The sequence below is a fragment of the Neovison vison genome, chromosome 9 (genome assembly GCF_020171115.1).
Source record: "Neovison vison isolate M4711 chromosome 9, ASM_NN_V1, whole genome shotgun sequence".
Lineage (NCBI taxonomy): Eukaryota > Metazoa > Chordata > Mammalia > Carnivora > Mustelidae > Neogale > Neogale vison.
Window position 1 is genome coordinate 67,861,666 of NC_058099.1, and position 70,834 is coordinate 67,932,499.

The window sequence follows — 70,834 nt, forward strand, 5'->3', positions numbered from 1 at the left end:
TTGCGACGAACGCTGCTACAGGGTCGTGGCTGTGTCTGCTGTCATTTGAAAGGCACTGTGAACCCAGGACGCGAGTCTTGTGCCCCGGAATGCAAGGCCCAAGAGGCAGCAACTCTCTTGCAAGTCTTCTTCCCTCATGCAGGAGAGCAAACTTCTAAAGCTTTGCTGTGGATGCAGCAGCAAAGTGCTGTTCGCCCCAAGCAGAAAACCTCTGGAAAAGCTCAGCATTCACTGGGAAATCAAAGTCAGTTCGGTGGCCAAGCCAGGCTTTAATCAGCATAGTCTCCACAGTCTGGAGGGTGAAACCCGCATACAGCGAAACCCTCTTTCCCCAGACTTTCCTTCTGCTCGAGAGATAAGCATGGTTGTGCTTATTGAAAGAGCAATAAGGTGAGGGAATCACCCGTACACACGCTCCCAAGGAGAAGGTATGGGGAAGTAGCAATACCCGCTTCGGGAGTAGAGAGGAGACGGTGGCTTTGGTGTTGGCAAACAGAAGTAATGCTGGAAAGTATGCGCTCTGAGGAACACCCCTTGTGGAAGACTAGTGTCATCGACTCCCTCTGAGGTGACACAGAACCCTGGCTTCTAAAGGGTACAGGAGGGGACAACTAGGACAAGGGTGCTGCTCCACTCTGAGAAAGGAGACTTGGCACAAGGCTCTTGTGTTCTGTGTACACATGAACGCCAGAGCAAAAGGACAGACCCTGGTTATGCCAGGTGTTGGTAGTCTACACAGAGTGCATTCCTGTGCGACGCACGCTGCTACCGGGTCGTGGCTGTGTCTGCTGTCATTTGAAAGGCACTGTGAACCCAGGACGCGAGTCTTGTGCCCCGGAATGCAAGGCCCAAGAGGCAGCAACTCTCTTGCAAGTCTTCTTCCCTCATGCAGGAGAGCAAACTTCTAAAGCTTTGCTGTGGATGCAGCAGCAAAGTGCTGTTCGCCCCAAGCAGAAAACCTCTGGAAAAGCTCAGCATTCACTGGGAAATCAATGTCAGTTCTGAGACCAAGCCAGGCTTGTCTCAGCATAGTCTCCACAGTCTGGAGGGTGAAACCCGCATACAGCGAAACCCTCTTTCCCCCGACTTTCCTTCTGCTCGAGAGATAAGCATGGTTGTGCTTATGGAAAGAGCAATAAGGTGAGGGACTCACCCGTACACACACTCCCAAGGAGAAGGTATGGGGAAGGCGCAATACCCGCTTCGGGAGTAGAGAGGAGACGGTGGCTTTGGTGTTGGCAAACAGAAGTAATGCTGGAAAGTATGCGCTCTGAGGAACACCCCTTGTGGAAGACTAGTGTCATCGACTCCCTCTGAGGTGACACAGAACCCTGGCTTTTAAGGGTACAGGAGGGGACAACTAGGACAAGGATGCTGCTCCACTCTGAGAAAGGAGACTTGGCACAAGGCTCTTGTGTTCTGTGTACACCTGAACGCCAGAGCAAAAGGACAGACCCTGGTTATGCCAGGTGTTGGTAGTCTACACAGAGTCCATTCCTGTGCGACGCACGCTGCTACAGGGTCGTGGCTGTGTCTGCTGTCATTTGAAAGGCACTGTGAACCCAGGACGCGAGTCTTGTGCCCCGGAATGCAAGGCCCAAGAGGCAGCAACTCTCTTGCAAGTCTTCTTCCCTCATGCAGGAGAGCAAACTTCTAAAGCTTTGCTGTGGATGCAGCAGCAAAGTGCTCTTCGGCCCAAGCAGAAAACCTCTGGAAAAGCTCAGCATTCACTGGGAAATCAAAGTCAGTTCGGTGGCCAAGCCAGGCTTGTCTCAGCAGAGTCTCCACAGTCTGGAGGGTGAAACCCGCATACAGCGAAACCCTCTTTACCCAGACTTTCCTTCTGCTCGAGAGATAAGCATGGTTGTGCTTATTGAAAGAGCAATAAGGAGAGGGACTCACCAGTTCACACGCTCCCAATGAGAAGGTATGGGGAAGGCGCAATACACGCTTCGGGAGTAGAGAGAAGACGGTGGCTTTGCTGTTGGCAAACAGAAGTGATGCTGGAAAGTATGCGCTCTGTGGAACACCCCTTGTGGAAGACTAGTGTCAACGACTCCCTCTGAGGTGACACAGAACCCTGGCTTCTAAAGGGTACAGGAGGGGACAACTAGGACAAGGGTGCTGCTCCACTCTGAGAAAGGAGTCTTGGCACAAGGCTCTTGTGTTCTGTGTACACCTGAACGCCAGAGCAAAAGGACAGACCCTGGTTATGCCAGGTGTTGGTAGTCTACACAGAGTGCATTCCTGTGCGACGCACGCTGCTGCAAGGTGGTGGCTGTGTCTGCTGTCATTTGAAAGGCACTGTGAACCCAGGACGCAAGTCTTGTGCCCCGGAATGCAAGGCCCAAGAGTCAGCAACTCTCTTGCAAGTCTTCTTCCCTCATGCAGGAGAGCAAACTTCTAAAGCTTTGCTGTGGATGCAGCAGCAAAGTGCTGTTCGCCCCAAGCAGAAAACCTCTGGAAAAGCTCAGCATTCACTGGGAAATCAAAGTCAGTTCTGTGGCCAAGCCAGGCTTGTCTCAGCATAGTCTCCACAGTCTGGAGGGCGAAACCCGCATACAGCGAAACCCTCTTTCCCCAGACTTTCCTTCTGCTCGAGAGATAAACATGGTTGTGCTTATTGAAAGAGCAATAAGGTGAGGGACTCACCCGTACACACGCTCCCAAGGAGAAGGTATGGGGAAGGCGCAATACCCGCTTCGGGATTAGAGAGGAGACGGTGGCTTAGGTGTTGGCAAACAGAAGTAATGCTGGAAAGTATGCGCTCTGAGGAACACCCCTTGTGGAAGACTAGTGTCATCGACTCCCTCTGAGGTGACACAGAACCCTGGCTTCTAAAGGGTACAGGAGGGGACAACTAGGACAAGGGTGCTGCTCCACTCTGAGAAAGGAGACTTGGCACAAGGCTCTTGTGTTCTGTGTACACCTGAACGCCAGAGCAAAAGGACAGACCCTGGTTATGCCAGGTGTTGGTAGTCTACACAGAGTGCATTCCTGTGCGACGCACGCTGCTACAGGGTCGTGGCTGTGTCTGCTGTCATTTGAAAGGCACTGTGAACCCAGGACGCGAGTCTTGTGCCCCGGAATGCAAGGCCCAAGAGGCAGCAACTCTCTTGCAAGTCTTCTTCCCTCATGCAGGAGAGCAAACTTCTAAAGCTTTGCTGTGGATGCAGCAGCAAAGTGCTCTTCGCCCCAAGCAGAAAACCTCTGGAAAAGCTCAGCATTCACTGGGAAATCAATGTCAGTTCTGTGACAGAGCCAGGCTTGTCTCAGCATAGTCTCCACAGTCTGGAGGGTGAAACCCGCATACAGCGAAACCCTCTTTACCCAGACTTTCCTTCTGCTCGAGAGATAAGCATGGTTGTGCTTATGGAAAGAGCAATAAGGAGAGGGACACACCCGTTCACACGCTCCCATGGAGAAGGTATGGGGAAGGCGCAATACCCGCTTCGGGAGTAGAGAGGAGACTTTGGCTTTGGTGTTGGCAAACAGAAGTATGCTGGAAAGTATGCGCTCTGAGGAACACCCCTTGTGGAAGACTAGTGTCAACGACTCCCTCTGATGTGACACAGAACCCTGGCTTCTAAAGGGTACAGGAGGGGACAACTAGGACAAGGGAGCTGCTCCACTCTGAGAAAGGTGTCTTGGCACAAGGCTCTTGTGTTCTGTGTACACCTGAACGCCAGTGCAAAAGGACAGACCCTGGTTATGCCAGGTGTTGTTAGTCTACACAGAGAGCATTCTTTTGCGACGAACGCTGCTACAGGGTTGTGGCTGTGTCTGCTGTCTTTTGAAAGGCACTGTGAACCCAGGACGCGAGTCTTGTGCCCCGGAATGCAAGGCTCAAGAGGCAGCAACTCTCTTGCAAGTCTTCTTCCCTCATGCAGGAGAGCAAACTTCTAAAGCTTTGCTGTGGATGCAGCATCAAAGTGCTGTTCGCCACAAGCAGAAAACCTCTGGAAAAGCTCAGCATTCACTGGGAAATCAATGTCAGTTCTGTGACCTAGCCAGGCTTGTCTCAGCATAGTCTCCACAGTCTGGAGGGTGAAACACTCATACAGCGAAACCCTCTTTACCCAGACTATCCTTCTGCTCGAGAGATAAGCATGGTTGTGCTTATGGAAAGAGCAATAAGGAGAGGGACTCACCCGTTCACACGCTCCCAAGGAGAAGGTATGGGGAAGGCGCAATACCCGCTTCGGGAGTAGAGAGAGACGGTGGCTTTGGTGTTGGCAAACAGAAGTGATGCTGGAAAGTATGCGCTCTGAGGAACACCCTTTGTGGAAGACTAGTGTCAACGACTCCCTCTGAGGTGACACAGAACCCTGGCTTCTAAAGGGTACAGGGGGGACAACTAGGACAAGGGAGCTGCTCCACTCTGAGAAAGGTGTCTTGGCACAAGGCTCTTGTGTTCTGTGTACACCTGAACGCCAGAGCAAAAGGACAGACCCTGGTTATGCCAGGTGTTGTTAGTCTACACAGAGAGCATTCTTGTGCGACGCACGCTGCTACAGGGTCGTGGCTGTGTCTGCTGTCATTTGAAAGGCACTGTGAACCCAGGACGCGAGTCTTGTGCCCCGGAATGCAAGGCCCAAGAAGCAACAACTCTCTTGCAAGTCTTCTTCCCTCATGCAGGAGAGTGAACTTCTAAAGATTTGCTGTGGATGCAGCAGCAAAGTGCTGTTATCCCCAAGCAGAAAACCTCTGGAAAAGCTCAGCATTCACTGGGAAATCAAAGTCAGTTCGGTGGCTAAGCCAGGCTTGTCTCAGCATAGTCTCCACAGTCTGGAGGGTGAGACCCGCATACAGCGAAACCCTCTTTGCCCAGACTTTCCTTCTACTCCTGAGATAAGCATGATTGTGCTTATGGAAAGAGCAATAAGGAGAGGGGCTTTGCTGTGGATGCAGCAGCAAAGTGCTGTTCGCCCCAAGCAGAAAACCTCTGGAAAAGCTTAGCATTCACAGGGAAATCAATGTCAGTTCTGTGGCCAAGCCAGGCTTGTCTCAGCATAGTCTCCACAGTCTGGAGGGTGAAACCCGCATACAGCGAAACCCTCTTTACCCAGACTTTCCTTCTGCTCGAGAGATAAGCATGGTTGTGCTTATGGAAAGAGCAATAAGGAGAGGGACTCACCCGTTCACACGCTCCTTAGGAGAAGGTATGGGGAAGGCGCAATAACCGCTTCGGGAGTAGAGAGGAGACTTTGGCTTTGGTGTTGGCAAACAGAAGTATGCTGGAAAGTATGCGCTCTGAGGAACACCCCTTGTGGAAGACTAGTGTCAACGACTCCCTCTGAGGTGACACAGAACCCTGGCTTCTAAAGGGTACAGGAGGGGACAACTAGGACAAGGGTGCTGCTCCACTCTGAGAAAGGAGTCTTGGCACAAGGCTCTTGTGTTCTGTGTACACCTGAACGCCAGAGCAAAAGCACAGACCCTGGTTATGCCAGGTGTTGGTAGTCTACACAGAGTGCATTCCTGTGCGACGCACGCTGCTGCAAGGTGGTGGCTGTGTCTGCTGTCATTTGAAAGGCACTGTGAACCCAGGACGCAAGTCTTGTGCCCCGGAATGCAAGGCCCAAGAGGCAGCAACTCTCTTGCAAGTCTTCTTCCCTCATGCAGGAGAGCAAAGTTCTAAAGCTTTGCTGTGGATGCAGCAGCAAAGTGCTGTTCGCCCCAAGCAGAAAACCTCTGGAAAAGCTCAGCATTCACTGGGAAATCAGTGTCATTTCTGTGGCCCTGCCAGGCTTGTCTCAGCATACTCTCCAAAGTCTGGTGGGAGAAACCCGCATACAGCGAAACCCTCTTTACCCAGACTTTCATTCTGCTCGAGAGATAAGCATGGTTGTGCTTATGGAAAGAGCAATAAGGAGAGGGACTCACCCGTTCACACGCTCCCAAGGAGAAGGTATGGGTAAGGCGCAATTCCCGCTTCGGGAGTAGAGAGGAGATGGTGGCTTTGGTGTTGGCAAACAGAAGTGATGCTGGAAAGTATACGCTCTGTGGAACACCCCTTGTGGAAGTCTAGTGTAAACGACTCCCTCTGAGGTGACACAGAACCCTGGCTTCTAAAGGGTACAGGAGGGGACAACTAGGACAAGGGTGCTGCTCCACTCGGAGAAAGGAGTCTTGGCACAAGGCTCTTGTGTTCTGGGTACAACTGAACGCCAGAGCAAAAGGACAGACCCTGGTTATGCCAGGTGTTGGTAGTCTACACAGAGTGCATTCTTGTGCGACGCACGCTGCTACAGGGTCGTGGCTGTGTCTGCTGTCATTTGACAGGCACTGTAATCCCAGGACGCGAGTCTTGTGCCCCGGAATGCAAGGCCCAAGAGGCAGCAACTCTCTTGCAAGTCTTCTTTCCTCATGCAGGAGAGCAAACTAATAAGCTTTGGTGTGGATGCAGCAGCAAAGTGCTGTTCGCCCCAAGCAGAAAACCTCTGGAAAAGCTCAACATTCACTGGGAAATCAATGTCAGTTCTGTGGCCAAGCCAGGCTTGTCTCAGCATAGTCTCCACAGTCTGGAGGGTGAAACCCGCATACAGCGAAACCCTCTTTACCCAGACTTTCCTTCTGCTCGAGAGATAAGCATGGTTGTGCTTATGGAAAGAGCAATAAGGAGAGGGACTCACCCGTTCACACGCTCCCAAGTAGAAGGTATGGGGAAGGCGCAATACCCGCTTTGGGAGTAGAGAGGAGAAGGTGGCTTTGGTGTTGGCAAACAGAACTGATGGTGGAAAGTATGCGCTCTGAGGAACACCCCTTGTGGAAGACTAGTGTCAACGACTCCCTGTGAGGTGACACAGACCCCTGGCTTTAAGGGTACAGGAGGGGACAACTATGACAAGGGGGCTGCTCCACTCTGAGAACAGAGTATTGGAAGAAGGCTCTTGTATTCTGTGTACGCCTGAACGCCAGAGCAAAAGGCCAGAACTTGGATATGCCTGGAGTTGATGTCGACACATAGTGCAATCCTAGGCGACGCACGCTGCTACAGGGTCGTGGCTGGGTCTGCTGTCATTTGAAAGGCACTGTGAACCCAGGACGCGAGTCTTGTGCCCCGGAATGCAAGGCCCAAGAGGCAGCAACTCTCTTGCAAGTCTTCTTCCCTCATGCAGGAGAGCAAACTTCTAAAGCTTTGCTGTGGATGCAGCAGCAAAGTGCTGTTCGCCCCAAGCAGAAAACCTCTGGAAAAGCTCATCATTCAGTGGGAAATCAATGTCAGTTCTGTGGCCAAACCAGGCTTGTCTCAGCATAGTCTCCACAGTCTGGAGGGTGAAACCCGTATACAGCGTAACCCTCTTTCCCCAGACTTTCCTTCTGCTCGAGAGATAAGCATGGTTGTGCTTATTGAAAGAGCAATAAGGTGAGGGAATCACCCGTACACACGCTCCCAAGGAGAAGGTATGGGGAAGTAGCAATACCCGCTTCGGGAGTAGAGAGGAGACGGTGGCTTTGGTGTTGGCAAACAGAAGTAATGCTGGAAAGTATGCGCTCTGAGGAACACCCCTTGTGGAAGACTAGTGTCATCGACTCCCTCTGAGGTGACACAGAACCCTGGCTTCTAAAGGGTACAGGAGGGGACAACTAGGACAAGGGTGCTGCTCCACTCTGAGAAAGGAGACTTGGCACAAGGCTCTTGTGTTCTGTGTACACATGAACGCCAGAGCAAAAGGACAGACCCTGGTTATGCCAGGTGTTGGTAGTCTACACAGAGTGCATTCCTGTGCGACGCACGCTGCTACCGGGTCGTGGCTGTGTCTGCTGTCATTTGAAAGGCACTGTGAACCCAGGACGCGAGTCTTGTGCCCCGGAATGCAAGGCCCAAGAGGCAGCAACTCTCTTGCAAGTCTTCTTCCCTCATGCAGGAGAGCAAACTTCTAAAGCTTTGCTGTGGATGCAGCAGCAAAGTGCTGTTCGCCCCAAGCAGAAAACCTCTGGAAAAGCTCAGCATTCACTGGGAAATCAATGTCAGTTCTGAGACCAAGCCAGGCTTGTCTCAGCATAGTCTCCACAGTCTGGAGGGTGAAACCCGCATACAGCGAAACCCTCTTTCCCCCGACTTTCCTTCTGCTCGAGAGATAAGCATGGTTGTGCTTATGGAAAGAGCAATAAGGTGAGGGACTCACCCGTACACACACTCCCAAGGAGAAGGTATGGGGAAGGCGCAATACCCGCTTCGGGAGTAGAGAGGAGACGGTGGCTTTGGTGTTGGCAAACAGAAGTAATGCTGGAAAGTATGCGCTCTGAGGAACACCCCTTGTGGAAGACTAGTGTCATCGACTCCCTCTGAGGTGACACAGAACCCTGGCTTTTAAGGGTACAGGAGGGGACAACTAGGACAAGGATGCTGCTCCACTCTGAGAAAGGAGACTTGGCACAAGGCTCTTGTGTTCTGTGTACACCTGAACGCCAGAGCAAAAGGACAGACCCTGGTTATGCCAGGTGTTGGTAGTCTACACAGAGTCCATTCCTGTGCGACGCACGCTGCTACAGGGTCGTGGCTGTGTCTGCTGTCATTTGAAAGGCACTGTGAACCCAGGACGCGAGTCTTGTGCCCCGGAATGCAAGGCCCAAGAGGCAGCAACTCTCTTGCAAGTCTTCTTCCCTCATGCAGGAGAGCAAACTTCTAAAGCTTTGCTGTGGATGCAGCAGCAAAGTGCTCTTCGGCCCAAGCAGAAAACCTCTGGAAAAGCTCAGCATTCACTGGGAAATCAAAGTCAGTTCGGTGGCCAAGCCAGGCTTGTCTCAGCAGAGTCTCCACAGTCTGGAGGGTGAAACCCGCATACAGCGAAACCCTCTTTACCCAGACTTTCCTTCTGCTCGAGAGATAAGCATGGTTGTGCTTATTGAAAGAGCAATAAGGAGAGGGACTCACCAGTTCACACGCTCCCAATGAGAAGGTATGGGGAAGGCGCAATACACGCTTCGGGAGTAGAGAGAAGACGGTGGCTTTGCTGTTGGCAAACAGAAGTGATGCTGGAAAGTATGCGCTCTGTGGAACACCCCTTGTGGAAGACTAGTGTCAACGACTCCCTCTGAGGTGACACAGAACCCTGGCTTCTAAAGGGTACAGGAGGGGACAACTAGGACAAGGGTGCTGCTCCACTCTGAGAAAGGAGTCTTGGCACAAGGCTCTTGTGTTCTGTGTACACCTGAACGCCAGAGCAAAAGGACAGACCCTGGTTATGCCAGGTGTTGGTAGTCTACACAGAGTGCATTCCTGTGCGACGCACGCTGCTGCAAGGTGGTGGCTGTGTCTGCTGTCATTTGAAAGGCACTGTGAACCCAGGACGCAAGTCTTGTGCCCCGGAATGCAAGGCCCAAGAGTCAGCAACTCTCTTGCAAGTCTTCTTCCCTCATGCAGGAGAGCAAACTTCTAAAGCTTTGCTGTGGATGCAGCAGCAAAGTGCTGTTCGCCCCAAGCAGAAAACCTCTGGAAAAGCTCAGCATTCACTGGGAAATCAAAGTCAGTTCTGTGGCCAAGCCAGGCTTGTCTCAGCATAGTCTCCACAGTCTGGAGGGCGAAACCCGCATACAGCGAAACCCTCTTTCCCCAGACTTTCCTTCTGCTCGAGAGATAAACATGGTTGTGCTTATTGAAAGAGCAATAAGGTGAGGGACTCACCCGTACACACGCTCCCAAGGAGAAGGTATGGGGAAGGCGCAATACCCGCTTCGGGATTAGAGAGGAGACGGTGGCTTAGGTGTTGGCAAACAGAAGTAATGCTGGAAAGTATGCGCTCTGAGGAACACCCCTTGTGGAAGACTAGTGTCATCGACTCCCTCTGAGGTGACACAGAACCCTGGCTTCTAAAGGGTACAGGAGGGGACAACTAGGACAAGGGTGCTGCTCCACTCTGAGAAAGGAGACTTGGCACAAGGCTCTTGTGTTCTGTGTACACCTGAACGCCAGAGCAAAAGGACAGACCCTGGTTATGCCAGGTGTTGGTAGTCTACACAGAGTGCATTCCTGTGCGACGCACGCTGCTACAGGGTCGTGGCTGTGTCTGCTGTCATTTGAAAGGCACTGTGAACCCAGGACGCGAGTCTTGTGCCCCGGAATGCAAGGCCCAAGAGGCAGCAACTCTCTTGCAAGTCTTCTTCCCTCATGCAGGAGAGCAAACTTCTAAAGCTTTGCTGTGGATGCAGCAGCAAAGTGCTCTTCGCCCCAAGCAGAAAACCTCTGGAAAAGCTCAGCATTCACTGGGAAATCAATGTCAGTTCTGTGACAGAGCCAGGCTTGTCTCAGCATAGTCTCCACAGTCTGGAGGGTGAAACCCGCATACAGCGAAACCCTCTTTACCCAGACTTTCCTTCTGCTCGAGAGATAAGCATGGTTGTGCTTATGGAAAGAGCAATAAGGAGAGGGACACACCCGTTCACACGCTCCCATGGTGAAGGTATGGGGAAGGCGCAATACCCGCTTCGGGAGTAGAGAGGAGACTTTGGCTTTGGTGTTGGCAAACAGAAGTATGCTGGAAAGTATGCGCTCTGAGGAACACCCCTTGTGGAAGACTAGTGTCAACGACTCCCTCTGATGTGACACAGAACCCTGGCTTCTAAAGGGTACAGGAGGGGACAACTAGGACAAGGGAGCTGCTCCACTCTGAGAAAGGTGTCTTGGCACAAGGCTCTTGTGTTCTGTGTACACCTGAACGCCAGTGCAAAAGGACAGACCCTGGTTATGCCAGGTGTTGTTAGTCTACACAGAGAGCATTCTTTTGCGACGAACGCTGCTACAGGGTTGTGGCTGTGTCTGCTGTCTTTTGAAAGGCACTGTGAACCCAGGACGCGAGTCTTGTGCCCCGGAATGCAAGGCTCAAGAGGCAGCAACTCTCTTGCAAGTCTTCTTCCCTCATGCAGGAGAGCAAACTTCTAAAGCTTTGCTGTGGATGCAGCATCAAAGTGCTGTTCGCCACAAGCAGAAAACCTCTGGAAAAGCTCAGCATTCACTGGGAAATCAATGTCAGTTCTGTGACCTAGCCAGGCTTGTCTCAGCATAGTCTCCACAGTCTGGAGGGTGAAACACTCATACAGCGAAACCCTCTTTACCCAGACTATCCTTCTGCTCGAGAGATAAGCATGGTTGTGCTTATGGAAAGAGCAATAAGGAGAGGGACTCACCCGTTCACACGCTCCCAAGGAGAAGGTATGGGGAAGGCGCAATACCCGCTTCGGGAGTAGAGAGAGACGGTGGCTTTGGTGTTGGCAAACAGAAGTGATGCTGGAAAGTATGCGCTCTGAGGAACACCCTTTGTGGAAGACTAGTGTCAACGACTCCCTCTGAGGTGACACAGAACCCTGGCTTCTAAAGGGTACAGGGGGGACAACTAGGACAAGGGAGCTGCTCCACTCTGAGAAAGGTGTCTTGGCACAAGGCTCTTGTGTTCTGTGTACACCTGAACGCCAGAGCAAAAGGACAGACCCTGGTTATGCCAGGTGTTGTTAGTCTACACAGAGAGCATTCTTGTGCGACGCACGCTGCTACAGGGTCGTGGCTGTGTCTGCTGTCATTTGAAAGGCACTGTGAACCCAGGACGCGAGTCTTGTGCCCCGGAATGCAAGGCCCAAGAAGCAACAACTCTCTTGCAAGTCTTCTTCCCTCATGCAGGAGAGTGAACTTCTAAAGATTTGCTGTGGATGCAGCAGCAAAGTGCTGTTATCCCCAAGCAGAAAACCTCTGGAAAAGCTCAGCATTCACTGGGAAATCAAAGTCAGTTCGGTGGCTAAGCCAGGCTTGTCTCAGCATAGTCTCCACAGTCTGGAGGGTGAGACCCGCATACAGCGAAACCCTCTTTGCCCAGACTTTCCTTCTACTCCTGAGATAAGCATGATTGTGCTTATGGAAAGAGCAATAAGGAGAGGGGCTTTGCTGTGGATGCAGCAGCAAAGTGCTGTTCGCCCCAAGCAGAAAACCTCTGGAAAAGCTTAGCATTCACAGGGAAATCAATGTCAGTTCTGTGGCCAAGCCAGGCTTGTCTCAGCATAGTCTCCACAGTCTGGAGGGTGAAACCCGCATACAGCGAAACCCTCTTTACCCAGACTTTCCTTCTGCTCGAGAGATAAGCATGGTTGTGCTTATGGAAAGAGCAATAAGGAGAGGGACTCACCCGTTCACACGCTCCTTAGGAGAAGGTATGGGGAAGGCGCAATAACCGCTTCGGGAGTAGAGAGGAGACTTTGGCTTTGGTGTTGGCAAACAGAAGTATGCTGGAAAGTATGCGCTCTGAGGAACACCCCTTGTGGAAGACTAGTGTCAACGACTCCCTCTGAGGTGACACAGAACCCTGGCTTCTAAAGGGTACAGGAGGGGACAACTAGGACAAGGGTGCTGCTCCACTCTGAGAAAGGAGTCTTGGCACAAGGCTCTTGTGTTCTGTGTACACCTGAACGCCAGAGCAAAAGCACAGACCCTGGTTATGCCAGGTGTTGGTAGTCTACACAGAGTGCATTCCTGTGCGACGCACGCTGCTGCAAGGTGGTGGCTGTGTCTGCTGTCATTTGAAAGGCACTGTGAACCCAGGACGCAAGTCTTGTGCCCCGGAATGCAAGGCCCAAGAGGCAGCAACTCTCTTGCAAGTCTTCTTCCCTCATGCAGGAGAGCAAAGTTCTAAAGCTTTGCTGTGGATGCAGCAGCAAAGTGCTGTTCGCCCCAAGCAGAAAACCTCTGGAAAAGCTCAGCATTCACTGGGAAATCAGTGTCATTTCTGTGGCCCTGCCAGGCTTGTCTCAGCATACTCTCCAAAGTCTGGTGGGAGAAACCCGCATACAGCGAAACCCTCTTTACCCAGACTTTCATTCTGCTCGAGAGATAAGCATGGTTGTGCTTATGGAAAGAGCAATAAGGAGAGGGACTCACCCGTTCACACGCTCCCAAGGAGAAGGTATGGGTAAGGCGCAATTCCCGCTTCGGGAGTAGAGAGGAGATGGTGGCTTTGGTGTTGGCAAACAGAAGTGATGCTGGAAAGTATACGCTCTGTGGAACACCCCTTGTGGAAGTCTAGTGTAAACGACTCCCTCTGAGGTGACACAGAACCCTGGCTTCTAAAGGGTACAGGAGGGGACAACTAGGACAAGGGTGCTGCTCCACTCGGAGAAAGGAGTCTTGGCACAAGGCTCTTGTGTTCTGGGTACAACTGAACGCCAGAGCAAAAGGACAGACCCTGGTTATGCCAGGTGTTGGTAGTCTACACAGAGTGCATTCTTGTGCGACGCACGCTGCTACAGGGTCGTGGCTGTGTCTGCTGTCATTTGACAGGCACTGTAATCCCAGGACGCGAGTCTTGTGCCCCGGAATGCAAGGCCCAAGAGGCAGCAACTCTCTTGCAAGTCTTCTTTCCTCATGCAGGAGAGCAAACTAATAAGCTTTGGTGTGGATGCAGCAGCAAAGTGCTGTTCGCCCCAAGCAGAAAACCTCTGGAAAAGCTCAACATTCACTGGGAAATCAATGTCAGTTCTGTGGCCAAGCCAGGCTTGTCTCAGCATAGTCTCCACAGTCTGGAGGGTGAAACCCGCATACAGCGAAACCCTCTTTACCCAGACTTTCCTTCTGCTCGAGAGATAAGCATGGTTGTGCTTATGGAAAGAGCAATAAGGAGAGGGACTCACCCGTTCACACGCTCCCAAGTAGAAGGTATGGGGAAGGCGCAATACCCGCTTTGGGAGTAGAGAGGAGAAGGTGGCTTTGGTGTTGGCAAACAGAACTGATGGTGGAAAGTATGCGCTCTGAGGAACACCCCTTGTGGAAGACTAGTGTCAACGACTCCCTGTGAGGTGACACAGACCCCTGGCTTTAAGGGTACAGGAGGGGACAACTATGACAAGGGGGCTGCTCCACTCTGAGAACAGAGTATTGGAAGAAGGCTCTTGTATTCTGTGTACGCCTGAACGCCAGAGCAAAAGGCCAGAACTTGGATATGCCTGGAGTTGATGTCGACACATAGTGCAATCCTAGGCGACGCACGCTGCTACAGGGTCGTGGCTGGGTCTGCTGTCATTTGAAAGGCACTGTGAACCCAGGACGCGAGTCTTGTGCCCCGGAATGCAAGGCCCAAGAGGCAGCAACTCTCTTGCAAGTCTTCTTCCCTCATGCAGGAGAGCAAACTTCTAAAGCTTTGCTGTGGATGCAGCAGCAAAGTGCTGTTCGCCCCAAGCAGAAAACCTCTGGAAAAGCTCATCATTCAGTGGGAAATCAATGTCAGTTCTGTGGCCAAACCAGGCTTGTCTCAGCATAGTCTCCACAGTCTGGAGGGTGAAACCCGTATACAGCGTAACCCTCTTTACCCAGACTTTCCTTCTGCTCGAGAGATAAGCATGTTTGTGCTTATGGAAAGAGCAATAAGGAGAGGGACTCACCCGTTCACACGCTCCCAAGGAGAAGGTAAGGGGAAGGCGCAATACCCGCTTCGGGAGTAAAGAGGAGACGGTGGCTTTGTTGTTGGCAAACCGAAGCGTTGCTGGAAAGTATGCGCTCTGAGGAACACCCCTTGTGGAAGACCTGAGTCAACGACTCCCTGTGAGGTGACACAGACCCCTGGCTTTAAGGGTACAGGAGGGGAAAACTATGACAAGTGGGCTGCTCCACACTGAGAACGGAGTATTGGAAGAAGGCTCTTGTATTCTGTGTACGCCTGAAGGCCAGAGTAAAAGGCCAGAACTTGGATATGCCTGGTGTTGACAGTCGACACATAGTGCAATCCTAGACGACGACGCTGCTACAGGGTCGTGGCTAGGTCTGCTGACATTGGAGAGGCAGTGTGAACCCAGGGCGTGACACTTGACCGCGGAATGCAAGGCCGAAGAGGCAGCAACTCTCTTGCAAGTCTTCTTCCCTCATGCAGGAGAGTGAACTTCTAAAGCTTTGCTGAGGATGCAGCAGCAAAGTGCTGTTCACGCCATTAAGAGAACCTCTGGAAAAGCTCAGCATTCACTGGGAAATGAATGTCAGTACTGTGGCCAAGCCAGGCTTGTCTCAGCATAGTCTCCACAATCTAGAGGGTGAAACCCGCATACAGCGAAACCCTCTTTACCCAGACTTTCCTTCTGCTCGAGAGATAAGCATGGTTGTGCTTATGGAAAGAGCAATAAGGAGAGGGACTCACCCGTTCACACGCTCCCAAGGAGGAGGTATGGGGAAGGCGCAATACCCGCTTCGGGAGTAGAGAGGAGACGTTGGCTTTGGTGTTGGCAAACAGATGTGATGCTGGAAAGTATGCGCTCTGAGGAACACCCCTTGTGGAAGACTTGTGTGAACGACTCCCTCTGAGGTGACACAGAACCCTGGCTTCTAAAGGGTACAGGAGGGGACAACTAGGACAAGGGTGCTGCTTCACTCTGAGAAAGGAGTCTTGGCACAAGGCTCTTGTGTTCTGGGTACACCTGAACGCCAGAGCAAAAGGACAGACCCTGGTTATGCCAGGTGTTGGTAGTCTACACAGAGTGCATTCCTGTGCGACGCACGCTGCTACAGGGTCGTGGCTGGGTCTGCTGTCATTTGAAGTCACTGTGAACCCAGGACGCGAGTCTTGTGCCCCGGAATGCAAGGCCCAAGAGGCAGCAACTCTCTTGCAAGTCTTCTTCCCTCATGCAGGAGAGCACACTTCTAAAGCTTTGCTGTGGATGCAGCAGCAAAGTGCTGTTCGCCCCAATCAGAAAACCTCTGGAAAAGCTCAGCATTCAGTGGGAAATCAATGTCAGTTCTGTGGCCAAACCAGGCTTGTCTCAGCATAGTCGCCACAGTCTGGAGGGTGAAACCCGCATACAGCGTAACCCTCTTTACCCAGACATTCCTTCTGCTCGAGAGATAAGCATGGTTGTGCTTATGGAAAGAGCAATAAGGAGAGGGACTCACCCGTTCACACGCTCCCAAGGAGAAGGTATGGGGAAGGCGCAATACCCGCTGCGGGAGTATAGAGGAGACGGTGGCTTTGGTTTTGGCAAACAGAAGTGATGGTGGAAAGTATGCGCTCTGACGAAAACCCCTTGTGGAAGACTAGTGTCAACGACTCCCTCTGAGGTGACACAGAACCCTGGCTTCTAAAGGGTACAGGAGGGGACAACTAGGACAAGGGTGCTGCTCCACTCTGAGAAAGGAGTCTTGGCACATGGCACTTGTGTTCTGTGTATAACTGAACGCCAGAGCAAAAGGACAGACCCGGGTTATGCCAGGTGTTGGTAGTCTACACAGAGTGCATTCCTGTGCGACGCACGCTGCTACAGGGTCGTGGCTGTGTCTGCTGTCATTTGAAAGGCACTGTGAACCCAGGACGCGAGTCTTGTGCCCCGGAATGCAAGGCCCAAGAGGCAGCAACCCTCTTGCAAGTCCTCTTCCCTCATGCAGGAGAGCAAACTTCTAAAGCTTTGCTGTGGATGCAGCAGCAAAGTGCTGTTCGCCCCAAGCAGAAAACCTCTGCAAAAGCTCAGCATTCACTGGGAAATCAATGTCAGTTCTGTGGCCAAGCCAGGCTTGTCTCAGCATAGTCTCCACAGTCTGGAGGGTGAAACCCGCATACAGCGAAACCCTCTTTACCCAGACTTTCCTTCTGCTCGAGAGATAAGCATGGTTGTGCTTATGGTAAGAGCAATAAGGAGAGGGACTCACCCGTTCACACGCTCCCAAGGAGAAGGTATGGGGAAGGCGCAATACCCGCTTAGGGAGTAGAGAGGAGATGGTGGCTTTGGTGTTGGCAATCAGAAGTGATGCTGGAACGTATGCGCTCTGAGGAACACCCCTTGTGGAAGACTAGTGTCAACGACTCCCTCTGAGGTGACACAGAACCCTGGCTTCTAAAGGGTACAGGCGGGGACAACTAGTACAAGGGTGCTGCTCCACTCTGAGAAAGGAGTCTTGGCACAAGGCTCTTGTGTTCTGTGTTCACCTGAACGCCAGAGCAAAAGGACAGACCCTGGTTATGCCAGGTGTTGGTAGTCTACACAGAGTGCATTCCTGTGCGACGCACGCTGCTACAGGGTCGTGGCTGTGTCTGCTGTCATTTGAAAGGCACTGTGAACCCAGGACGCGAGTCTTGTGCCCCGGAATGCAAGGACCAAGAGGCAGCAACTCTCTTGCAAGTCTTCTTCCCTCATGCAGGAGAGCAAACTTCTAAAGCTTTGCTGTGGATGCAGCAGCAAAGTGCTGTTCGCCCCAAGCAGAAAACCTCTGGAAAGCTCAGCATTCACTGGGAAATCAATGTCAGTTCTGTGGCCAGGCCAGTCTTGTCTCAGCATAGTCTCCACAGTCTGGAGGGTGAAACTCGCATACAGCGAAACCCTCTTTACCCAGACTTTCCTTCTGCTCGAGAGATAAGCATGGTTGTGCTTATGGAAAGAGCAATAAGGAGAGGGACTCACGCGTTCACATGCTCCCAAGGAGAAGGTATGTGCAAGGCGCAAACACCGCATCAGGAGTAGAGTGGAGACATAGGCTTTGTTGTTGGCAAACCGAAGCGATGCTGGAAAGTATGCGATCTGAGGAACACCCCTTGTGGAACAGTAGTGTCAACGACTCCCTGTGAGGTGACACAGACCCCTGGCTTTAAGGGTACAGGAGGGGACAACTATGACAAGGGGGCTGCTCCACTCTGAGAACGGAGTATTGAAAGAAGGCTCTTGTATTCTGTGTACGCCTGAACGCCAGAGCAAAAGGCCAGAACTTGGATATGCCTGGAGTTGATGTCGACACATAGTGCAATCCTAGGCGACGCACGCTGCTACAGGGTCGTGGCTAGGTCTGCTGACATTGGAGAGTCAGTGTGAACCCAGGGCATGACACTTGGTCGCGGAATGCAAGGCCCAAGAGGCAGCAACTCTCTTGCAAGTCTTCTTCCCTCATGCAGGAGAGTGAACTTCTAAAGCTTTGCTGTGGATGCAGCAGCAAAGTGCTGTTCGCCCCAAGCAGAAAACCTCTGGGAAAGCTCAGCATTCACTGGGAAATCAATGTCAGTTCTGTGGCCAAGCCAGGCTTGTCTCAGCATAGTCTCCACAGTCTGGAGGGTGAAACCCGCATACAGCGAAACCCTCTTTACCCAGACTTTGCTACTGCTCGAGAGATAAGCATGGTTGTGCTTATGGAAAGAGCAATAAGGAGAGGGACTCACCCGTTCACACGCTCCCAAGGAGAAGGTATGGCGAAGGCGAATACCCGCTTCGGGAGTAGAGAGGAGACGTTGGCTTTCGTGTTGGCAAAGAGAAGCGATGCTGGAAAGTATGCGCTCTGAGGAACACACCTTGTGGAAGACAAGTGTCAACGACTCCCTGTGAGGTGACACAGACCCCTGGCTTCTAAAGGGTACAGGAGGGGACAACTAGGACAAGGGGGCTGCTCCACTCTGAGAAAGGAGTATTGGAAGAAGGCTCTTGTATTCTGTGTACGCCTAGAGGCCAGAGCAAAAGGCCAGAACTTGGATATGCCTGGAGTTGATGTCGACACATAGTGCAATCCTAGGCGACGCACGCTGCTACAGGGTTGTGGCTAGGTCTGCTGACATTGGAGAGGCAGTGTGAACCCAGGGTGTGACACTTGACCGCGGAAATCAAGGCCCAAGAGGCAGCAACTCTCTTGCAAGTCTTCTTCCCTCATGCAGGAGAGTGAACTTCTAAAGCTTTGCTGAGGATGCAGCAGCAAAGTGCTGTTCGCGCCATGAAGAAAACCTCTGGAAAAGCTCAGCATTCACTGGGAAATCAATGTCAGTTCTGTGGCCAAGCCAGGCTTGTTTCAGCATAGTCTCCACAGTCTGGAGGGTGAAACCCGCATACAGCGAAACCCTCTTTACCCAGACTTTCCTTCTGCTCGAGAGATAAGCATGGTTGTGCTTATGGAAAGAGCAATAAGGTGAGGTACTCACTCGTTCACACGCTCCCAAGGAGAAGGTATGGGGAAGGCGCAATACCCGCTTCGGGAGTATAGTGGAGACGGTGGCTTTGGTGTTGTCAAACAGAAGTGATGCGCTCTGAGGAACCTCCCTTGTGGAAAACTAGTGTCAACGACTCCCTCTGAGGTGACACAGAACCCTGGCTTCTAAAGGGTACAGGAGGGGACAACTAGGACAAGGGTGCTGCTCCACTCTGAGAAAGGAGTCTTGGCACAAGGCTCTTGTGTTCTGTGTACACCTGAACGCCAGAGCAAAAGGACAGACCCTGGTTATGCCAGGTGTTGGTAGTCTACACAGAGTGCATTCCTGTGCGACGCACTCTGCTACAGGGTCGTGGCTGTGTCTGCTGTCAATTGAAATGCACTGTGAACCCAGGACGTGAGTCTTGTTCCCCGGAATGCAATGCCAAGAGGCAGCAACTCTCTTGCAAGTCTTCTTCCCTCATGCAGGAGAGCAAACTTCTAAAGCTTTGCTGTGGATGCAGCAGCAAAGTGCTGTTCGCCCCAAGCAGAAAACCTCTGCAAAAGCTCAGCATTCACTGGGAAATCAATGTCAGTTCTGTGGCCAAGCCAGGCTTGTCTCAGCATAGTCTCCACAGTCTGGAGGGTGAAACCCGCATACAGCGAAACCCTCTTTACCCAGACTTTCCTTCTGCTCGAGAGATAAAAATGGTTGTGCTTATGGAAAGAGCAATAAGGAGAGGGACTCACCCGTTCACACGCTCCCAAGGAGAAGGTATGGGGAAGGCGCAATTCCCGCTCCGGGAGTAGAGAGGAGATGGTGGCTTTGGTGTTGGCAAACAGAAGTGATGCTGGAACGTATGCGCTCTGAGGAACACCCCTTGTGGAAGACTAGTGTCAACGACTCCCTCTGAGGTGACACAGAACCCTGGCTTCTAAAGGGTACAGGAGGGGACAACTAGGACAAGGGTGCTACTCCACTCTGAGAAAGGAGTCTTGGCACAAAGCTCTTGTGTTCTGTGTACACCTGAACGCCAGAGCAAAAGGACAGACCCTGGTAATGCCAGGTGTTGGTAGTCTACACAGAGTGCATTCCTGTGCAACGCACGCTGCTACAGGGTCGTGGCTGTGTCTGCTGTCATTTGAAAGGCACTGTGAACCCAGGACGCGAGTCTTGTGCCCCGGAATGCAAGGCCCAAGAGGCAGCAAATCTCTTGCAAGTCTTCTTCCCTCATGCAGGAGAGCATACTTCTAAAGCTTTGATGTGGATGCAGGAGCAAAGTGCTGTTCGCCCCAAGTAGAAAAACTCTGGAAAAGCTCAGCATTCACTGGGAAATCAATGTCAGTTCTGTGGCCATGCCAGGCTTGTCTCAGCATAGTCTCCACAGTGTGGAGGGTGAAACCCGCATACAGCGAAACCCTCTTTACCCAGACTTTCCTTCTGCTCGAGAGATAAGCATGGTTGTGCTTATGGAAAGAGCAATAAGGAGAGGGACTCACCCGTTCACACGCTCCCAAGGAGAAGGTAAGGGGTAGGCGCAATACCCGCTTCGGGAGTAGAGAGAGACGGTGGCTTTGGTGTTGGCAAACAGAAGTGATCCTGGAAAGTATGCGCTCTGAGGAACACCCCTTGTGGAAGACTAGTTTCAACGACTCCCTCTGAGGTGACACCGAACCCTGGCTTCTAAAGTGTACAGGAGGGGACAACTAGGACAAGGGTTCTGCTCCACTCTGAGAAAGGAGTCTTGGCACAAGGCTCTTGTGTTCTGGGTACACCTGAACGCCAGAGCAAAAGGACAGACCCTGGTTATGCCAGGTGTTGGTAGTCTACACAGAGTGCATTCCTGTGCGACGCACGCTGCTACAGGGTCGTGGCTGTGTCTGCTGTGATTTGAAAGGCACTGTGAACCCAGGACGCGAGTCTTGTGCCCCGGAATGCAAGGCCCAAGAGCCAGCAACTCTCTTGCAAGTCTTCTTCCCTCATGCAGGAGAGCAAACTTCTAAAGCTTTGCTGTGGATGCAGCAGCAAAGTGCTGTTCGCCCCAAGCAGAAAACCTCTGCAAAAGCTCAGCATTCACTGGGAAATCAATGTCAGTTCTGTGGCCAAGGCAGGCTTGTCTCAGCATAGTCTCCACAGTCTGGAGGGTGAAACCCGCATACAGTGAAACCCTCTTAACCCAGACTTTCCTTCTGCTCGAGAGATAAGCATGGTTGTGCTTATGGAAAGAGCAATAAGTAGAGGGACTCACCCGTTCACACGCTCCAAAGGAGAAGGTAAGGGGAAGGCGCAATACCCGCTTCGGGAGTAGAGAGGAGACGGTGGCTTTGGTGTTGGCAAACAGAAGTGATGCTGGAAAGTATGCGCTCTGAGGAACACCCCTCTGGAAGTCTAGTGACAACGACTCCCTCTGAGGTGACACAGAACCCTGGCTTCTAAAGGGTACAGGAGGGGACAACTAGGACAAGGGTGCTGCTCCACTCTGAGAAAGGAGTCTTGGCACAAGGCTCTTGTGTTCTGTGTACACCTGAACGCCAGAGCAAAAGGACAGACCCTGGTTATGCCAGGTGTTGGTAGTCTACACAGAGTGCATTCCTGTGCGACGCACGCTGCTACAGGGTCGTGGCTGTGTGTGCTTTCATTTGAAAGGCACTGTGAACCCAGGACGCGAGTCTTGTGCCCCGGAATGCAAGGCCCAAGAGGCAGCAACTCTCTTGCAAGTCTTCTTCCCTCATGCAGGAGAGCAAACTTCTAAAGCTTTGCTGTGGATGCAGCAGCAAAGTGCTGTTCGCCCCAAGCAGAAAACCTCTGGAAAAGCTCAGCATTCACTGGGAAATCAATGTCAGTTCTGTGGCCAAGCCAGGCTTCTCTCAGCATAGTCTCCACAGTCTGGAGGGTGAAACCCGCATACAGCGAAACCCTCTTTACCCAGACATTCCTTCTGCTCGAGAGATAAGCATGGTTGAGCTTATGGAAAGAGCAATAAGGAGAGGGACTCAGCCGTTCATACGCTCCAAGGAGAAGGTATGGGGAAGGCGCAATACCTGCTTCGGGAGTAGAGAGGAGACGGTGGCTTTGGTGTTGGCAAACAGAAGTGATGCTGGAAAGTATGCGCTCTGAGGAACACCCCTTGTGGAAGACTAGTGTCAACGACTCCCTCTGAGGTGACACAGAACCCTGGCTTCTAAAGGGTACAGGAGGGGACAACTAGGACAAGGGTGCTGCTCCACTCTGAGAAAGGAGTCTTGGCACAAGGCTCTTGTGTTCTTGTACACCTGAACGCCAGAGCAAAAGGACAGACCCTGGTTATGCCAGGTGTTGGTAGTCTACACAGAGTGCATTCCTGTGCGACGCACGCTGCTACAGGGTGGTGGCTGTGTCTGCTGTCATTTGAAAGGCACTGTGAACCCAGGACGCGAGTCTTGTGCCTCGGAATGCAAGGCCCAAGAGGCAGCAACTCTCTTGCAAGTCTTCTTCCCTCATCCAGGAGAGCAAACTTCTAAAGCTTTGCTGTGGATGCAGCAGCAAAGTGCTGTTTGCCCCAAGCAGAAAACCTCTGGAAAAGCTCAGCATTCACTGGGAAATCAATGTCAGTTCTGTGGCCAAGCCAATCTTGTCTTAGCATAGTCTCCACAGTCTGGAGGGTGAAACTCGCATACAGCGAAACCCTCTTTACCCAGACTTTCCTTCTGCTCGAGAGATAAGCATGGTTGTGCTTATGGAAAGAGCAATAAGGAGATTGACTCACGCGTTCACACGCTCCCAAGGAGAAGGTATGTGCAAGGCGCAAACACCGCATCAGGAGTAGAGTGGAGACATAGGCTTTGTTGTTGGCAATCCGAAGCGATGCTGGAAAGTATGCGATCTGAGGAACACCCCTTGTGGAAGACTAGTGTCAACGACTCCCTGTGAGGTGACACAGACCCCTGGCTTTAAGGGTACAGGAGGGGACAACTATGACAAGGGGGCTGCTCCACTATGAGAACGGAGTATTGGAAAAGGCTCTTGTATTCTGTGTACGCCTGAACGCCAGAGCAAAAGGCCAGAACTCTGATATGCCTGGAGTTGATGTCGACTCATAGTGCAATCCTAGGCGACACACGCTGCTACAGGGTCGTGGCTAGGTCTGCTGACATTGGAGAGGCAGTGTGAACCCAGGGCGTGACACTTGACCGCGGAATGCAAGGCCCAAGAGGCAGCAACTCTCTTGCAAGTCTTCTTCCCTCATGCAGGAGAGTGAACTTCTAAAGCTTTGCTGAGGATGCAGCAGCAAAGTGCTGTTCGCGCCATGAAGAAAACCACTGGAAAAGCTCAGCATTCACTGGGAAATCAATGTCAGTTCTGTGGCCAAGCCAGGCTTGTTTCAGCATAGTCTCCACAGTCTGGAGGGTGAAACCCGCATACAGCGAAACCCTCTTTACCCAGACTTTCCTTCTGCTCGAGAGATAAACATGGTTGTGCTTATGGAAAGAGCAATAAGTAGAGGGACTCACCCGTTCACACGCTCCAAAGGAGAAGGTAAGGGGAAGGCGCAATACCCGCTTCGGGAGTAGAGAGGAGACGGTGGCTTTGGTGTTGGCAAACAGAAGTGATGCGGTCTGAGGAACATCCCTTGTGGAAAACTAGTGTCAACGACTCCCTCTCAGGTACACAGAACCCTGGCTTCTAAAGGGTACAGGAGGGGACAACTAGGACAAGGGTGCTGCTCCACTCTGAGAAAGGAGTCTTGGCACAAGGCTCTTGTGTTCTGTGTACACCTGAACGCCAGAGCAAAAGGACAGACCCTGGTTATGCCAGGTGTTGGTAGTCTACACAGAGTGCATTCCTGTGCGACGCACGCTGCTACAGGGTCGTGGCTGTGTCTGCTGTCATTTGAAAGGCACTGTGAACCCAGGACGTGAGTCTTGTTCCCCGGAATGCAATGCCAAGAGGCAGCAACTCTCTTGCAAGTCATCTTCCCTCATGCAGGAGAGCAAACTTCTAAAGCTTTGCTGTGGATGCAGCAGCAAAGTGCTGTTCGCCCCAAGCAGAAAACCTCTGGACAAGCTCAGCATTCACTGGGAAATCAATGTCAGTTCTGTGGCCAAGCCAGGCTTGTCTCAGCATTGTCTCCACAGTCTGGAGGGTGAAACCGCATACAGCGAAACCCTCTTTACCCAGACTTTCCTTCTGCTCGAGAGATAAGCATGGTTGTGCTTATGGAAAGAGCAATAAGGAGAGGGACTCACCCGTTCACACGCTCCCATGGTGAAGGTATGTGCAAGGCGCAAATACCGCATCAGGAGTAGAGAGGAGACATAGGCTTTGTTGTTGGCAAACCGAAGCGATGCTGGAAAGTATGCGATCTGAGGAACACCCCTTGGGAAGACTAGTGTCAATGACTCCCTGTGAGGTGACACAGAGCCCTGGCTTTAAGGGTACAGGAGGGGACAACTATGACAAGGGGGCTGCTCCACTCTGAGAACGCAGTATTGGAAGAAGGCTCTTGTATTCTGTGTACGCCTGAACGCCAGATCAAAAGGCCAGAACTTGGATATGCCTGGTGTTGACAGTCGACACATAGTGCAATCCTAGGCGACGCACGCTGCTACAGGGTCGTGACTAGGTCTGCTGACATAGGAGAGGCAGTGTGAACCCAGGGCGTGACACTTGACCGCGGAATGCAAGGCCCAAGAGGCAGCAACTCTCTTGCAAGTCTTCTTCCCTCATGCAGGAGAGCAAACTTCTAAAGCTTTGCTGTGGATGCAGCAGCAAAGTGCTGTTCGCCCCAAGCAGAAAACCTCTGGAAAAGATCAGCATTCACTGGGAAATCAATGTCAGTTCTGTGGCCAAGCCAGGCTTGTCTCAGCATAGTCTCCACAGTCTGGAGGGTGAAAACCGCATACAGCGAAACCCTCTTTACCCATACTTTCCTACTGTTCGAGAGATATGCATGATTGTGCTTATGGAAAGAGCAATAAGGAGAGGGACTCACCCGTTCACACGCTCCCAAGGAGAAGGTATGGGGAAGGCGCAATACCTGCTTCGGGAGTAGAGAGGAGACGGTGGCTTTGGTGTTGGCAAACAGAAGTGATGCGGAAAGTATGCGCTCTGAGGAACACCCCTTGTGGAAGACTAGTGTCAACGACTCCCTCTGAGGTGACACAGAACCCTGGCTTCTAAAGGGTACAGGAGGGGACAACTAGGACAAGGGTGCTGCTCCACTCTGAGAAAGGAGTCTTGGCACAAGGCCCTTGTGTTCTGTGCACCTGAACGCCAGAGCAAAAGGACAGACCCTGGTTATGCCAGGTGTTGGTAGTCTACACAGAGTGCATTCCTGTGCGACGCACGCTGCTACAGGGTCGTGGCTGTGTCTGCTGTCATTTGAAAGGCACTGTGAACCCAGGACGCGAGTCTTGTGCCCCGGAATGCAAGGCCCAAGAGGCAGCAACTCTCTTGCAAGTCTTCTTCCCTCATGCAGGAGAGCATACTTCTAAAGCTTTGCTGTGGATGCAGCAGCAAAGAGCTGTTCGCCCCAAGCAGAAAACCTCTGGAAAAGCTCAGCATTCACTGGGAAATCAATGTCAGTTCTGTGGCCAAGCCAGGCTTGTCTCAGCATAGTCTCCACAGTCTGGAGGGTGAAACCCGCATACAGCGAAACCCTCTTTACCCAGACTTTGCTACTGCTCGAGAGATAAGCATGGTTGTGCTTATGGAAAGAGCAATAAGGAGAGGGACTCACCCGTTCACACGCTCCCAAGGAGAAGGTATGGCGAAGGCGAATACCCGCTTCGGGAGTAGAGAGGAGACGTTGGCTTTCGTGTTGGCAAACAGAAGCGATGCTGGAAAGTATGCGCTCTGAGGAACACACCTTGTGGAAGACAAGTGTCAACGACTCCCTGTAAGGTGACATAGAACCCTGGCTTCTAAAGGGTACAGGAGGGGACAACTAGGACAAGGGGGCTTCTCCACTCTGAGAAAGGAGTCTTGGAAGAAGGCTGTTGTATTCTGTGTACGCCTGAACGCCAGAGCAAAAGGCCAGAACCTGGATATACCTGGTGTTGACAGTCGACATATAGTGCAATCCTGGGCGACGCACGCTGCTACAGGGTCGTGGCTGTGTCTGCTGACATTGGAGAGGCAGTGTGAACATAGGGCGTGACACTTGTGCCCCAGAATGCAAGGCCCAAGAAGCAGCAACTCTCTTGCAAGTCTTCGTCCCTCATGCAGGAGAGTGAACTTCTAAAGCTTTGCTGAGAATGCAGCAGCAAAGTGCTGTTTGCGCCATGCAGAAAACCTCTGGAAAGTCAGCAGAGTCTCCACAGTCTGGAGGGTGAAACCCGCATACAGCGAAACCGCTTTACCCAGACTTTCCTTCTGCTCGAGAGATAAGCATGGTTGAGCTTATGGAACAAGCAATAAGGAGAGGGACTCACCCGTTCACACGCTCCCAAGAAGAAGGTATGGGGACGGCGCAATACCTGCTTCGGGAGTAGTGAGGAGACGGTGGCTTTGGTGTTGGCAAACAGAACTGATGCTGGAAAGTATGCGCTCCGAGGAACACCCCTTGTGGAAGACTAGTGTCAACGACTCCCTCTGAGGTGACACAGAACCCTGGCTTCGAAAGGGTACAGGAGGGGACAACTATGACAATGGGGCTGCTCCACTCTGAGAAAGGAGTCTTGGCACAAGGCTCTTGTGTTCTGTGTACACCTGAACGCCAGAGCAAAATGACAGACCCTGGTTATGCCAGGTGATGGTAGTCGACACATAGTGCAATCCTGGGCGACGCACGCTGCTACAGGGTCGTGGCTGTGTCTGCTGACATTGGAGAGGCAGTGTGAACCCAGGGCGTGACACTTGTGCCGCGGAATGCAAGGCCCAAGAGGCAGCAACTCTCTTGCAAGTCTTCTTCCCTCATGCAGGAGAGCAAACTTCTAAAGCTTTGCTGTGGATGCAGCAGCAAAGTGCTGTTCCCCCCAAGCAGAAAACCTCTGGAAAAGCTCAGCATTCACTGGGAAATCAATGTCAGTTCGGTGGCCAATCCAGGCTTGTCTCAGCATAGTCTCAACAGTCTGGAGGGTGAAACCCGCATACAGCGAAACCCTCTTTACCCAGACATTCCTTCTGCTCGAGAGATAAGCATGGTTGTGCTTATGGAAAGAGCAATAAGGAGAGGGACTCACCCGTTCACACGCTCCCAAGGAGAAGGTATGGGGAAGTCGCAATACCCGCTTCGGGATTAGAGAGGAGACGTTGGCTTTGGTGTTGACAAACAGAAGCGATGCTGGAAAGTATGCGCTCTGAGGAATACAACTTGTGGAAGACTAGTGTAACGACTCCATGTGAGGTGACACAGAACCCTAGCTTCTAAAGGGGACAGGAGGGGACAACAAGGACAAGGGGGCTGCTCCACTCTGAGAAAGGAGTCTTGGAAGAAGGCTCTTGTATTCTGTGTATGCCTGAACGCCAGAGCAAAAGGCCAGAACCTGGATATGCCTGGTGTTGACAGTCGACACATAGTGCAATCCTGGGCGACGCACGCTGCTACAGGTTTGTGGCTGTGTCTGCTGACATTGGAGCGGCAATATGAACATAGGGCATGACACTTGTGCCCCGGAATGCAAGGACCAAGAAGCAGCAACTCTCTTGCAAGTCTTCTTCCCTCATGCAGGAGAGTAAACTTCTAAAGCTTTGCTGACAATGCAGCAGCAAAGTGCTGTTCGCGCCATGCAGAAAACCTCTGGAAAGTCAGCAGAGTCTCCACAGTCTGAAGGGAGAAACCCGCATACAGCGAAACCGCTTTACCCAGACTTTCCTTCTGCTCGAGAGATAAGCATGGTTGTGCTTATGGAAAAAGCAATAAGGAGAGGGACTCACCCGTTCACACGCTCCCAAGGAGAAGGTATGGGGAAGGCGCAATACCCGCTTAGGGAGTAGAGAGGAGACGTTGGCTTTGGTGTTGGCAAACATAAGTGATGCTGGAAAGTATGCGCTCTGAGGAACACCCCTTGTGGAAGACTAGTGTCAACGACTCCCTCTGAGGTGACACAGAACCCTGGCTTCAAAAGGGTACAGGAGGGGACAACTATGACAATGGGGCTGTGCACTCTGAGAAAGGAGTCTTGGCACAAGGCTCTTGTGTTCTGTGTACACCTGAACGCCAGAGCAAAAGGACAGACCCTGGTTATGCCAGGTGTTGGTAGTCTACACAGAGTGCATTCCTGTGCGACGCACGCTGCTACAGGGTCGTGGCTGTGTCTGCTGTCATTTGAAACGCACTGTGAACCCAGGACGCGAGTCTTGTGCCCCGGAATGCAAGGCCCAAGAGGCAGCAACTCTCTTGCAAGTCTTCTTCCCTCATGCAGGAGAGCAAACTTCTAAAGCTTTGCTGTGGATGCAGCAGCAAAGTGCTGTTCGCCCCAAGCAGAAAACCTCTGGAAAAGCTCAGCATTCACTGGGAAATCAATGTCAGTTCTGTGGCCAAGCCAGGCTTGTCTCAGCATAGTCTCCACAGTCTGGAGGGTGAAACCCGCATACAGCGAAACCCTCTTTACCCAGACTTACCTTCTGCTCGAGAGATAAGCATGGTTGTGCTTTTGGAAAGAGCAATAAGGAGAGGGACTCACCCGTTCACACGCTCAAAAGGAGAAGGTAAGGGGAAGGCGCAATACCCGCTTCAGGAGTAGAGATGAGACGGTGGCTTTCGTGTTGGAAAACAGAAGTGATGCTGGAAAGTATGCGCTCTGAGGAACACCACTCTGGAAGTCTAGTGACAACGACTCCCTCTGAGGTGACACAGAACCCTGGCTTCTAAAGGGTACAGGAGGGGACAACTAGGACAAGGGTGCTGCTCCACTCTGAGAAAGGAGTCTTGGCACAAGGCTCTTGTGTTCTGTGTACACCTGAACCCCAGAGCAAAAGGACAGACCCTGGTTATGCCAGGTGTTGGTAGTCTACAAAGAGTGCATTCCTGTGCGACGCACGCTGCTACAGGGTCGTGGCTGTGTGTGCTTTCATTTGAAAGGCACTGTGAACCCAGGACGCGAGTCTTGTGCCCCGGAATGCAAGGCCCAAGAGGCAGCAACTCTCTTGAAAGTCTTCTTCCCTCATGCAGGAGAGCAAACTTCTAAAGCTTTGCTGTGGATGCAGCAGCAAAGTGCTGTTCGCCCCAAGCAGAAAACCTCTGGACAAGCTCAGCATTCACTGGGAAATCAATGTCAGTTCTGTGTCCAAGCCAGGCTTGTCACAGCATAGTCTCCACAGTCTGGAGGGTGAAAACCGCATACAGCGAAACCCTCTTTACCCAGACTTTCCTTCTGCTCGAGAGATAAGCATGGTTGTGCTTATGGAAAGAGCAATAAGGAGAGGGACTCACCCGTTCACACGCTCCCAAGGAGAAGGTATGGGGAAGGCGCAATACCCGCTTCGGGAGTAGACAGGAAACATTGGCTTTGGTGTTGGCAAACAGAAGTGATGGTGGAAAGTATGCGCTCTGACGAAAATCCCTTGTGGAAGACTAGTGTCAACGACTCCCTCTGAGGTGACACAGAACCCTGGCTTCTAAAGGGTACAGGAGGGTACAACTAGGACAAGTGTGTGCTCCACTCTGAGAAAGGAGTCTTGGCACAAGGCTCTTGTGTTCTGTGTACACCTGAACGCCAGAGCAAAAGGACAGACCCTGGTTATGCCAGGTGTTGGTAGTCTACACAGAGTGCATTCCTGTCGACGCACGCTGCTACAGGGTCGTGGCTGTGTCTGCTGTCATTTGAAAGGCACTGTGAACCTAGGACGTGAGTCTTGTTCCCCGGAATGCAATGCCAAGAGGCAGCAACTCTCTTGCAAGTCTTCTTTCCTCATGCAGGAGAGCAAACTTCTAAAGCTTTGCTGTGGATGCAGCAGCAAAGTGCTGTTCGCCCCAAGCAGAAAACCTCTGCAAAAGCTCAGCATTCACTGGGAAATCAATGTCAGTTCTGTGGCCAAGCCAGGCTTCTCTCAGCATAGTCTCCACAGTCTGGAGGGTGAAACCCGCATACAGCGAAACCCTCTTTACCCAGACTTTCCTTCTGCTCGAGAGATAAGCATGGTTGTGCTTATGGAAAGAGCAATAAGGAGAGGGACTCAGCCGTTCATACGCTCCAAGGAGAAGGTATGGGGAAGGCGCAATACCCGCTTCGGGAGTAGAGAGGAGACGGTGGCTTTGGTGTTGGCAAACAGAAGTGATGCTGGAAAGTATGCGCTCTGAGGAACACCCCTTGTGGAAGACTAGTGTCAACGACTCCCTCTGAGGTGACACAGAACCCTGGCTTCTAAAGGGTACAGGAGGGGACAACTAGGACAAGGGTGCTGCTCCACTCTGAGAAAGGAGTCTTGGCACAAGGCTCTTGTGTTCTTGTACACCTGAACGCCAGAGCAAAAGGACAGACCCTGGTTATGCCAGGTGTTGGTAGTCTACACAGAGTGCATTCCTGTGCGACGCACGCTGCTACAGGGTCGTGGCTGTGTCTGCTGTCATTTGAAAGGCACTGTGAACCCAGGACGCGAGTCTTGTGCCTCGGAATGCAAGGCCCAAGAGGCAGCAACTCTCTTGCAAGTCTTCTTCCCTCATCCAGGAGAGCAAACTTCTAAAGCTTTGCTGTGGATGCAGCAGCAAAGTGCTGTTCGCCCCAAGCAGAAAACCTCTGGAAAAGCTCAGCATTCACTGGGAAATCAATGTCAGTTCTGTGGCCAAGCCAGTCTTGTCTTAGCATAGTCTCCACAGTCTGGAGGGTGAAACTCGCATACAGCGAAACCCTCTTTACCCAGACTTTCCTTCTGCTCGAGAGATAAGCATGGTTGTGCTTATGGAAAGAGCAATAAGGAGATTGACTCACGCGTTCACACGCTCCCAAGGAGAAGGTATGTGCAAGGCGCAAACACCGCATCAGGAGTAGAGTGGAGACATAGGCTTTGTTGTTGGCAAACCGAAGCGATGCTGGAAAGTATGCGATCTGAGGAACACCCCTTGTGGAAGACTAGTGTCAACGACTCCCTGTGAGGTGACACAGACCCCTGGCTTTAAGGGTACAGGAGGGGACAACTATGACAAGGGGGCTGCTCCACTCTGAGAACGGAGTATTGGAAGAAGGCTCTTGTATTCTGTGTACGCCTGAACGCCAGAGCAAAAGGCCAGAACTCTGATATGCCTGGAGTTGATGTCGACTCATAGTGCAATCCTAGGCGACACACGCTGCTACAGGGTCGTGGCTAGGTCTGCTGACATTGGAGAGGCAGTGTGAACCCAGGGTGTGACACTTGACCGCGGAATGCAAGGCCCAAGAGGCAGCAACTCTCTTGCAAGTCTTCTTCCCTCATGCAGGAGAGTGAACTTCTAAAGCTTTGCTGAGGATGCAGCAGCAAAGTGCTGTTCGCGCCATGAAGAAAACCACTGGAAAAGCTCAGCATTCACTGGGAAATCAATGTCAGTTCTGTGGCCAAGCCAGGCTTGTTTCAGCATAGTCTCCACAGTCTGGAGGGTAAACCCGCATACAGCGAAACCCTCTTTACCCAGACTTTCCTTCTGCTCGAGAGATAAGCATGTTTGTGCTTATGGAAAGAGCAATAAGGTGAGGGACTCACTCGTTCACACGCTCCCAAGGAGAAGGTATGGGGAAGGCGCAATACCCGCTTCGGGAGTAGAGAGGAGACGGTGGCTTTGGTGTTGGCAAACAGAAGTGATGCGCTCTGAGGAACATCCCTTGTGGAAAACTAGTGTCAACGACTCCCTCTGAGGTGACACAGAACCCTGGCTTCTAAAGGGTACAGGAGGGGACAACTAGGACAAGGGTGCTGCTCCACTCTGAGAAAGGAGTCTTGGAACAAGGCTCTTGTGTTCTGAGTACACCTGAACGCCAGAGCAAAAGGACAGACCCTGGTTATGCCAGGTGTTGGTAGTCTACACAGAGTGCATTCCTGTGCGACGCACGCTGCCTCAGGGTCGTGGCTGTGTCTGCTGTCATTTGAAAGGCACTGTGAACCCAGGACGCGAGTCTTGTGCCCCGGAATGCAAGGCCCAAGAGGCAGCAACTCTCCTGCAAGTCTTCTTCCCTCATGCAGGAGAGCAAACATCTAAAGCTTTGCTGTGGATGGAGCAGCAAAGTGCTGTTCGCCCCAAGCAGAAAACTTCTGTAAAAGCGCAGCATTCACTGGGAAATCAATGTCAGTTCTGTGGCCAAGCCAGGCTTGTCTCAGCATAGTCTCCACAGTCTGGAGGGTGGAACCCGCATACAGCGAAACCCTCTTAACCCAGACTTTCCTTCTGCTCGAGAGATAAGCATGGTTGTGCTTATGGAAAGAGCAATAAGGAGAGGGACTCACCCGTTCACACGCTCCCAAGGAGAAGGTATGGGGAAGGCGCCATACCCGCTTCGGGAGTAGAGAGGAGACGTTGGTTTTGGTGTTGGCAAACAGAAGTGATGGTGGAAAGTATGCGCTCTGAGGATAACCCCTTGTGGAAGACTTGTGTCAACGACTCCCTCTGAGGTGACACAGAACCCTGGCTTCTAAAGGGTACAGGAGGGGACAACTAGGACAAGGGTGCTGCTACGCTCTGAGAAAGGAGTCTTGGCACAAGGCTCTTGTGTTCTGTGTACACCTGAACGCCAGAGCAAAAGGACAGACCCTGGTTATGCCAGGTGTTGGTAGTCTACACAGAGTGCATTCCTGTGCGACGCACGCTGCTACACGGTGGTGGCTGTGCCTGCTGTCATTTGAAAGGCACTGTGAACCCAGGACGCAAGTCTTGTGCCCTGGAATGCAAGGCCCAAGAGGCAGCAACTCTCTTGCAAGTCTTCTTCCCTCATGCAGGAGAGCAAACTTCTAAAGCTTTGCTGTGGATGCAGCAGCAAAGTGCTGTTCGCCCCAAGCAGAAAACCTCTGCAAAAGCTCAGCATTCACTGGGAAATCAATGTCAGTTCTGTGGCCAAGCCAGGCTTCTCTCAGCATAGTCTCCACAGTCTGGAGGGTGAAACCCGCATACAGCGAAACCCTCTTTACCCAGACTTTCCTTCTGCTCGAGAGATAAGCATGGTTGTGCTTATGGAAAGAGCAATAAGGAGAGGGACTCAGCCGTTCATACGCTCCAAGGAGAAGGTATGGGGAAGGCGCAATACCTGCTTCGGGAGTAGAGAGGAGACGGTGGCTTTGGTGTTGGCAAACAGAAGTGATGCTGGAAAGTATGCGCTCTGAGGAACACCCCTTGTGGAAGACTAGTGTCAACGACTCCCTGGTTATGCCAGGTGTTGGTAGTCTACACAGAGTGCATTCCTGTGCGATGCACGCTGCTACAGGGTCGTGGCTGTGTCTGCTGTCATTTGAAACGCACTGTGAACCCAGGACGCGAGTCTTGTGCCTCGGAATGCAAGGCCCAAGAGGCAGCAACTCTCTTGCAAGTCTTCTTCCCTCATCCAGGAGAGCAAACTTCTAAAGCTTTGCTGTGGATGCAGCAGCAAAGTGCTGTTCGCCCCAAGCAGAAAACCTCTGGAAAAGCTCAGCATTCACTGGGAAATCAATGTCAGTTCTGTGGCCAAGCCAGTCTTGTCTTAGCATAGTCTCCACAGTCTGGAGGGTGAAACTCGCATACAGCGAAACCCTCTTTACCCAGACTTTCCTTCTGCTCGAGAGATAAGCATGGTTGTGCTTATGGAAAGAGCAATAAGGAGATTGACTCACGCGTTCACACGCTCCCAAGGAGAAGGTATGTGCAAGGCGCAAACACCGCATCAGGAGTAGAGTGGAGACATAGGCTTTGTTGTTGGCAAACCGAAGCGATGCTGGAAAGTATGCGATCTGAGGAACACCCCTTGTGGAAGACTAGTGTCAACGACTCCCTGTGAGGTGACACAGACCCCTGGCTTTAAGGGTACAGGAGGGGACAACTATGACAAGGGGGCTGCTCCACTCTGAGAACGGAGTATTGGAAGAAGGCTCTTGTATTCTGTGTACGCCTGAACGCCAGAGCAAAAGGCCAGAACTCTGATATGCCTGGAGTTGATGTCGACTCATAGTGCAATCCTAGGCGACACACGCTGCTACAGGGTCGTGGCTAGGTCTGCTGACATTGGAGAGGCAGTGTGAACCCAGGGCGTGACACTTGACCACGGAATGCAAGGCCCAAGAGGCAGCAACTCTCTTGTAAGTCTTCTTCCCTCATGCAGGAGAGTGAACTTCTAAAGCTTTGCTGAGGATGCAGCAGCAAAGTGCTGTTCGCGCCATGAAGAAAACCACTGGAAAAGCTCAGCATTCACTGGGAAATCAATGTCAGTTCTGTGGCCAAGCCAGGCTTGTTTCAGCATAGTCTCCACAGTCTGGAGGGTGAAACCCGCATACAGGGAAACCCTCTTTACCCAGACTTTCCTTCTGCTCGAGAGATAAGCATGTTTGTGCTTATGGAAAGAGCAATAAGGTGAGGGACTCACTCGTTCACACGCTCCCAAGGAGAAGGTATGGGGAAGGCGCAATACCCGCTTCTGGAGTAGAGAGGAGACGGTGGCTTTGGTGTTGGCAAACAGAAGTGATGCGCTCTGAGGAACATCCCTTGTGGAAAACTAGTGTCAACGACTCCCTCTGAGGTGACACAGAACCCTGGCTTCTAAAGGGTACAGGAGGGGACAACTAGGAAAAGGGTGCTGCTCCACTCTGAGAAAGGAGTCTTGGCACAAGGCTCTTGTGTTCTGAGTACACCTGAACGCCAGAGCAAAAGGACAGACCCTGGTTATGCCAGGTGTTGGTAGTCTACACAGAGTGCATTCCTGTGCGACGCACGCTGCCTCAGGGTCGTGGCTGTGTCTGCTGTCATTTGAAAGGCACTGTGAACCCAGGACGCGAGTCTTGTGCCCCGGAATGCAAGGCCCAAGAAGCAGCAACTCTCCTGCAAGTCTTCTTCCCTCATGCAGGAGAGCAAACATCTAAAGCTTTGCTGTGGATGGAGCAGCAAAGTGCTGTTCGCCCCAAGCAGAAAACTTCTGTAAAAGCGCAGCATTCACTGGGAAATCAATGTCAGTTCTGTGGCCAAGCCAGGCTTGTCTCAGCATAGTCTCCACAGTCTGGAGGGTGGAACCCGCATACAGCGAAACCCTCTTAACCCAGACTTTCCTTCTGCTCGAGAGATAAGCATGGTTGTGCTTATGGAAAGAGCAATAAGGAGAGGGACTCACCCGTTCACACGCTCCCAAGGAGAAGGTATGGGGAAGGCGCCATACCCGCTTCGGGAGTAGAGAGGAGACGTTGGCTTTGGTGTTGGCAAACAGAAGTGATGGTGGAAAGTATGCGCTCTGAGGATAACCCCTTGTGGAAGACTTGTGTCAACGACTCCCTCTGAGGTGACACAGAACCCTGGCTTCTAAAGGGTACAGGAGGGGACAACTAGGACAAGGGTGCTGCTACGCTCTGAGAAAGGAGTCTTGGCACAAGGCTCTTGTGTTCTGTGTACACCTGAACGCCAGAGCAAAAGGACAGACCCTGGTTATGCCAGGTGTTGGTAGTCTACACAGAGTGCATTCCTGTGCGACGCACGCTGCTACAGGGTCGTGGCTGTGTCTGCTGTCATTTGAAAGGCACTGTGAACCCAGGACGTGAGTCTTGTTCCCCGGAATGCAATGCCAAGAGGCAGCAACTCTCTTGCAAGTCTTCTTCCCTCATGCAGGAGAGCAAACTTCTAAAGCTTTGCTGTGGATGCAGCAGCAAAGTGCTGTTCGCCCCAAGCAGAAAACCTCTGGACAAGCTCAGCATTCACTGGGAAATCAATGTCAGTTCTGTGGCCAAGCCAGGCTTGTCACAGCATAGTCTCCACAGTCTGGAGGGTGAAAACCGCATACAGCGAAACCCTCTTTACCCAGACTTTCCTTCTGCTCGAGAGATAAGCATGGTTGTGCTTATGGAAAGAGCAATAAGGAGAGGGACTCACCCGTTCACACGCTCCCAAGGAGAAGGTATGGGGAAGGCGCAATACGCGCTTCGGGAGTAGACAGGAAACATTGGCTTTGGTGTTGGCAAACAGAAGTGATGGTGGAAAGTATGCGCTCTGACGAAAATCCCTTGTGGAAGACTAGTGTCAACGACTCCCTCTGAGGTGACACAGAACCCTGGCTCGTAAAGGGTACAGGAGGGTACAACTAGGACAAGTGTGTGCTCCACTCTGAGAAAGGAGTCTTGGCACAAGGCTCTTGTGTTCTGTGTACACCTGAACGCCAGAGCAAAAGGACAGACCCTGGTTATGCCAGGTGTTGGTAGTCTACACAGAGTGCATTCCTGTCGACGCACGCTGCTACAGGGTCGTGGCTGTGTCTGCTGTCATTTGAAAGGCACTGTGAACCTAGGACGTGAGTCTTGTTCCCCGGAATGCAATGCCAAGAGGCAGCAACTCTCTTGCAAGTCTTCTTCCCTCATGCAGGAGAGCAAACTTCTAAAGCTTTGCTGTGGATGCAACAGCAAAGTGCTGTTCGCCCCAAGCAGAAAACCTCTGCAAAAGCTCAGCATTCACTGGGAAATCAATGTCAGTTCTGTGGCCAAGCCAGGCTTCTCTCAGCATAGTCTCCACAGTCTGGAGGGTGAAACCCGCATACAGCGAAACCCTCTTTACCCAGACTTTCCTTCTGCTCGAGAGATAAGCATGGTTGTGCTTATGGAAAGAGCAATAAGGAGAGGGACTCAGCCGTTCATACGCTCCAAGGAGAAGGTATGGGGAAGGCGCAATACCTGCTTCGGGAGTAGAGAGGAGACGGTGGCTTTGGTGTTGGCAAACAGAAGTGATGCTGGAAAGTATGCGCTCTGAGGAACACCCCTTGTGGAAGACTAGTGTCAACGACTCCCTCTGAGGTGACACAGAACCCTGGCTTCTAAAGGGTACAGGAGGGGACAACTAGGACAAGGGTGCTGCTCCACTCTGAGAAAGGAGTCTTGGCACAAGGCTCTTGTGTTCTTGTACACCTGAACGCCAGAGCAAAAGGACAGACCCTGGTTATGCCAGGTGTTGGTAGTCTACACAGAGTGCATTCCTGTGCGACGCACGCTGCTACAGGGTCGTGGCTGTGTCTGCTGTCATTTGAAAGGCACTGTGAACCCAGGACGCGAGTCTTGTGCCTCGGAATGCAAGGCCCAAGAGGCAGCAACTCTCTTGCAAGTCTTCTTCCCTCATCCAGGAGAGCAAACTTCTAAAGCTTTGCTGTGGATGCAGCAGCAAAGTGCTGTTCGCCCCAAGCAGAAAACCTCTGGAAAAGCTCAGCATTCACTGGGAAATCAATGTCAGTTCTGTGGCCAAGCCAGTCTTGTCTTAGCATAGTCTCCACAGTCTGGAGGGTGAAACTCGCATACAGCGAAACCCTCTTTACCCAGACTTTCCTTCTGCTCGAGAGATAAGCATGGTTGTGCTTATGGAAAGAGCAATAAGGAGATTGACTCACGCGTTCACACGCTCCCAAGGAGAAGGTATGTGCAAGGCGCAAACACCGCATCAGGAGTAGAGTGGAGACATAGGCTTTGTTGTTGGCAAACCGAAGCGATGCTGGAAAGTATGCGATCTGAGGAACACCCCTTGTGGAAGACTAGTGTCAACGACTCCCTGTGAGGTGACACAGACCCCTGGCTTTAAGGGTTCAGGAGGGGACAACTATGACAAGGGGGCTGCTCCACTCTGAGAACGGAGTATTGGAAGAAGGCTCTTGTATTCTGTGTACGCCTGAACGCCAGAGCAAAAGGCCAGAACTCTGATATGCCTGGAGTTGATGTCGACTCATAGTGCAATCCTAGGCGACACACGCTGCTACAGGGTCGTGGCTAGGTCTGCTGACATTGGAGAGGCAGTGTGAACCCAGGGTGTGACACTTGACCGCGGAATGCAAGGCCCAAGAGGCAGCAACTCTCTTGCAAGTCTTCTTCCCTCATGCAGGAGAGTGAACTTCTAAAGCTTTGCTGAGGATGCAGCAGCAAAGTGCTGTTCGCGCCATGAAGAAAACCACTGGAAAAGCTCAGCATTCACTGGGAAATCAATGTCAGTTCTGTGGCCAAGCCAGGCTTGTTTCAGCATAGTCTCCACAGTCTGGAGGGTGAAACCCGCATACAGCGAAACCCTCTTTACCCAGACTTTCCTTCTGCTCGAGAGATAAGCATGTTTGTGCTTATGGAAAGAGCAATAAGGTGAGGGACTCACTCGTTCACACGCTCCCAAGGAGAAGGTATGGGGAAGGCGCAATACCCGCTTCGGGAGTAGAGAGGAGACGGTGGCTTTGGTGTTGGCAAACAGAAGTGATGCGCTCTGAGGAACATCCCTTGTGGAAAACTAGTGTCAACGACTCCCTCTGAGGTGACACAGAACCCTGGCTTCTAAAGGGTACAGGAGGGGACAACTAGGACAAGGGTGCTGCTCCACTCTGAGAAAGGAGTCTTGGAACAAGGCTCTTGTGTTCTGAGTACACCTGAACGCCAGAGCAAAAGGACAGACCCTGGTTATGCCAGGTGTTGGTAGTCTACACAGAGTGCATTCCTGTGCGACGCACGCTGCCTCAGGGTCGTGGCTGTGTCTGCTGTCATTTGAAAGGCACTGTGAACCCAGGACGCGAGTCTTGTGCCCCGGAATGCAAGGCCCAAGAGGCAGCAACTCTCCTGCAAGTCTTCTTCCCTCATGCAGGAGAGCAAACATCTAAAGCTTTGCTGTGGATGGAGCAGCAAAGTGCTGTTCGCCCCAAGCAGAAAACTTCTGTAAAAGGGCAGCATTCACTGGGAAATCAATGTCAGTTCTGTGGCCAAGCCAGGCTTGTCTCAGCATAGTCTCCACAGTCTGGAGGGTGGAACCCGCATACAGCGAAACCCTCTTAACCCAGACTTTCCTTCTGCTCGAGAGATAAGCATGGTTGTGCTTATGGAAAGAGCAATAAGGAGAGGGACTCACCCGTTCACACGCTCCCAAGGAGAAGTTATGGGGAAGGCGCCATACCCGCTTCGGGAGTAGAGAGGAGACGTTGGTTTTGGTGTTGGCAAACAGAAGTGATGGTGGAAAGTATGCGCTCTGAGGATAACCCCTTGTGGAAGACGTGTCAACGACTCCCTCTGAGGTGACACAGAACCGTGGCTTCTAAAGGGTACAGGAGGGGACAACTAGGACAAGGGTGCTGCTACGCTCTGAGAAAGGAGTCTTGGCACAAGGCTCTTGTGTTCTGTGTACACCTGAACGCCAGAGCAAAAGGACAGACCCTGGTTATGCCAGGTGTTGGTAGTCTACACAGAGTGCATTCCTGTGCGACGCACGCTGCTACAGGGTCGTGGCTGTGTCTGCTGTCATTTGAAAGGCACTGTGAACCCAGGACGTGAGTCTTGTTCCCCGGAATGCAATGCCAAGAGGCAGCAACTCTCTTGCAAGTCTTCTTCCCTCATGCAGGAGAGCAAACTTCTAAAGCTTTGCTGTGGATGCAGCAGCAAAGTGCTGTTCGCCCCAAGCAGAAAACCTCTGCAAAAGCTCAGCATTCACTGGGAAATCAATGTCAGTTCTGTGGCCAAGCCAGGCTTCTCTCAGCATAGTCTCCACAGTCTGGAGGGTGAAACCCGCATACAGCGAAACCCTCTTTACCCCGACTTTCCTTCTGCTCGAGAGATAAGCATGGTTGTGCTTATGGAAAGAGCAATAAGGAGAGGGACTCAGCCGTTCATACGCTCCAAGGAGAAGGTATGGGGAAGGCGCAATACCTGCTTCGGGAGTAGAGAGGAGACGGTGGCTTTGGTGTTGGCAAACAGAAGTGATGCTGGAAAGTATGCGCTCTGAGGAACACCCCTTGAGGAAGACTAGTGTCAACGACTCCCTGGTTATGCCAGGTGTTGGTAGTCTACACAGAGTGCATTCCTGTGCGATGCACGCTGCTACAGGGTCGTGGCTGTGTCTGCTGTCATTTGAAACGCACTGTGAACCCAGGACGCGAGTCTTGTGCCTCGGAATGCAAGGCCCAAGAGGCAGCAACTCTCTTGCAAGTCTTCTTCCCTCATCCAGGAGAGCAAACTTCTAAAGCTTTGCTGTGGATGCAGCAGCAAAGTGCTGTTCGCCCCAAGCAGAAAACCTCTGGAAAAGCTCAGCATTCACTGGGAAATCAATGTCAGTTCTGTGGCCAAGCCAGTCTTGTCTTAGCATAGTCTCCACAGTCTGGAGGGTGAAACTCGCATACAGCGAAACCCTCTTTACCCAGACTTTCCTTCTGCTCGAGAGATAAGCATGGTTGTGCTTATGGAAAGAGCAATAAGGAGATTGACTCACGCGTTCACACGCTCCCAAGGAGAAGGTATGTGCAAGGCGCAAACACCGCATCAGGAGTAGAGTGGAGACATAGGCTTTGTTGTTGGCAAACCGAAGCGATGCTGGAAAGTATGCGATCTGAGGAACACCCCTTGTGGAAGACTAGTGTCAACGACTCCCTGTGAGGTGACACAGACCCCTGGCTTTAAGGGTACAGGAGGGGACAACTATGACAAGGGGGCTGCTCCACTCTGAGAACGGAGTATTGGAAGAAGGCTCTTGTATTCTGTGTACGCCTGAACGCCAGAGCAAAAGGCCAGAACTCTGATATGCCTGGAGTTGATGTCGACTCATAGTGCAATCCTAGGCGACACCCGCTGCTACAGGGTCGTGGCTAGGTCTGCTGACATTGGAGAGGCAGTGTGAACCCAGGGCGTGACACTTGACCGCGGAATGCAAGGCCCAAGAGGCAGCAACTCTCTTGCAAGTCTTCTTCCCTCATGCAGGAGAGTGAACTTCTAAAGCTTTGCTGAGGATGCAGCAGCAAAGTGCTGTTCGCGCCATGAAGAAAACCACTGGAAAAGCTCAGCATTCACTGGGAAATCAATGTCAGTTCTGTGGCCAAGCCAGGCTTGTTTCAGCATAGTCTCCACAGTCTGGAGGGTGAAACACGCATACAGCGAAACCCTCTTTACCCAGACTTTCCTTCTGCTCGAGAGATAAGCATGTTTGTGCTTATGGAAAGAGCAATAAGGTGAGGGACTCACTCGTTCACACGCTCCCAAGGAGAAGGTATGGGGAAGGCGCAATACCCGCTTCGGGAGTAGAGAGGAGACGGTGGCTTTGGTGTTGGCAAACAGAAGTGATGCGCTCTGAGGAACATCCCTTGTGGAAAACTAGTGTCAACGACTCCCTCTGAGGTGACACAGAACCCTGGCTTCTAAAGGGTACAGAAGGGGACAACTAGGACAAGGGTGCTGCTCCACTCTGAGAAAGGAGTCTTGGCACAAGGCTCTTGTGTTCTGAGTACACCTGAACGCCAGAGCAAAAGGACAGACCCTGGTTATGCCAGGTGTTGGTAGTCTACACAGAGTGCATTCCTGTGCGACGCACGCTGCCTCAGGGTCGTGGCTGTGTCTGCTGTCATTTGATAGGCACTGTGAACCCAGGACGCGAGTCTTGTGCCCCGGAATGCAAGGTCCAAGAGGCAGCAACTCTCTTGCAAGTCTTCTTCCCTCATGCAGGAGAGCAAACTTCTAAAGCTTTGCTGTGGATGGAGCAGCAAAGTGCTGTTCGCCCCAAGCAGAAAACTTCTGTAAAAGCTCAGCATTCACTGGAAAATCAATGTCAGTTCTGTGGCCAAGCCAGGCTTGTCTCAGCATAGTCTCCACAGTCTGGAGGGTGGAACACGCATACAGCGAAACACTCTTAACCCAGACTTTCCTTCTGCTCGAGAGATAAGCATGGTTGTGCTTATGGAAAGAGCAATAAGGAGAGGGACTCACCCGTTCACACGCTCTCAAGGAGAAGGTATGGGGAAGGCGCAATACCCGCTTCGGGAGTAGAGAGGAGACGTTGGCTTTGGTGTTGGCAAACAGAAGTGATGGTGGAAAGTATGCGCTCTGAGGATAACCCCTTGTGGAAGACTTGTGTCAACGACTCCCTCTGAGGTGACACAGAACCCTGACTTCTAAAGGGTACAGGAGGGGACAACTAGGACGAGGGTGCTGCTACGCTCTGAGAAAGGAGTCTTGGCACAAGGCTCTTGTGTTCTGTGTACACCTGAACGCCAGAGCAAAACGACAGACCCTGGTTATGCCAGGTGTTGGTAGTCTACACAGAGTGCATTCCTGTGCGACGCACGCTGCTACAGGGTCGTGGCTGTGTCTGCTGTCATTTGAAAGGCACTGTGAACCCAATACGTGAGTCTTGTTCCCCGGAATGCAATGCCAAGAGGCAGCAGCTCTCTTGCAAGTCTTCTTCCCTCATGCAGGAGAGCAAACTTCTAAAGCTTTGCTGTGGATGCAGCAGCAAAGTGCTGTTCGCCCCAAGCAGAAAACCTCTGGAAAAGATCAGCATTCACTGGGAAATCAATGTCAGTTCTGTGGCCAAGCCAGGCTTGTCTCAGCATAGTCTCCACAGTCTGGAGGGTGAAACCCGCATACAGCGAAACCCTCTTTACCCAGACTTTCCTTCTGCTCGAGAGATAAGCATGGTTGTGCTTATGGAAAGAGCAATAAGGAGAGGGACTCAGCCGTTCATACGCTCCAAGGAGAAGGTATGGGGAAGGCGCAATACCTGCTTCGGGAGTAGAGAGGAGACGGTGGCTTTGGTGTTGGCAAACAGAAGTGATGCTGGAAAGTATGCGCTCTGAGGAACACCCCTTGTGGAAGACTAGTGTCAACGACTCCCTGTGAGGTGACACAGACCCCTGGCTTTAAGGGTACAGGAGGGGACATCTATGACAAGGGGGCTGCTCCACTCTGAGAACGGAGTATTGGAAGAAGGCTCTTGTATTCTGTGTACGCCTGAACGCCAGAGCAAAAGGCCAGAACTCGGATATGCCTGGAGTTGATGTCGACTCATAGTGCAATCCTAGGCGACACACGCTGCTACAGGGTCGTGGCTAGGTCTGCTGACATTAGAGAGGCAGTGTGAACCCAGGGCGTGACACTTGACCGCGGAATGCAAGGCCCAAGAGGCAGCAACTCTCTTGCAAGTCTTCTTCCCTCATGCAGGAGAGTGAACTTCTAAAGCTTTTCTGTGGATGCAGCAGCAAAGTGCTGTTCGCCCCAAGAACACCAGAGCAAAAGGACAGACCCTGGTTATGCCAGGTGTTGGTAGTCTACACAGAGTGCATTCCTGTGCGACGCACGCTGCTACAGGGTCGTGGCTGTGTCTGCTGTCATTTGAAAGGCACTGTGAACCCAGGACGCGAGTCTTGTGCCCCGGAATACAGGACCCAAGAGGCAGCAACTCTCTTGGTAGTCTTCTTCCCTCATGCAGGAGAGCAAATTTCTAAAGCTTTGCTGTGGATGCAGCAGCAAAGTGCTGTTCGCCCCAAGCAGAAAACCTCTGGAAAAGCTCAGCATTCACTGGGAAATCAATGTCAGTTCTGTGGCCAAGCCAGACTTGTCTCAGCATAGTCTCCACAGTCTGGAGGGTGAAACCCGCATACAGCGAAACCCTCTTTACCCAGACTTTCCTTCTGCTCGAGAGATAAGCATGGTTGTGCTTATGGAAAGAGCAATAAGGAGAGGGACTCACCCGTTCACACGCTCCCATGGAGAAGGTATGTGCAAGGCGCAAATACCGCATCAGGAGTAGAGAGGAGACATAGGATTTGTTGTTGGCAAACCGAAGCGATGCTGGAAAGTATGCGATCTGAGGAACTCCCCTTGGGAAGACGAGTGTCAATGACTCCCTGTGAGGTGACACAGACCCCTGGCTTTAAGGGTACAGGAGGGGACAACTATGACAAGGGGGCTGCTCCACTCTGAGAACGGAGTATTGGAAGAAGGCTCTTGTATTCTGTGTACGCCTGAACGCCAGAGCAAAAGGCCAGAACTTGGATATGCCTGGTGTTGACAGTCGACACATAGTGCAATCCTAGGCGACGCACGCTGCTACAGGGTCGTGACTAGGTCTGCTGACATAGGAGAGGCAGTGTGAACCCAGGGCGTGACACTTGACCGCGGAATGCAAGGCCCAAGAGGCAGCAACTCTCTTGCAAGTCTTCTTCCCTCATGCAGGAGAGCAAACTTCTAAAGCTTTGCTGTGGATGGAGCAGCAAAGTGCTGTTCCCCACAAGCAGAAAACCTCTGGAAAAGCTCAGCATTCACTGGGAAATCAATGTCAGTTCTGTGGCCAAGCCAGGCTTGTCTCAGCATAGTCTCCACAGTCTGGAGGGTGAAAACCGCATACAGCGAAACCCTCTTTACCCATACTTTCCTACTGCTCGAGAGATAAGCATGATTGTGCTTATGGAAAGAGCAATAAGGAGAGGGACTCACCCGTTCACACGCTCCCAAGGAGAAGGTATGGGGAAGGCGCAATACCTGCTTCGGGAGTAGAGAGGAGACGGTGGCTTTGGTGTTGGCAAACAGAAGTGATGCGGAAAGTATGCGCTCTGAGGAACACCCCTTGTGGAAGACTAGTGTCAACGACTCCCTCTGAGGTGACACAGAACCCTGGCTTCTAAAGGGTACAGGAGGGGACAACTAGGACAAGGGTGCTGCTCCACTCTGAGATAGGAGTCTTGGCACAAGGCCCTTGTGTTCTGTGTACACCTGAACGCCAGAGCAAAAGGACAGACCCTGGTTATGCCAGGTGTTGGTAGTCTACACAGAGTGCATTCCTGTGCGACGCACGCTGCTACAGGTTCGTGGCTGTGTCTGCTGTCATTTGAAAGGCACTGTGAACCCAGGACGCGAGTCATGTGCCCCGGAATGCAAGGCCCAAGAGGCAGCAACTCTCTTGCAAGTCTTCTTCCCTCATGCAGGAGAGCATACTTCTAAAGCTTTGCTGTGGATGCAGCAGCAAAGTGCTGTTCGCCCCAAGCAGAAAACCTCTGGAAAAGCTCAGCATTCACTGGGAAATCAATGTCAGTTCTGTGGCCAAGCCAGGCTTGTCTCAGCATAGTCTCCACAGTCTGTAGGGTGAAACCCGCATACAGCGAAACCCTCTTTACCCAGACTTTGCTACTGCTCGAGAGATAAGCATGGTTGTGCTTATGGAAAGAGCAATAAGGAGAGGGACTCACCCGTTCACACGCTCCCAAGGAGAAGGTATGACGAAGGCGAATACCCGCTTCAGGAGTAGAGAGGAGACGTTGGCTTTCGTGTTGGCAAACAGAAGCGATGCTGGAAAGTATGCGCTCTGAGGAACACCCCTTGTGGAAGACAAGTGTCAACGACTCCCTGTGAGGTGACACGGACCCCTGGCTTCTAAAGGGTACAGGAGGGGACAACTAGGACAAGGGGGCTTCTCCACTCTGAGAAAGGAGTCTTGGAAGAAGGCTCTTGTGTTCTGTGTACGCCTGAACGCCAGAGCAAAAGGCCAGAACCTGGATATACCTGGTGTTGACAGTCGACACGTAGTGCAATCCTGGGCGACGCACGCTGCTACAGGGTCGTGGCTGTGTCTGCTGACATTGGAGAGGCAGTGTGAACATAGGGCGTGACACTTGTGCCCCAGAATGCAAGGCCCAAGAAGCAGCAACTCTCTTGCAAGTCTTCGTCCCTCATGCAGGAGAGTGAACTTCTAAAGCTTTGCTGAGAATGCAGCAGCAAAGTGCTGTTCGCCCATGCAGAAAACCTCTGGAAAGTCAGCAGAGTCTCCATAGTCTGGAGGGTGAAACCCGCATACAGCGAAACCGCTTTACCCAGACTTTCCTTCTATTCGAGAGATAAGCATGGTTGAGCTTATGGAACAAGCAATAAGGAGAGGGACTCACCCGTTCACACGCTCCCAAGGAGAAGTTATGGGGAAGGCGCAATACCCGCTTCGAGAGTAGAGAGGAGAGGTTGGCTTTGGTGTTGGCAAACAGAAGTGATGCTGGAAAGTATGCGCTCTGAGGAACACCCCTTGTGGAATACTTGTGTCAACGACTCCCTGTGAGGTGACACAGACCCCTGGCTTTAAGGGTACAGGAGGGGACAACTATGACAAGTGGGCTGCTCCACTCTGAGAACGGAGTATTGGAAGAAGGCTCTTGTATTCTGTGTACGCCTGAAGGCCAGAGCAAAAGGCCAGAACTTGGATATGCCTGGTGTTGACAGTCGACACATAGTGCAATCCTAGACGACGCACGCTGCTACAGGGTCGTGGCTAGGTCTGCTGACATTGGAGAGGCAGTGTGAACCCAGGACGTGACACTTGACCGCGGAATGCAAGGCCCAAGAGGCAGAAACTCTCTTGCAAGTCTTCTTCCCTCATGCAGGAGAGTGAACTTCTAAAGCTTTGCTGAGGATGCAGCAGCAAAGTGCTGTTCGCGCCATGAAGAGAACCACTGGAAAAGCTCAGCATTCACTAGGAAATCAGTGTCAGTTCTGTGGCCAAGCCAGGCTTGTCTCAGCATACTCTCCAATGTCTGGAGGGTGAAACCCGCATACAGCGAAACCCTCTTTACCCAGACGTTCCTTCTGCTAGAGAGATAAGCATGGTTGTGCTTATGGAAAGAGCAATAAGGAGAGGGAGTCACCCATTCACACACTCCAAAGGAGAAGGTATGGGGAAGTTGCAATTCCCGCTCGGGAGTAGAGAGGAGACGGTGGCTTTGGTGTTGGCAAACAGAAGTGATGCGCTCTGAGGAACATCCCTTGTGGAAAACTAGTGTCAACGACTCCCTCTGAGGTGACACAGAACCCTGGCTTCTAAAGGGTACAGGAGGGGACAACTAGGACAAGGGTGCTGCTCCACTCTGAGAAAGGAGTCTTGGCACAAGGCTCTTGTGTTCTGAGTACACCTGAACGCCAGAGCAAAGGACAGACCCTGGTTATGCCAGGTGTAGTAGTCTACACAGAGTGCATTCCTGTGCGACGCACGCTGCCTCAGGGTCGTGGCTGTGTCTGCTGTCATTTGAAAGGCACTGTGAACCCAGGACGCGAGTCTTGTGCCCCGGAATGCAAGGCCCAAGAGGCAGCAACTCTCTTGCAAGTCTTCTTCCCTCATGCAGGAGAGCAAACTTTAAAAGTTTTGCTGTGGATGCAGCAGCAAAGTGCTGTTCGCCCCAAGCAGAAAACCTCTGGAAAAGCTCAGCATTCACTGGGAAATCAAAGTCAGTTCGGTGGACAATCCAGGCTTGTCTCAGCATAGTCTCCACAGTCTGGAGGGTGAAACCCGCATACAGCGAAACCCTCCTTACCCAGACTTTCCTTCTACTCCTGAGATAAGCATGATTGTGCTTATGGAAAGAGGAATAAGGAGAGGGACTCACCCGTTCACACGCTCCCAAGGAGAAGGTATGGGGAAGGCGCAATACCCGCTTCGGGCGTAGAGAGGAGACGGTGGCTTTGGTGTTGGCAAACAGAAGTGATGCTGTAAAGTATGCGCTCTGAGGAACACCCCTTGTGGAAGACTAGTGTCAACGACTCCCTCTGATGTGACACAGAACCCTGGCTTCTATAGGGTACAGGAGGGGACAACTAGGACAAGGGTGCTGCTCCACTCTGGGAAAGGAGACTTGGCACAAGGCTCTTGTATTCTGTGTCACCTGAACGCCAGAGCAATAGGACAGACCCTGGTTATGCCAGGTGTTGGTAGTCTACACAGAGTGCATTCCTGTGCGACGCACGCTGCTACAGGGTCGTGGCTGTGTCTGCTGTCATTTGAAAGGCACTGTGAACCCAGGACGCGAGTCTTGTGCCCCGGAATGCAAGGCCCAAGAGGCAGCAACTCTCTTGCAAGTCTTCTTCCCTCATGCAGGAGAGCAAACTTCTAAAGCTTTGCTGTGGATGCAGCAGCAAAGTGCTGTTCGCCCCAAGCAGAAAACCTCTGGAAAAGCTCAGCATTCACTGGGAAATCAATGTCAGTTCTGTGGCCAAGCCAGGCTTATCTCAGCATAGTATCCACAGTCTGGAGGTTGAAACCCGCATACAGCGAAAACCTCTTTACCCCGACTTTCCTTCTGCTCGAGAGATAAGCATGGTTGTGCTTATGGAAAGAGCAATAAGGAGAGGGACTCACCCGTTCACACGCTCCCAAGGAGAAGGTATGGTGAAGGCGCAATACACGCTTCGTGAGTAGAGAGGAGACGGTGGCTTTGGTGTTGGCAAACTGAAGTGATGCTGGAAAGTATGCGCTCTGAGGAACACCCCTTGTGGAAGACTAGTGTCAACGACTCCGTCTGAGGTGACACAGAACCCTGGCTTCTAAAGGGTACAGGAGGGGACAACTAGGACAAGGGTGCTGCTCCACTCTGAGAAAGGAGTCTTGGCACAAGGCTCTTGTGTTCTGTGTACACCTGAACGCCAGATCAAAAGGACAGACCCTGGTTATGCCAGGTGTTGGTAGTCTACACAGAGTGCATTCCTGTGCGACATACGCTGCTACAGGGTCGTGGCTGTGTCTGCTGTCATTTGAAAGGCACTGTGAACCCAGGACGCGAGTCTTGTGCCCCGGAATGCAAGGCCCAAGAGGCAGCAACTCTCTTGCAAGTCTTCTTCCCTCATGCAGGAGAGCAAACTTCTAAAGCTTTGCTGTGGATGCAGCAGCAAAGTGCTGTTCGCCCCAAGCAGAAAACCTCTGGAAAAGCTCAGCATTCACTGGGAAATCAAAGCCAGTTCGGTGGACAAGCCAGGCTTGTCTCAGCATAATCTCCACAGTCTGGAGGGTGAAACCCGCATACAGCGAAACCCTCCTTACCCAGACTTTCCTTCTACTCCTGAGATAAGCATGATTGTGCTTATGGAAAGAGCAATAAGGAGAGGGACTCACCCGTTCACACGCTCCCAAGGAGAAGGTATGGTGAAGGCGCAATACACGCTTCGGGAGTAGAGAGGAGACGGTGGCTTTGGTGTTGGCAAACTGAAGTGATGCTGGAAAGTATGCGCTCTGAGGAACACCCCTTGTGGAAGACTAGTGTCAACGACTCCCTCTGAGGTGACACAGAACCCTGGCTTCTAAAGGGTACAGGAGGGGACAACTAGGACAAGGGAGCTGCTCCACTCTGAGAAAGGTGTCTTGGCACAAGGCTCTTGTGTTCTGTGTACACCTGAACGCCAGAGCAAAAGGACAGACCCTGGTTATGCCAGGTGTTGGTAGTCTACACAGAGTGCATTCCTGTGCGACGCACGCTGCTACAGGGTCGTGGCTGTGTCTGCTGTCATTTGAAAGGCACTGTGAACCCAGGACGCGAGTCTTGTGCCCCGGAATGCAAGGCCCAAGAGGCAGCAACTCTCTTGCAAGTCTTCTTCCCTCATGCAGGAGAGCAAACTTCTAAAGCTTTGCTGTGGATGCAGCAGCAAAGTGCTGTTCGCCCCAAGCAGAAAACCTCTGGAAAAGCTCAGCATTCACTGGGAAATCAATGTCAGTTCTGTGGCCAAGCCAGGCTTGTCTCAGCATAGTCTCCACAGTCTGAAGGGTGAAACCCGCATACAGCGAAACCCTCTTTACCCAGACTTTACTTCTGCTCGAGAGATAAGCATGGTTGTGCTTATGGAAAGAGCAATAAAGAGAGGGACTCACCCGTTCACACACTCCCAAGGAGAAGGTATGGGGAAGGCGCAATACCCGCTTCGAGAGTAAAGAGGAGACGTTGGCTTTGGTGTTGGCAAACAGAAGTGATGCTGGAAAGTATGCGCTCTGAGGAACACCCCTTGTGGAAGACTAGTGTCAACGACTCCCTGTGAAGTGACACAGACCCCTGGCTTTAAGGGTACAGGAGGGGACAACTATGACAAGTGGGCTGCTCCACTCTGAGAACGGAGTATTGGAAGAAGGCTCTTGTATTCTGTGTACGCCTGAAGGCCAGAGCAAAAGGCCAGAACTTGGATATGCCTGGTGTTGACAGTCGACACATAGTGCAATCCTAGACGACGCACGCTGCTACAGGGTCGTGGCTAGGTCTGCTGACATTGGAGAGGCAGTGTGAACCCAGGGCGTGACACTTGACTGCGGAATGCAAGGCCCAAGAGGCAGAAACTCTCTTGCAAGTCTTCTTCCCTCATGCAGGAGAGTGAACTTCTAAAGCTTTGCTGAGGATGCAGCAGCAAAGTGCTGTTCGCGCCATGAAGAGAACCACTGGAAAAGCTCAGCATTCACTAGGAAATCAGTGTCAGTTCTGTGGCCAAGCCAGGCTTGTTTCAGCATACTCTCCAATGTCTGGTGGGTGAAACCCGCATACAGCGAAACCCTCTTTACCCAGACGTTCCTTCTGCTAGAGAGATAAGCATGGTTGTGCTTATGGAAAGAGCAATAAGGAGAGTGACTCACCCATTCACACACTCCAAAGGAGAAGGTATGGGGAAGTTGCAATTCCCGCTCGGGAGTAGAGAGGAGACGGTGGCTTTGGTGTTGGCAAAAAGAATTGATGCGCTCTGAGGAACATCCCTTGTGGAAGACTAGTGACAACGACTCCCTCTGAGGTGACACCGAACCCTGGCTTCTAAAGGGTACAGGAGGGGACAACTAGGACGAGGGTGCTGCTCCACTCTGAGAAAGGAGTCTTGGCACAAGGCTCTTGTGTTCTGTGTACACCTGAACGCCAGAGCAAAAGGACAGACCCTGGTTATGCCAGGTGTTGGTAGTCTACACAGAGTGCATTCCTGTGCGACGCACGCTGCTACAGGGTCGTGGCTGTGTCTGCTGTCATTTGAAAGGCACTGTGAACCCAGGACGCGAGTCTTGTGCCCCGGAATGCAAGGCCCAAGAGGCAGCAACTCTCTTGCAAGTCTTCCCTCATGCAGGAGAGCAAACTTCTAAAGCTTTGCTGTGGATGCAGCAGCAAAGTGCTGTTCGCCCCAAGCAGAAAACCTCTGGAAAAGCTCAGGATTCACTGGGAAATCAGTGTCATTTCTCTCGCCAAGCCAGGCTTGTCTCAGCATACTCTCCACAGTCTGGAGGGTGAAACCCGCATACAGCGAAACCCTCTTTACCCAGACTTTCCTTCTGCTCGAGAGATAAGCATGGTTGTGCTTATGGAAAGAGCAATAAGGAGAGGGACTCACCCGTTCACACGCTCCCAAGGAGAAGGTATGGGGAAGGCGCAATACCCGCTTCGTGAGTAGAGAGGAGACGGTGGCTTTGGTGTTGGCAAACAGAAGTATGCTGGAAAGTATGCGCTCTGAGGAACAACCCTTGTGGAAGACTAGTGTCAACGACTCCCTCTGAGGTGACACAGAACCTGGCTTCTAAAGGGTACAGGAGGGGACAACTAGGACAAGGGTGCTGCTCAACTCTGGGAAAGGAGACTTGGCACAAGGCTCTTGTATTCTGTGTACACCTGAACGCCAGAGCAAAAGGACAGACCCTGGTTATGCCAGGTGTTGGTAGTCTACACATAGTGCATTCCTGTGCGACGCACGCTGCTACAGGGTCGTGGCTGTGTCTGCTGTCATTTGAAAGGCACTGTGAACCCAGGACGCGAGTCTTGTGCCCCGGAATGCAAGGCCCAAGAGGCAGCAACTCTCTTGCAAGTCTTCTTCCCTCATGCAGGAGAGCAAACTTCTAAAGCTTTGCTGTGGATGCAGCAGCAAAGTGCTGTTCGCCCCAAGCAGAAAACCTCTGGAAAAGCTCAGCATTCACTGGGAAATCAATGTCAGTTCTGTGGCCAAGCCAGGCTTGTCTCAGCATAGTCTCCACAGTCTGGAGGTTGAAACCCGCATACAGCGAAACCCTCTTTACCCAGACTTTCCTTCTGCTCGAGAGATAAGCACGGTTGTGCTTATGGAAAGAGCAATAAGGAGAGGGCCTCACCGGTTCACTCGCTCCCAAGGAGAAGGTATGGTGAAGGCGCAATACACGCTTCGGGAGTCGAGAGGAGACGGTGGCTTTGGTGTTGGCAAACTGAAGTGATGCTGGAAAGTATGCGCTCTGAGGAACACCCCTTGTGGAAGACTAGTGTCAACGACTCCGTCTGAGGTGACACAGAACCCTGGCTTCTAAAGGGTACAGGAGGGGACAACTAGGACAAGGGTGCTGCTCCACTCTGAGAAAGGAGTCTTGGCACAAGGCTCTTGTGTTCTGTGTACACCTGAACGCCAGAGCAAAACGACAGACACTGGTTATGCCAGGTGTTGGTAGTCTACACAGAGTGCATTCCTGTGCGACGCACGCTGCTACAGGGTCGTGGCTGTGTCTGCTGTCATTTGAAAGGCACTGTGAACCCATGACGTGAGTCTTGTTCCCCGGAATGCAATGCCAAGAGGCAGCAACTCTCTTGCAAGTCTTCTTCCCTCATGCAGGAGAGCAAACTTCTAAAGCTTTGCTGTGGATGCAGCAGCAAAGTGCTGTTCGCCCCAAGCAGAAAACCTCTGCAAAAGCTCAGCATTCACTGGGAAATCAATGTCAGTTCTGTGGCCAAGCCAGGCTTGTCTCAGCATAGTCTCCACAGTCTGGAGGTGAAACCCGCATACAGCGAAACCCTCTTTGCCCAGACTTTCCTTCTACTCCTGAGATAAGCATGATTGTGCTTATGGAAAGAGCAATAGGGAGAGGGACTCACCCGTTCACACGCTCCCAAGTAGAAGGTTTGGGGAAGGCGCAATACCCGCTTCGGGAGTAGAGAGGAGACGGTGGCTTTGGTGTTGGCAAACAGAAGTGATGCTGGAAAGTATGCGCTCTGAGGAACACCCCTTGTGGAAGACTAGTGTCAACGACTCCCTCTGAGGTGACACAGAACCCTGGCAACCAAAGGGTACAGGAGGGGACAACTAGGACAAGGGAGCTGCTCCACTCTGAGAAAGGTGTCTTGGCACAAGGCTCTTGTGTTCTGTGTACACATGAACGCCAGAGCAAAAGGACAGACCCTGGTTATGCCAGGTGTTGTTAGTCTACACAGAGTGCATTCTTGTGCGACGCACGCTGCTACAGGGTCGTGGCTGTGTCTGCTGTCATTTGAAAGGCACTGTGAACCCAGGACGCGAGTCTTGTGCCCCGGAATGCAAGGCGCAAGAGGCAGCAACTCTCTTGCAAGTCTTCTTCCCTCATGCATGAGAGCAAACTTCTAAAGCTTTGCTGTGGATGCAGCAGCAAAGTGCTGTTCGCCCCAAGCAGAAAACTTCTGGAAAAGCTCAGCATTCACTGGGAAATCAATGTCAGTTCTTTGGCGCAGCCAGGCTTGTCTCAGCATAGTCTCCACAGTCTGGAGGGTGAAACCCGCATACAGCGAAACCCTCTTTACCCAGACTTTCCTTCTGCTCGAGAGATAAGCATGTTTGTGCTTATGGAAAGAGCAATAAGGAGAGGGACTCACCTGTTCACACGCTCCAAAGGAGTAGGTATGGGGAAGGCGCAATACACGCTTCGGGAGTAGAGATTAGATGGTGGCTTTGGTGTTGGCAAACAGAAGTGATGCTGGAAAGTATGCGCTCTGAGGAACACCCCTTGTGGAGGACTAGTGTCAACGACTCCCTCTGAGGTGAAACAGACCCTTGGTCTAAAGGGTACAGGAGGGGACAACTAGGACAAGGGTGCTGCTCCACTCTGAGAAAGGAGTCTTGGCAGAAGGCTCTTGTGTTCTGTGTACACCTGAACGCCAGAGCAAAAGGACAGACCCTGGTTATGCCAGGTGTTGGTAGTCTACACAGAGTGCATTCCTGTGCGACGCACGCTGCTACACGGTGGTGGCTGTGCCTGCTGTCATTTGAAAGGCACTGTGAACCCAGGACGCAAGTCTTGTGCCCTGGAATGCAAGGCCCAAGAGGCAGCAACTCTCTTGCAAGTCTTCTTCCCTCATGCAGGAGAGCAAACTTCTAAAGCTTTGCTGTGGATGCAGCAGCAAAGTGCTGTTCGCCCCAAGCAGAAAACCTCTGGAAAAGCTCAGCATTCACTGGGAAATCAAGGTCAGTTCTGTGACCAAGCCAGGCTTGTCTCAGCATAGTCTCCACAGTCTGGAGGGTGAAACCCGCATACAGCGAAACCCTCTTTACCCAGACTTTCCTTCTGCTCGAGAGATAAGCATGGTTGTGCTTATGGAAAGAGCAATAAGGAGAGGGACTCACCCGTTCACACGCTCCCAAGGAGAAGGTATGGGGAAGGCGCAATACCCGCTTCGGGAGTAGAGAGGAGACGTTGGCTTTGGTGTTGGCATACAAGTGTAATGCTGGAACGTATGCGCTATGAGGAACACACCATGTGGATGACTAGTGTCAACGACTCCCTCTGAGGTGATACAGAACCTTGGCTTCTAAAGGGTACCGGAGGGGACAACTAGGACAAGGGTGCTACTGCACTCTGAGAAAGGAGTCTTGGCACAAGGGTCTTGTGTTCTCTGTACACCTGAACGCCAGAGCAAAAGGACAGACCCTGGTTATGCCAGGTGTTGGTAGTCTACACAGAGTGCATTCCTGTGCGACGCACGCTGCTACAGGGTGGTGGCTGTGTCTGCTGTCATTTGAAAGGCACTGTGAACCCAGGACACGAGTCTTGTGCCCCGGAACGCAAGGCCCAAGAGGGAGCAACTCTTTTGCAAGTCTTCTTCCCTCATGCAGGAGAGCAAACTTCTAAAGCTTCGCTGTAGATGCAGCAGCAAAGTGCTCTTCGCCCCAAGGAGAAAACCTCTGGAAAAGCTCAGCATTCACTGGGAAATCAAAGTCAGTTCGGTGGACAATCCAGGCTTGTCTCAGCATAGTCTCCACAGTCTGGAGGGTGAAACCCGCATACAGCGAAACCCTCCTTACCCAGACTTTCCTTCTACTCCTGAGATAAGCATGATTGTGCTTATGGAAAGAGCAATAAGGAGAGGGACTCACCCGTTCACACGCTCCCAAGGAGAAGGTATGGGGAAGGCGCAATACCCGCTTCGGGCGTAGAGAGGAGACGGTGGCTTTGGTGTTGGCAAACAGAAGTGATGCTGTAAAGTATGCGCTCTGAGGAACACCCCTTGTGGAAGACTAGTGTCAACGACTCCCTCTGATGTGACACAGAACCCTGGCTTCTATAGGGTACAGGAGGGGACAACTAGGACAAGGGTGCTGCTCCACTCTGGGAAAGGAGACTTGGCACAAGGCTCTTGTATTCTGTGTCACCTGAACGCCAGAGCAATAGGACAGACCCTGGTTATGCCAGGTGTTGGTAGTCTACACAGAGTGCATTCCTGTGCGACGCACGCTGCTACAGGGTCGTGGCTGTGTCTGCTGTCATTTGAAAGGCACTGTGAACCCAGGACGCGAGTCTTGTGCCCCGGAATGCAAGGCCCAAGAGGCAGCAACTCTCTTGCAAGTCTTCTTCCCTCATGCAGGAGAGCAAACTTCTAAAGCTTTGCTGTGGATGCAGCAGCAAAGTGCTGTTCGCCCCAAGCAGAAAACCTCTGGAAAAGCTCAGCATTCACTGGGAAATCAATGTCAGTTCTGTGGCCAAGCCAGGCTTATCTCAGCATAGTATCCACAGTCTGGAGGTTGAAACCCGCATACAGCGAAAACCTCTTTACCCCGACTTTCCTTCTGCTCGAGAGATAAGCATGGTTGTGCTTATGGAAAGAGCAATAAGGAGAGGGACTCACCCGTTCACACGCTCCCAAGGAGAAGGTATGGTGAAGGCGCAATACACGCTTCGTGAGTAGAGAGGAGACGGTGGCTTTGGTGTTGGCAAACTGAAGTGATGCTGGAAAGTATGCGCTCTGAGGAACACCCCTTGTGGAAGACTAGTGTCAACGACTCCGTCTGAGGTGACACAGAACCCTGGCTTCTAAAGGGTACAGGAGGGGACAACTAGGACAAGGGTGCTGCTCCACTCTGAGAAAGGAGTTTTGGCACAAGGCTCTTGTGTTCTGTGTACACCTGAACGCCAGAGCAAAAGGACAGACCCTGGTTATGCCAGGTGTTGGTAGTCTACACAGAGTGCATTCCTGTGCGACATACGCTGCTACAGGGTCGTGGCTGTGTCTGCTGTCATTTGAAAGGCACTGTGAACCCAGGACGCGAGTCTTGTGCCCCGGAATGCAAGGCCCAAGAGGCAGCAACTCTCTTGCAAGTCTTCTTCCCTCATGCAGGAGAGCAAACTTCTAAAGCTTTGCTGTGGATGCAGCAGCAAAGTGCTGTTCGCCCCAAGCAGAAAACCTCTGGAAAAGCTCAGCATTCACTGGGAAATCAATGTCAGTTCTGTGGCCAAGCCAGGCTTGTCTCAGCATAGTCTCCACAGTCTGAAGGGTGAAACCCGCATACAGCGAAACCCTCTTTACCCAGACTTTCCTTCTGCTTGAGAGATAAGCATGGTTGTGCTTATGGAAAGAGCAATAAAGAGAGGGACTCACCCGTTCACATGCTCCCAAGGAGAAGGTATGGGGAAGGCGCAATACCCGCTTCGTGAGTAGAGAGGAGACGGTGGCTTTGGTGTTGGCAAACAGAAGTGATGCTGGAAAGTATGCGCTCTGAGGAACACCCCTTGTGGAAGACTAGTGTCAACGACTCCCTCTGAGGTGACACAGAACCCTGGCTTCTAAAGGGTACAGGAGGGGACAACTAGGACAAGGGTGCTGCTCCACTCTGAGAAAGGAGTCTTGGCACAAGGCTCTTGTGTTCTCTGTACACCTGAACGCCAGAGCAAAAGGACAGACCCTGGTTATGCCAGGTGTTGGTAGTCTACACAGAGTGCATTCCTGTGCGACGCACGCCTCTACAGGGTCGTGGCTGTGTCTGCTGTCATTTGAAAGGCACTGTGAACCCAGGACGCGAGTCTTGTGCCCCGGAATGCAAGGCCCAAGAGGCAGCAACTCTCTTGCAAGTCTTCTTCCCTCATGCAGGAGAGCAAACTTCTAAAGCTTTGCTGTGGATGCAGCAGCAAAGTGCTGTTCGCCCCAAGCAGAAAACCTCTGGAAAAGCTCAGCATTCACTGGGAAATCAAAGCCAGTTCGGTGGACAAGCCAGGCTTGTCTCAGCATAATCTCCACAGTCTGGAGGGTGAAACCCGCATACAGCGAAACCCTCCTTACCCAGACTTTCCTTCTACTCCTGAGATAAGCATGATTGTGCTTATGGAAAGAGCAATAAGGAGAGGGACTCACCCGTTCACACGCTCCCAAGGAGAAGGTATGGTGAAGGCGCAATACACGCTTCGGGAGTAGAGAGGAGACGGTGGCTTTGGTGTTGGCAAACTGAAGTGATGCTGGAAAGTATGCGCTCTGAGGAACACCCCTTGTGGAAGACTAGTGTCAACGACTCCCTCTGAGGTGACACAGAACCCTGGCTTCTAAAGGGTACAGGAGGGGACAACTAGGACAAGGGAGCTGCTCCACTCTGAGAAAGGTGTCTTGGCACAAGGCTCTTGTGTTCTGTGTACACCTGAACGCCAGAGCAAAAGGACAGACCCTGGTTATGCCAGGTGTTGGTAGTCTACACAGAGTGCATTCCTGTGCGACGCACGCTGCTACACGGTGGTGGCTGTGCCTGCTGTCATTTGAAAGGCACTGTGAACCCAGGACGCAAGTCTTGTGCCCTGGAATGCAAGGCCCAAGAGGCAGCAACTCTCTTGCAAGTCTTCTTCCCTCATGCAGGAGAGCAAACTTCTAAAGCTTTGCTGTGGATGCAGCAGCAAAGTGCTGTTCGCCCCAAGCAGAAAACCTCTGGAAAAGCTCAGCATTCACTGGGAAATCAAGGTCAGTTCTGTGACCAAGCCAGGCTTGTCTCAGCATAGTCTCCACAGTCTGGAGGGTGAAACCCGCATACAGCGAAACCCTCTTTACCCAGACTTTCCTTCTGCTCGAGAGATAAGCATGGTTGTGCTTATGGAAAGAGCAATAAGGAGAGGGACTCACCCGTTCACACGCTCCCAAGGAGAAGGTATGGGGAAGGCGCAATACCCGCTTCGGGAGTAGAGAGGAGACGTTGGCTTTGGTGTTGGCATACAAGTGTAATGCTGGAACGTATGCGCTATGAGGAACACACCATGTGGATGACTAGTGTCAACGACTCCCTCTGAGGTGATACAGAACCTTGGCTTCTAAAGGGTACCGGAGGGGACAACTAGGACAAGGGTGCTACTGCACTCTGAGAAAGGAGTCTTGGCACAAGGCTCTTGTGTTCTCTGTACACCTGAACGCCAGAGCAAAAGGACAGACCCTGGTTATGCCAGGTGTTGGTAGTCTACACAGAGTGCATTCCTGTGCGACGCACGCTGCTACAGGGTGGTGGCTGTGTCTGCTGTCATTTGAAAGGCACTGTGAACCCAGGACACGAGTCTTGTGCCCCGGAACGCAAGGCCCAAGAGGGAGCAACTCTTTTGCAAGTCTTCTTCCCTCATGCAGGAGAGCAAACTTCTAAAGCTTCGCTGTAGATGCAGCAGCAAAGTGCTCTTCGCCCCAAGGAGAAAACCTCTGGAAAAGCTCAGCATTCACTGGGAAATCAAAGTCAGTTCGGTGGACAATCCAGGCTTGTCTCAGCATAGTCTCCACAGTCTGGAGGGTGAAACCCGCATACAGCGAAACCCTCCTTACCCAGACTTTCCTTCTACTCCTGAGATAAGCATGATTGTGCTTATGGAAAGAGCAATAAGGAGAGGGACTCACCCGTTCACACGCTCCCAAGGAGAAGGTATGGGGAAGGCGCAATACCCGCTTCGGGCGTAGAGAGGAGACGGTGGCTTTGGTGTTGGCAAACAGAAGTGATGCTGTAAAGTATGCGCTCTGAGGAACACCCCTTGTGGAAGACTAGTGTCAACGACTCCCTCTGATGTGACACAGAACCCTGGCTTCTATAGGGTACAGGAGGGGACAACTAGGACAAGGGTGCTGCTCCACTCTGGGAAAGGAGACTTGGCACAAGGCTCTTGTATTCTGTGTCACCTGAACGCCAGAGCAATAGGACAGACCCTGGTTATGCCAGGTGTTGGTAGTCTACACAGAGTGCATTCCTGTGCGACGCACGCTGCTACAGGGTCGTGGCTGTGTCTGCTGTCATTTGAAAGGCACTGTGAACCCAGGACGCGAGTCTTGTGCCCCGGAATGCAAGGCCCAAGAGGCAGCAACTCTCTTGCAAGTCTTCTTCCCTCATGCAGGAGAGCAAACTTCTAAAGCTTTGCTGTGGATGCAGCAGCAAAGTGCTGTTCGCCCCAAGCAGAAAACCTCTGGAAAAGCTCAGCATTCACTGGGAAATCAATGTCAGTTCTGTGGCCAAGCCAGGCTTATCTCAGCATAGTATCCACAGTCTGGAGGTTGAAACCCGCATACAGCGAAAACCTCTTTACCCCGACTTTCCTTCTGCTCGAGAGATAAGCATGGTTGTGCTTATGGAAAGAGCAATAAGGAGAGGGACTCACCCGTTCACACGCTCCCAAGGAGAAGGTATGGTGAAGGCGCAATACACGCTTCGTGAGTAGAGAGGAGACGGTGGCTTTGGTGTTGGCAAACTGAAGTGATGCTGGAAAGTATGCGCTCTGAGGAACACCCCTTGTGGAAGACTAGTGTCAACGACTCCGTCTGAGGTGACACAGAACCCTGGCTTCTAAAGGGTACAGGAGGGGACAACTAGGACAAGGGTGCTGCTCCACTCTGAGAAAGGAGTTTTGGCACAAGGCTCTTGTGTTCTGTGTACACCTGAACGCCAGAGCAAAAGGACAGACCCTGGTTATGCCAGGTGTTGGTAGTCTACACAGAGTGCATTCCTGTGCGACATACGCTGCTACAGGGTCGTGGCTGTGTCTGCTGTCATTTGAAAGGCACTGTGAACCCAGGACGCGAGTCTTGTGCCCCGGAATGCAAGGCCCAAGAGGCAGCAACTCTCTTGCAAGTCTTCTTCCCTCATGCAGGAGAGCAAACTTCTAAAGCTTTGCTGTGGATGCAGCAGCAAAGTGCTGTTCGCCCCAAGCAGAAAACCTCTGGAAAAGCTCAGCATTCACTGGGAAATCAATGTCAGTTCTGTGGCCAAGCCAGGCTTGTCTCAGCATAGTCTCCACAGTCTGAAGGGTGAAACCCGCATACAGCGAAACCCTCTTTACCCAGACTTTCCTTCTGCTTGAGAGATAAGCATGGTTGTGCTTATGGAAAGAGCAATAAAGAGAGGGACTCACCCGTTCACATGCTCCCAAGGAGAAGGTATGGGGAAGGCGCAATACCCGCTTCGTGAGTAGAGAGGAGACGGTGGCTTTGGTGTTGGCAAACAGAAGTGATGCTGGAAAGTATGCGCTCTGAGGAACACCCCTTGTGGAAGACTAGTGTCAACGACTCCCTCTGAGGTGACACAGAACCCTGGCTTCTAAAGGGTACAGGAGGGGACAACTAGGACAAGGGTGCTGCTCCACTCTGAGAAAGGAGTCTTGGCACAAGGCTCTTGTGTTCTCTGTACACCTGAACGCCAGAGCAAAAGGACAGACCCTGGTTATGCCAGGTGTTGGTAGTCTACACAGAGTGCATTCCTGTGCGACGCACGCCTCTACAGGGTCGTGGCTGTGTCTGCTGTCATTTGAAAGGCACTGTGAACCCAGGACGCGAGTCTTGTGCCCCGGAATGCAAGGCCCAAGAGGCAGCAACTCTCTTGCAAGTCTTCTTCCCTCATGCAGGAGAGCAAACTTCTAAAGCTTTGCTGTGGATGCAGCAGCAAAGTGCTGTTCGCCCCAAGCAGAAAACCTCTGGAAAAGCTCAGCATTCACTGGGAAATCAAAGCCAGTTCGGTGGACAAGCCAGGCTTGTCTCAGCATAATCTCCACAGTCTGGAGGGTGAAACCCGCATACAGCGAAACCCTCCTTACCCAGACTTTCCTTCTACTCCTGAGATAAGCATGATTGTGCTTATGGAAAGAGCAATAAGGAGAGGGACTCACCCGTTCACACGCTCCCAAGGAGAAGGTATGGTGAAGGCGCAATACACGCTTCGGGAGTAGAGAGGAGACGGTGGCTTTGGTGTTGGCAAACTGAAGTGATGCTGGAAAGTATGCGCTCTGAGGAACACCCCTTGTGGAAGACTAGTGTCAACGACTCCCTCTGAGGTGACACAGAACCCTGGCTTCTAAAGGGTACAGGAGGGGACAACTAGGACAAGGGAGCTGCTCCACTCTGAGAAAGGTGTCTTGGCACAAGGCTCTTGTGTTCTGTGTACACCTGAACGCCAGAGCAAAAGGACAGACCCTGGTTATGCCAGGTGTTGGTAGTCTACACAGAGTGCATTCCTGTGCGACGCACGCTGCTACAGGGTCGTGGCTGTGTCTGCTGTCATTTGAAAGGCACTGTGAACCCAGGACGCGAGTCTTGTGCCCCGGAATGCAAGGCCCAAGAGGCAGCAACTCTCTTGCAAGTCTTCTTCCCTCATGCAGGAGAGCAAACTTCTAAAGCTTTGCTGTGGATGCAGCAGCAAAGTGCTGTTCGCCCCAAGCAGAAAACCTCTGGAAAAGCTCAGCATTCACTGGGAAATCAATGTCAGTTCTGTGGCCAAGCCAGGCTTGTCTCAGCATAGTCTCCACAGTCTGAAGGGTGAAACCCGCATACAGCGAAACCCTCTTTACCCAGACTTTCCTTCTGCTCGAGAGATAAGCATGGTTGTGCTTATGGAAAGAGCAATAAAGAGAGGGACTCACCCGTTCACACACTCCCAAGGAGAAGGTATGGGGAAGGCGCAATACCCGCTTCGAGAGTAAAGAGGAGACGTTGGCTTTGGTGTTGGCAAACAGAAGTGATGCTGGAAAGTATGCGCTCTGAGGAACACCCCTTGTGGAAGACTAGTGTCAACGACTCCCTGTGAAGTGACACAGACCCCTGGCTTTAAGGGTACAGGAGGGGACAACTATGACAAGTGGGCTGCTCCACTCTGAGAACGGAGTATTGGAAGAAGGCTCTTGTATTCTGTGTACGCCTGAAGGCCAGAGCAAAAGGCCAGAACTTGGATATGCCTGGTGTTGACAGTCGACACATAGTGCAATCCTAGACGACGCACGCTGCTACAGGGTCGTGGCTAGGTCTGCTGACATTGGAGAGGCAGTGTGAACCCAGGGCGTGACACTTGACTGCGGAATGCAAGGCCCAAGAGGCAGAAACTCTCTTGCAAGTCTTCTTCCCTCATGCAGGAGAGTGAACTTCTAAAGCTTTGCTGAGGATGCAGCAGCAAAGTGCTGTTCGCGCCATGAAGAGAACCACTGGAAAAGCTCAGCATTCACTAGGAAATCAGTGTCAGTTCTGTGGCCAAGCCAGGCTTGTCTCAGCATACTCTCCAATGTCTGGTGGGTGAAACCCGCATACAGCGAAACCCTCTTTACCCAGACGTTCCTTCTGCTAGAGAGATAAGCATGGTTGTGCTTATGGAAAGAGCAATAAGGAGAGGGACTCACCCATTCACACACTCCAAAGGAGAAGGTATGGGGAAGTTGCAATTCCCGCTCGGGAGTAGAGAGGAGACGGTGGCTTTGGTGTTGGCAAAAAGAATTGATGCGCTCTGAGGAACATCCCTTGTGGAAGACTAGTGACAACGACTCCCTCTGAGGTGACACCGAAATCTGGCTTCTAAAGGGTACAGGAGGGGACAACTAGGACGAGGGTGCTGCTCCACTCTGAGAAAGGAGTCTTGGCACAAGGCTCTTGTGTTCTGTGTACACCTGACGCCAGAGCAAAAGGACAGACCCTGGTTATGCCAGGTGTTGGTAGTCTACACAGAGTGCATTCCTGTGCGACGCACGCTGCTACAGGGTCGTGGCTGTGTCTGCTGTCATTTGAAAGGCACTGTGAACCCAGGACGCGAGTCTTGTGCCCCGGAATGCAAGGCCCAAGAGGCAGCAACTCTCTTGCAAGTCTTCCCTCATGCAGGAGAGCAAACTTCTAAAGCTTTGCTGTGGATGCAGGAGCAAAGTGCTATTCGCCCCAAGCAGAAAACCTCTGGAAAAGCTCAGGATTCACTGGGAAATCAGTGTCATTTCTCTCGCCAAGCCAGGCTTGTCTCAGCATACTCTCCACAGTCTGGTGGGTGAAACCCGCATACAGCGAAACCCTCTTTACCCAGACTTTCCTTCTGCTCGAGAGATAAGCATGGTTGTGCTTATGGAAAGAGCAATAAGGATAGGGACTCACCCGTTCACATGCTCCCATGGAGAAGGTATGGGGAAGGCGCAATTCCCGCTTCGGGAGTAGAGAGGAGATGGTGGCTTTGGTGTTGGCAAACAGAAGTGATGCTGGAACGTATGCGCTCTGAGGAACACCCCTTGTGGAAGACTAGTGTCAACGACTCCCTCTGAGGTGACACAGAACCCTGGCTTCTAAAGGGTACAGGAGGATCAACTAGGACAAGGGTGCTGCTCCACTCTGAGAAAGGAGTCTTGGCACAAGGCTCTTGTGTTCTGTGTACACCTGAACGCCAGAGCAAAAGGACAGACCCTGGTTATGCCAGGTGTTGGTAGTCTACACAGAGTGCATTCCTGTACGACGCACGCTGCTACAGGGTCGTGGCTGTGTCTGCTGTCATTTGAAAGGCACTGCGAACCCAAGACCTGAGTCTTGTGCCCCGGAATGCAAGGCCCAAGAGGCAGCAACTCTCTTGCAATTCTTCTTCCCTAATGCAGGAGAGCAAACTTCTAAAGCTTTGCTTTGGATGGAGCAGCAAAGTGCTGTTCGCCCCAAGCAGAAAACTTCTGTAAAAGCTTATCATTCCATGGGAAATCAATGTCAGTTCTGTGGCCAAGCAAGTCTTGTCTCACCATAGTCTCCACAGTCTGGAGGGTGAAACCCGCATACAGCGAAACCCTCCTTATCCAGACTTTCCTTCTGCTTGAGAGATAAGCATGGTTGTGCTTATGGAAAGAGCAATAAGGAGAGGGACTCACCCGTTCACACGCTCCCAAGGAGAAGGTATGGGGAAGGCGCAATACCCGCTTTGAGAGTAGAGAGGAGACGGTGCCTTTGGTGTTGGCAAACACAAGTGATGCTAGAAAGTATGCGCTCTGAGGAACACCCCTTGTGGAAGAATAGTGTCAACGACTCCCTCTGAGGTGACACAGAACCATGGCTTCTAAAGGGTACAGGAGGGGACAACTAGGACATGGGTGCTGCTCCACTCTGAGAAAGGAGTCTTGGCACAAGGCTCTTGTGTTCTGTGTACACCTGAACGCCAGAGCAAAAGGACAGACCCTGGTTATGCCAGGTGTTGGTAGTCTACACAGAGTGCATTCCTGTGCGACGCACGCCTCTACAGGGTCGTGGCTGTGTCTGCTGTCATTTGAAAGGCACTGTGAACCCAGGACGCGAGTCTTGTGCCCCGGAATGCAAGGCCCAAGAGGCAGCAACTCTCTTGCAAGTCTTCTTCCCTCATGCAGGAGAGCAAACTTCGAAAGCTTTGCTGTGGATGCAGCAGCAAAGTGCTGTTCGCCCCAAGCAGAAAACCTCTGGAAAAGCTCAGCATTCACTGGGAAATCAAAGTCAGTTCGGTGGACAAGCCAGGCTTGTCTCAGCATAATCTCCACAGTCTGGAGGGTGAAACCCGCATACAGCGAAACCCTCCTTACCCAGACTTTCCTTCTACTCCTGAGCTAAGCATGATTGTGCTTATGGAAAGAGCAATAAGGAGAGGGACTCACCCGTTCACACGCTCCCAAGGAGAAGGTATGGTGAAGGCGCAATACACGCTTCGGGAGTAGAGAGGAGACTGTGGCTTTGGTGTTGGCAAACTGAAGTGATGCTGGAAATTATGCGCTCTGAGGAACACCCCTTGTGGAAGACTAGTGTCAACGACTCCGTCTGAGGTGACACAGAACCTTGGCTTCTAAAGGGTACAGGAGGGGACAACTAGGACAAGGGTGCTGCTCCACTCAGAGAAAGGAGTTTTGGCACAATGCACTTGTGTTCTGTGTACACCTGAACGCCAGAGCAAAAGGACAGACCCTGGTTATGCCAGGTGTTGCTAGTCCACACAGAGTGCATTCCTGTGCGATGCACGCTGCTACAGGGTCGTGGCTGTGTCTGCTGTCATTTGAAAGGCACTGTGAACCCAGGACGCGAGTCTTGTGCCCCGGAATGCAAGGCCCAAAGGCAGCAAATCTCTTGCAAGTCTTCTTCCCTCATGCAGGAGAGCAAACTTCTAAAGCTTTGCTGTGGATGCAGCAGCAAAGTGCTGTTCGCCCCAAGCAGAAAACCTCTGGCAAAGCTCAGCATTCACTGGGAAATCAATGTCAGTTCTGTGGCCAAGACAGGCTTTTCTCAGCATAGACTCCACAGTCTGGAATGTGAAACCCGCATACAGCGAAACCCTCCTTACCCAGACTTTCCTTCTACTCCTGAGATAAGCATGATTGTGCTTATGGAAAGAGCAATAAGGAGAGGGACTCACCCGTTCACACGCTCCCAAGGAGAAGGTATGGGGAAGGCGCAATACCCGCTTCGGGCGTAGAGAGGAGACGGTGGCTTTGGTGTTGGCAAACAGAAGTGATGCTGGAAAGTATGCGCTCTGAGGAACACCCCTTGTGGAAGACTAGTGTCAACGACTCCCTCTGAGGTGACACAGAACCCTGACTTCTAAAGGGTACAGGAGGGGACAACTAGGACAAGGGTGCTGCTCCACTCTGGGAAAGGAGCCTTGGCACAAAGCTCTTGTATTCTGTGTACACCTGAACGCCAGAGCAAAAGGACAGACCCTGGTTATGCCAGGTGTTGGTAGTCTACACAGAGTGCATTCCTGTGCGACGCACGCTGCTACAGGGTCGTGGCTGTGTCTGCTGTCATTTGAAAGGCACTGTGAACCCAGGACGCGAGTCTTGTGCCCCGGAATGCAAGGCCCAAGAGGCAGCAACTCTCTTGCAAGTCTTCTTCCCTCATGCAGGAGAGCAAACTTCTAAAGCTTTGCTGTGGATGCAGCAGCAAAGTGCTGTTCGCCCCAAGCAGAAAACCTCTGGAAAAGCTCAGCATTCACTGGGAAATCAATGTCAGTTCTGTGGCCAAGCCAGGCTTGTCTCAGCATAGTCTCCACAGTCTGGAGGTTGAAACCCGCATACAGCGAAACCCTCTTTACCCAGACTTTCCTTCTGCTCGAGAGATAAGCACGGTTGTGCTTATGGAAAGAGCAATAAGGAGAGGGCCTCACCCGTTCACTCGCTCCCAAGGAGAAGGTATGGTGAAGGCGCAATACACGCTTCGGGAGTCGAGAGGAGACGGTGGCTTTGGTGTTGGCAAACTGAAGTGATGCTGGAAAGTATGCGCTCTGAGGAACACCCCTTGTGGAAGACTAGTGTCAACGACTCCGTCTGAGATGACACAGAACCCTGGCTTCTAAAGGGTACAGGAGGGGACAACTAGGACAAGGGTGCTGCTCCACTCAGAGAAAGGAGTTTTGGCACAAGGCTCTTGTGTTCTGTGTACACCTGAACGCCAGAGCAAAAGGACAGACCCTGGTTATGCCAGGTGTTGGTAGTCTACACAGAGTGCATTCCTGTGCGACGCACGCTGCTACAGGGTCGTGGCTGTGTCTGCTGTCATTTGAAAGGCACTGTGAACCCAGGACGCGAGTCTTGTGCCCCGGAATGCAAGGCCCAAGAGGCAGCAACTCTCTTGCAAGTCTTCTTCCCTCATGCAGGAGAGCAAACTTCTAAAGCTTTGCTGTGGATGCAGCAGCAAAGTGCTGTTCGCCCCAAGCAGAAAACCTCTGGAAAAGCTCAGCATTCACTGGGAAATCAATGTCAGTTCTGTGGCCAAGCCAGGCTTGTCTCAGCATAGTCTCCACAGTCTGAAGGGTGAAACCCGCATACAGCGAAACCCTCTTTACCCAGACTTTCCTTCTGCTCGAGAGATAAGCATGGTTGTGCTTATGGAAAGAGCAATAAAGAGAGGGACTCACCCGTTCACAAACTCCCAAGGAGAAGGTATGGGGAAGGCGCAATACCCGCTTCGTGAGTAGAGAGGAGACGGTGGCTTTGGTGTTGGCAAACAGAAGTGATGCTGGAAAGTATGCGCTCTGAGGAACACCCCTTGTGGAAGACTTGTGTCAACGACTCCCTCTGAGGTGACACAGAACACTGGCTTCTAAAGTGTACAGGAGGGGACAACTAGGACAAGGGTGCTGCTCCACACGGAGAAAGGAGTCTTGGCACAAGGCTCTTGTGTTCTGTGTACACCTGAATGCCAGAACAAAAGGATAGACCCTGGTTATGCCAGGTTTTGGTAGTCTACATAGAGTGCATTCCTGTGCGACGCACGCTGCTACAGGGTCGTGGCTGCGTCTGCTGTCATTTGAAAGGCACTGTGAACCCAGGACGCGAGTCTTGTGCCCCGGAATGCAAGGCCCAAGAGGCAGCAACTCTCTTGCAAGTCTTCTTCCCTCATGCAGGAGATCATACTTCTAAAGCTTTGCTGTGGATGCAGCAGCAAAGTGCTGTTCGCCCTAAGCAGAAAAACTCTGGAAAAGCACAGCATTCACTGGGAAATCAATGTCAGTTCTGTGGCCAAGCCAGGCTTGTCTCAGCATACTCTCCACAGTCTGGAGGGTGAAACCCGCATACAGCGAAACCCTCTTTACCCAGACTTTCCTTCTGCTCAAGAGATAAGCATGGTTGTGCTTATGGAAAGAGCAATAAGGAGAGGGACTCACCCGTTCACACGCTCCCAAGGAGAAGGTATGGGGAAGGCGCAATACACGCTTCGGGAGTCGAGAGGAGACGGTGGCTTTGGTGTTGGCAAACTGAAGTGATGCTGGAAAGTATGCGCTCTGAGGAACACCCCTTGTGGAAGACTAGTGTCAACGACTCCGTCTGAGGTGACACAGAACCCTGGCTTCTAAAGGGTACAGGAGGGGACAACTAGGACAAGTGGGGTGCTCCACTCTGAGAACGGAGTATTGGAAGAAGGCTCTTGTATTCTGTGTACGCCTGAAGGCCAGAGCAAAAGGCCAGAACTTGGATATGCCTGGTGTTGACAGTCGACACATAGTGCAATCCTAGACGACGCACGCTGCTACAGGGTCATGGCTAGGTCTGCTGACATTGGAGAGGCAGTGTGAACCCAGGGCGTGACACTTGACAGCGGAATGCAAGGCCCAAGAGGCAGAAACTCTCTTGCAACTCTTCTTCCCTCATGCAGGAGAGTGAACTTCTAAAGCTTTGCTGAGGATGCAGCAGCAAAGTGCTGTTCGCGCCATGAAGAGAACCACTGGAAAAGCTCAGCATTCCATGGGAAATCAGTGTCAGTTCTGTGGCCAAGCCAGGCTTGTCTCAGCATACTCTCCAAAGTCTGGTGGGTGAAACCCGCATACAGCGAAACCCTCTTTACCCAGACGTTCCTTCTGCTAGAGAGATAAGCATGGTTGTGCTTATAGAAAGAGCAATAAGGAGAGGGAATCACCCGTTCACACGCTCCCAAGGAGAAGGTATGGGGAAGTTGCAATTCCCGCTTCGGGAGTAGAGAGGAGACGGTGGCTTTGGTGTTGGCAAAAAGAATTGATGCGCTCTGAGGAACATCCCTTGTGGAAGACTAGTGACAACGACTCCCTCTGAGGTGACACCGAACCCTGGCTTCTAAAGGGTACAGGAGGGGACAACTAGGACAAGGGTGCTGCTCCACTCTGAGAAAGGAGTCTTGGCACAAGGCTCTTGTGTTCTGTGTACACCTGAACGCCAGAGCAAAAGGACAGACCCTGGTTATGCCAGGTGTTGGTAGTCTACACAGAGTGTATTCCTGTGCGACGCACGCTGCTACAGGGTCGTGGCTGTGTCTGCTGTCATTTGAAAGGCACCTTGAACCCAGGACCCGAGTCTTGTGCCCCGGAATGCAAGGCCCAAGAGGCAGCAACTCTCTTGCAAGTCTTCTTCCCTCATGCAGGAGAGCAAACTTCTAAAGCTTTGCTGTGGATGCAGCAGCAAAGTGCTGTTCGCCCCAAGCAGAAAACCTCTGGAAAAACTCAGCATTCACTGGGCAATCAGTGTCAGTTCTGTGGCCAAGCCAGGCTTGTCTCAGCATACTCTCCACAGTCTGGTGGGTGAAACCCGCATACAGCGATACCCTCTTTACCCAGACTTTCCTTCTGCTCGAGAGATAAGCATGGTTGTGCTTATGGAAAGAGCAATAAGGAGAGGGACTCACCCGTTCACACGCTCCCAAGGAGAAGGTATGGGGAAGGCGCAATTCCCGCTTCGGGAGTAGAGAGGAGATGGTGGCATTGGTGTTGGCAAACAGAAGTGATGCTGGAACGTATGCGCTCTGAGGAACACCCCTTGTGGAAGACTTGTGTCAACGACTCCCTCTGAGGTGACACAGAACACTGGCTTCTAAAGGGTACAGGAGGCTCAACTAGGACAAGGGTGCTGCTCCACTCTGAGAAAGGAGTCTTGGCACAAGGCTCTTGTGTTCTGTGTACACCTGAACGCCAGAGCAAAAGGACAGACCCTGGTTATGCCAGGTGTTGGTAGTCTACACAGAGTGCATTCCTGTGCGACGCACGCTGCTACAGGGTCGTGGCTGTGTCTGCTGTCATTTGAAAGGCACTGTGAACCCAGGACGCGAGTCTTGTGCCCCGGAATGCAAGGCCCAAGAGGCAGCAACTCTCTTGCAAGTCTTCTTCCCTCATGCAGGAGAGCAAACTTCTAAAGCTTTGCTGTGGATGCAGCAGCAAAGTGCTGTTCGCCCCAATCAGAAAACCTCTGGAAAAGCTCAGCATTCACTGGGAAATAAATGTCAGTTTTGTGGCCAAGCCAGGCTTGTCTCAGCATAGTCACCACAGTCTGGAGGTTGAAACCCGCATACAGCGAAACCCTCTTTACCCAGACTTTCCTTCTGCTCGAGAGATAAGCATGGTTGTGCTTATGGAAAGAGCAATAAGGAGAGGGACTCACCCGTTCACTCGCTCCCAAGGAGAAGGTATGGTGAAGGCGCAATACACGCTTCGGGAGTCGAGAGGAGACGGTGGCTTTGGTGTTGGCAAACTGAAGTGATGCTGGAAAGTATGCGCTCTGAGGAACACCCCTTGTGGAAGACTAGTGTCAACGACTCCGTCTGAGATGACACAGAACCCTGGCTTCTAAAGGGTACAGGAGGGGACAACTAGGACAAGGGTGCTGCTCCACTCTGAGAAAGGAGTCTTGGCACAAGGCTCTTGTGTTCTGTGTACACCTGAATGCCAGAGCAAAAGGCCAGAACTTGGATATGCCTGGTGTTGACAGTCGACACATAGTGCAATCCTAGACGACGCACGCTGCTACAGGGTCATGGCTAGGTCTGCTGACATTGGAGAGGCAGTGTGAACCCAGGGCGTGACACTTGACAGCGGAATGCAAGGCCCAAGAGGCAGAAACTCTCTTGCAACTCTTCTTCCCTCATGCAGGAGAGTGAACTTCTAAAGCTTTGCTGAGGATGCAGCAGCAAAGTGCTGTTCGCGCCATGAAGAGAACCACTGGAAAAGCTCAGCATTCCATGGGAAATCAGTGTCAGTTCTGTGGCCAAGCCAGGCTTGTCTCAGCATACTCTCCAAAGTCTGGTGGGTGAAACCCGCATACAGCGAAACCCTCTTTACCCAGACGTTCCTTCTGCTCGAGAGATAAGCATGGTTGTGCTTATGGAAACAGCAATAAGGAGAGAGACTCACCCGTTCACACACTCCCAAGGAGAAGGTATGGGGAAGTTGCAATTCCCGCTTCGGGAGTAGAGAGGAGAAGGTGGCTTTGGTGTTGGCAAAAAGAATTGATGCGCTCTGAGGAACATCCCTTGTGGAAGACTAGTGACAACGACTCCCTCTGAGGTGACACCGAACCCTGGCTTCTAAAGGGTACAGGAGGGGACAACTAGGACAAGGGTGCTGCTCCACTCTGAGAAAGGAGTCTTGGCACAAGGCTCTTGTGTTCTGTGTACACCTGAATGCCAGAGCAAAAGGACAGACCCTGGTTATGCCAGGTGTTGGTAGTCTACACAGAGTGCATTCCTGTGCGACGCACGCTGCTACAGGGTCGTGGCTGTGTCTGCTGTCATTTGAAAGGCACTGTGAACCCAGGACGCGAGTCTTGTGCCCCGGAATGCAAGGCCCAAGAGGCAGCAACTCTCTTGCAAGTCTTCTTCCCTCATGCAGGAGAGCAAACTTCTAAAGCTTTGCTGTGGATGCAGCAGCAAAGTGATGTTCGCCCCAAGCAGAAAACCTCTGGAAAAGCTCAGCATTCACTGGGCAATCAGTGTCAGTTCTGTGGCAAAGCCAGGCTTGTCTCAGCATACTCTCCACAGTCTGGTGGGTGAACCCGCATACAG